Source organism: Nothobranchius furzeri, chromosome 9 (genome assembly GCF_043380555.1).
Source record: "Nothobranchius furzeri strain GRZ-AD chromosome 9, NfurGRZ-RIMD1, whole genome shotgun sequence".
In the NCBI taxonomy this organism is placed as follows: domain Eukaryota; kingdom Metazoa; phylum Chordata; class Actinopteri; order Cyprinodontiformes; family Nothobranchiidae; genus Nothobranchius; species Nothobranchius furzeri.
In genome coordinates, this window is record NC_091749.1 from 22,035,006 (window position 1) to 22,107,094 (window position 72,089).

A 72,089-nucleotide genomic window follows, 5' to 3' on the forward strand; every position below is an offset into this window, starting at 1 on the left:
ATTGTTTCTGTCCTTCAGCAGCTGTTGGACCTCCTTTGTCATCCAGGGCTTCTGGTTGGGATAGACTCTGATAGGTTTCTTCACTGTAACATTGTCCATGCAGGTCTTTATGTAGCACAGTACACTGTCTGTAAAGAGTTCCAGGTCAGGTTGTTCAAAAATGTCCCAGCTTGTCCTGGCAAAGCAGTCCTGCAGCTGCAGAGTGGCATCATCAGGCCAGATTCTGATGGGCTGCATGACACCTGGAGCAGATTTCCTGAGAGGGGGGGGGGGGGGGGTATGCTGGAATCAGCAGCAGTGACGTGGTCAGACTGAGCCAGGTGTGAAAGCTGTTTTGCTCTGTAGCCCAGCTTAATGTTGGAGAAGACCTTATCTAACACATTAGCACTTCTAGTTGCGCATTTTATGTGCTGGTGAAATTTGGGAAGCACTGTTTTTAGGTCCACGTGATTAAAATCCCCCAAGATAACGAACACAGCATCAGGATACCAACTCTGTTGGCTGCTAATGCTGCTATGCAGCTGTTTAAGAGCCGAGTTAGTGTTAGCATCTGGTGGTATGTAGACAGCAGTGGTCATCCCCACACTGAACTCACGTGGCAGATAAATTGGTCTGCACCTCACAGTCATATACTCCAGATCTGGAGAGCAACAGCTGTCCAACACTTCTACGTTCGTACACCAATTGTTGTTTAAGTAAACTTCCTCAGGCTGACGCTGAAAGTTTGCAGCCGCAAATGAAACGTAGCGGGAAAACAGGTAAACAAAACTGCTCTGTTTTTAAAAAAAGAACTACAGCATGGAATTAGAGATACGACACAGCAAGAACACACCCAAGATTTTTTTATTGTAGTTTCTCAAGAAAAACAGTATTTTGGACATTTTACTTTTCTTTTTCTGGTGCTGTGAATCTTAGAGGTTTTTTACTGCTATTTTTTCACTTTTTTTCACTTTTTGAGCATGTGTTATGATGCCTAACCATGGCAACAAGCTGGTTTACAATCGGGAGCAGCTGATTAACATTGGAAAGGCTGAAATAATACCTCAACTGAAGCCACACATCCCAAATGAGCTAAAACGCAAGAAGCGTGGGTGCAGAGCGGGAGTAAAACAGAGACAGAGAAAGAGGAAATTCAAACCATCTCTCCTATCGATCATAATGGGCAATGTGAGATCACTGGCCAACAACATGGATGAACTCCAAGCCCTTTCAAGGACTCAGCCAGAGTATCGGCAGTGCAGTGTTATGTGTTTCACTGAGACATGGCTGCAGGACCATATCCCTGATTCCAGTGTCTCTCTGCCAGGATTCCTGACTGTACAAGCAGACAGAGATCTGAAGAGGAGCGGGAAAAGAAAAGGAGGTGGAGTGGAAGTGCTTGTCAACAACAGATGGTGCCATCCAGGTCATGTTTCAGTGAAATGTCGTCTCTGCAGCCAAGATTTTGAAATCTTGGCAGTAAGTTGCCGCCCATATTATTTGCCAAGAGAGTTCACCAGTGTTGTCTTGGCAGCCATTTATATTCCACCTTCAGCCATTGCTGAAAGTGCATGTGATGCCATCAGTTTCGCTGTCACTAAGCTACATTTATGGCTATATCTGTTGATTTTAATCATGTCTCGCTCTCTGCTACACTTCCAACATTTCATCAGTTTGTCAGCTGCTCCACCAGAGAAAACAAGACATTGGATTTGTGTTATGCAAATGTAAAGAATGCATACATGTCCAAAACTAGGCCTCCTCTGGGACAATCAGATTACAATCTGGTTTTTCTCTGCTCAGAATACAAACCACTTGTTCAGAGGCAACCTGTGACAAGAAGAACTGTGAGAAAATGGTCACAGGACGCTGAAGTAGCCCTGCAGGGATGTTTTGAGACCACAGATTGCATCACTCTCTGCCAAGGATATGAAGAGGACATCAATGCCATGTTTGGATGTGTCACCGACTATATAAACTTCTGTGTGGACAACATCGTACCCACCAGAGCAGTGAGATGCTTCACTAATAAGAAGCCCTGGATCACCAGTAAACTGAAGAATCTGCTAAATGAGAAAAAAGAGCCTTCAAGGAGGGAGACAGGGAAGTATTTCGTTTCGTTTTATTGAGATCCTCATTAGCTTCTGCCTAAGTGCAGATGCTAGTCTTCCTGGGGTCTCATACATTTTCATACAATTGTTTACGTAAGATTATACCCAATACACACACACACACACACACACACACACACACACACACACACACACACACACACACACACACACACACATTCACGCACACACATCCCTAATTCACATAATACCAGTAGCTCAAGATGAAATCACATATCTAGAACAAAATTACATATATAAACTAATATCGGGAAAGGAGTTAATCACACCAATAAAGATTGAAAATAAAATATAACAGAATGGTGACATCATGTCCATTGATTCGTATCATAGATCATCGATATTCAGTATTCGACCTCAAACCCAGATTCTCAATCCTTTGTTGCAGAGTTCATAGTCACTATACAATTAAATGTGTAAACAAAAAAATTTTCAGTTTCTTCTGAAAAGAAATGTTATTACTTTCAAAAATTAAAAATCTAGGTAATGCATTCCATGCAAGCATAGCTTTATAGCAAAAAGATCGTTGAATTTGATTTGTTCTACTGCGTGGTAAAACACATTTCATCTCATTTATCTGTCATGTATTATAAGTATGATTATCTGAAAAAAACAATAATTTGCCATGTATAATTTTTGGTGTTTTTGTAATTATTATTTTCCTCACAGTTGTTACCAAGAAATACTACTCTTTCTGTATTTCTGTTACCAAGAAATCTACTCTTCACATCAAGCCAAGCAAGTTTTTCATGCATGGTTCCCACATTCGTTCTGTAAGGGCAGCCTAAAACAATACGAGCAGCTTTATTTTGTGCTACTTGTAGCTCATGCAAATTATTTTCACTTGTACTGGACCCAATAATAGATGCTTGATCTACACAAGAAAGCACTAATGATTGAACAAGGCATTTAAGTAAATATTGTGGTATAAATTTGCAACAAAATTTAATTATGCCCATACCTCTCCCCATTTTGCGTAAAACATAATTAATCTGGCTTGTCCATGATAATTTACAATCAACTATTACTCCCAGTAATTTTACTTCTTCTAGTTGTTCCATTACATTGTTACTCAGGGTTAAATGTAACTTTGGCATTGTCTGTAAAGTGTGTTTGGAGCCAACTACCATGCATTTAGTTTTTCCTGCATTAATCACTAATTTGTTAGCAGTTATCCACTGCTCGACTGTTCTTAACTCTCTATTTAATATTTCATTCAATGCACTCTCCATATGTGCTGAAGCTAAAACAGTAATGTCATCTGCATATACTGCTGTAGTTGCATGTTGCAGCACCCACGGAAAATCATTAAAAAAATAGAAAACAAAAGTGGTCCCAAACAACTTCCCTGTGGAACACCACATTCCATCAGACCCTTTTCAGAAAAACTGCCATTGAAATAAAATTGATATTCTCTGTCAGTAAGATAACTTTTAGTCCAGTTAAGAGCAGATGTATGAAATCCATAGTGTTTAAGTTTTTGTAATAAAATATCATGATCTAAAACATCAAAAGCTGCACTTAAATCAAGAAATATAGAACCAATTAGCTTATTATTATCGATATTCTCTAAGCAATAATCAGTTATTTGAATAAGTGCAGTAGTGGTTGAGTGATTTGTTTTGTAAGCATGTCGATATTTTGTGTTCAATTCATTTACCTCAAAATAATCTTGAATTTGGTCGTATGCAATTTTTTCCATGATTTTACTTAAAGCTGGTAGCAAACTTATTGGTCGACTGTTTTGACCAGACAGTGGTTCTCTATTGTTCTTAATTAAAGGTATTTTTTTGTTTAATTAGTTGATAGGAACTATTTTTGGTTTGACCATTTTCCATAGAATCCCGCAACAACTTAATTTTATCAGTTAAAAACTGGTTTAAATAATTTGAAATTTCTGTTGGTTTAGTGAGATAACTTCCCCCAACATCCAAAAAAGTTGGAGCTGACCTATTACGTCTACCCATCATTTCATTCAATGTACCCCATAATCTTGCACTATCCGATTTTGCATCAGTTAGTCTTTTTTGATAATCTACGATACTCTTTCCATTTATCTGGACTATTAGTTTTTACTGCTTCATTTTTAAGTGTATCCCTCTGCCTCATAAATTCTTTTAATTCTTCATCCAACCAAGGAGCAGATACAATTCTCACAGCACGTTTCCTTATAGGAACATGTCTGTCTAACACCTTTGTGAACAATTCATTGAAAACTGCTACTGCTAGGCATGGATCATCTTCACTTAAAACCTGTGTCCAACTTATTTTCCTCACATCTTCTATGAAGTCATCTTCATTGAAATATTTAAACATCCGTCTGCACACAAATATTTGGCCTTTTTTAGGCATCTTTGTTTTCCTTGTTACCGCAATTAAATTATGGTCGCTACAGCCCACTGGAATCGAAACTGCATTAGAACATAAATTTGCCATATTGGTAAAAATTAAGTCAATCAAAGTTGCGGTAAATTTGCCATTACTTTTTATCTGAGTTCTAGTATCAGCCTGCACGAGTTGTGATAAATTACAAATGTTGGTAAATGAAAACAGTTTATTCCTCAATGGACAATTTCCTGATTTCCAGTCTATATTGAAGTCACCTAGGAAAAAAATGTCTTCTCTCAGATCAACTGCCTTATCCAACATACCTCCTATCTGATCCAAGTGGTATATAGGAGCATTCGGTGGTCTGTAACAACATCCAATAATGACAGCTTTTAAATGAGGAATCTGCAATTCTAACCATAGTGTCTCAACTTCAATTACCATGAAATCTGTTCTTACTCTAACTGGTATGTGATTTTGGACATAACAGGCCACACCTCCACCATACAAATTCATATCTAGTCTATAAATATTATAGCCCCTAACCTCTACTATTTCATTATTAATTGTGTCATCTAAATGTGTTTCTGATATCGCTAACACATGTAAATTATAACTTTGCAAAATTTCTTGAATATCCGCCACCTTACTTCTCAAACTGCACACATTCAAATGAGCTATTTTAAACCCCTTTTCCCGCAACCAAACATGATCTGTCATCCAAAATCTAGAATAAATTCCTGCCTGCAAAAATCATACTGAGCTTCCTGTAACATTTTTATAATTTTACCAAACACATTCATACTGTCATTCATCTCAAACTCAAACACTGTAATGAAATAAAACATTTTACACACCAACTCTAGACACATAAATAACCAAATTATGTAACTCTTATTATGCGGGCTATCATTTCCATCTTGCAATGTTATTTAATACTTATATAAAAATTAAACATAATCCTCACATAACCTAAACAGTAATCTCACAGTCCATCTTCACACTCATTAAAAAGTTTTTAATTGGTCCATATTATTCTCCATCCTTCTTCCCTGGTTCAATCTCCATCCTTCTTCCCTGGTTCAATCACAGTCCTGTAGTAAGCTTCAGCCTCACTCGGTTCATTGAACCTTTTTGTCTCATCTTTAAAAGTCAGAATCAGGGTAGTATTGAGGCGTATACCGAAGCAACTGAAGATCAAGATCAGAGACAGCAAGGAGGCATACAGGAAGAAGCTGGAGAACAAACTACAGACGAACATCTCTGAGATGTCTGGTCAGGGATGAAGAAGATCACAGGCTTCAAGCAGAGGAAGGATTGCACAGATGGCAGCCTGAACACAGCCAATGAACTGAACAAGTTCTTCAATAGGTTCAGTTCAGGAACAAACCCAGCATCCTCCTCACCTGTCCCCAGCCAGTCAGACATCCCATCCTCCTCTGATCCAACATTTTCCTGTCACACGCCAGCTCTTTTGTCCTCTAACACAGTCATGGACACTTCTGGTTCTATAAATCTGTCTTCAACCAAGTCAGGAGATGCTGCTGCCCCATTTACCTCCCCCTCCCACCTATCTGTCTCTAGAAGTCAGGTGAAGAGGCAGCTGGAGAGACTGAACAGGAACAAGGCTGAGGGTCCAGATGGTGTCAGCCTCAGAGTACTGAAGGCATGTGCAGAGCAGCTCTGTGGGATTCTGCAGCACCTCTTCAACCTCAGCCTGGCCCAGGAGAAGGTTGCAGTCCTGTGGAAGACATCCTGCCTTGTTCCAGTTCCAAAGAAAACTCGCCCATCAGTCAATGACAACTACAGACCGGTTGCCCTGACCGCCCACATCATGAAGGTCCTGGAGAGACTCCTGTTGGTCCACCTGAACAAGCAAACTAGAGCATATCAGGACCCGCTGCAGTTTGCTTATCGCCATGGAGTTGAAGATGCCATCATCCAGCTGCTTCAACCAACCCACTGTCATCTGGACAAAGCAGGCAGCACTGTCAGGGTCATGTTCTTTGATTTCTCCAGTGCATTTAACACAATCCAGCCTGATGTACTTTGCCAGAAACTCCAGAAGACACAGGTGGGGGCCTCAACTATTGCCTGGATTAAAGACTGCCTGACAAACAGACCACAGTTTGTGAGACTGAAGAACTGCACATCAAACCAGGCGATCAGTAACATTGGAGCACCACAGGGGACTGTACTCTCACCATTCCTTTTCACCCTGTACACCTCAGACTTCCAGTACAAATCAGAGACCTGTCATCTACAGAAATACTCAGATGACTCTGCAGTTGTCGAGTGTATCAGAGATGGACAGGAAGCTGAGTACAGAGAGCTGGTGGAGTGCTTTGTGGCATGGTGTGGAAACAATCATCTGACCTTGAACGTGAACAAAACAAAGGAGATGATTTTAGACTTCAGAAGAAACAGGGTGGAGTCAAACACTGTTTCCATCATGGGAGAAGAAGTGGAGGTGGTTGAGGAATACAAATACCTTGGAGTTAACCTGATCAACAGACTGGACTGGAGAAAGAACAGCCAAGCTGTTTACAAGAAGGGACACAGCAGACTGAACTTCTTGAGGACGATTAGGTCTTTCAATGTCTGTAGCAAGATGCCGCAGATCTTCTACAAGTCTGTTGTTGAGAGTGTAATCTATTCAGCCATCGTCTGTTGGGGTAGCTGCATCAGAAGCAGGGACCTGAAAAGGCTCAACAGCCTAATAAAAAAGCCTGGTTCTGTTCTGGGGACGACTGTGGAACCACTGGAGGAGATGATGCAAAGAAGGATTCTCCAGAGAATCAAGAAAATGATGGACAACCCTGAGCATTCTCTTCACAAGACTGTCCGACAACGGAAGAGTGTCTTCAGTCAGAGGCTTCTTCAGTTTCACTAAAACACTGACCGCTACTGGAGATCCTTCCTACCAACAGCCATTGTAATATACAATAACTCTTTGATGACTTAATTATTATTAGGCCCGAGCAGCGAAAGCGCTGCGAAGGCCTCTTGTTTTTGCTCTGATTAGGCCCGAGCAGCGAAAGCGCTGCGAAGGCCTCTTGTTTTTGCTCTGATTATTAGGCCCGAGCAGCGAAAGCGCTGCGAAGGCCTCTTGTTTTTGCTCTGTTTATTATTATTAGGCCCGAGCAGCGAAAGCGCTGCGAAGGCCTCTTGTTTTTGCTCCGTTTATTAGGCCCGAGCAGCGAAAGCGCTGCGAAGGCCTCTTGTTTTTGCTCCGTTTATTATTATTTTTTTTATTTATTATTCCGGTGCCGCTTTGAATGGCTTTTTGGGGATCTTAACATACCCCAAAACTCACAATATTTTGCACACTTGTCAGGCCTGGTGAAAAATTTGATATTTTAAAGGTCCCAAAAAAATCGCAAAGAAAATGGCTGAACAGCGCCCCCTAGAAAATGAAAAAAAAACCCTCTCCATAAAGCTTAGTTTATCGTACCGTTATGAAATTTGGTACACTTATAGTACTCAATAGTCCGCACAGAAAAGTCTCTTGCAAGCATGGTCAATATCAAACAGGAAGTCGGCCATTTTGGGTTGAAATGGCGATTTTTTGCAGTTTTGGCCGTTTTTAGGGTCCGTTTCTGATTGGATTGCTCGATCATTTTTTGCACGATCATCTCAAAAATTGTGTAAAATTGCTCAGAAGAGATGGGCGAACAAAATGAGACAATAAAATTGACTTTTCATAAATACTGAAGGGGCGGGGCCAGGCCTCGAAGTTTGACTACTCGCCAAAATTTTTTAAATTGCTATAACTTCATAACTGAATGGAATAGAGTTACCAAACATTCTGTGGTCATTCGTCATCACCTCACAAAGTAAATTGAATGGTCGCATGATGACATCACACAAGCCCCGCCCCCTCAGGACCAAAAAGGTTAAGTTTTACTGTGAAAGGTCCCAAATTGCCCCATTTCACTAAATCACCACAAATTTGTAGCTGGTAACTCAAGACAAGTGGGGGTTGCTTGGCGTCACATTATGTGAGTTTTCGGCAGAGGGCGGGGCTGTGGCGGCGCGGCGAAGTCAGGCGTACCGCCGTGGCCTTACGTTTGCCTCCCATTTCGTCATTTCTAAAGATATCATCACGAAACTTCTTGTGTGTGATCCTAGTCTGGCCCCCCAAAAGATCTGATGTGAACATCCGGTGGGCGTGGCCTATTTTCTGAAATAGCGCCCCCTAGGACCATTAAAACTGTCAGCCCCAAGCCATGCTTTGACTGAGGATTACGAAATTTGGTACACTAATGTGGTGTCTCAGGACCTACACAAAAGTCTCTTGGACCCAAGTGCAAAGTCGCACAGGAAGTCGGCCATTTTGGTCCAAGTACGCGATTTACTGGTTTTCGCACACCTTGTTTGGAGAGTGATGCTCCGTCGCCCTTTTCACCAATCTCCTTGAAACGTCTGCTATATACTCTTAAGACAAAGAGGAAAAAATTTAACCGTCGGATTTTTCAAAAGTTTAACGGTGTGGGCGTGGCTAAGCCTCAAACTTTGACCTGTCGCCACGCCACTCATTTTTTCACAGCTCCCTACTGGACTCCTTTTACCCAATCAGCAGGAATCTCTGGCAAACAGCAGTAGACAACTTGAGGTCACTTGGTATCCAGTACTGGCAGGTTTCAAAAAAAGGCGGGGCTTCAGGAGCATGGCGAAAATCGCCATCACGCCATGGAAGTATGTTTGCCTCTCATTTCTTCAGTTATCGTGATATCGCTACGAAACTTCTGGTGCGTGATCCTAGTCTGACCCCCAAGCGACATAGACATCTGAAATTTGTGGGCGTGGCCTATTTTCTTAAATAGCGCCCCCTAGGACCATTTAAACTAATAGCCCCAAGCTATGCTTTGACTGAGGATTACGAACTTTGGTACACTAATGTGGTGTCTCAGGACCTACAAAAAAGTCTCTTGGAGCCAAGCGCAAAGTCGCACAGGAAGTCGGCCATTTTGGTCCAAGTACGCAATTTAGTGGTTTTCGCACACGTTGTTTGGAGAGTGATGCTCCGTTGCTCTTTTCACCAATCACTTTCACACTTCTGCTATATACTCTTAAGACGAAGGGGAAAAAATTCAACCGTCGGATTTTTCAAAAGTTGAAAGGTGTGGGCGTGGCTAAGCCTCAAACTTTGACCTTTCGCCACGCCACTCTTTTTTTCACATCTCCCTATTGGACTCCTTTTACCCAATCAATAGGAATCTCTGGCAAATAGCAGTAGACAAGTTGAGGTCACTTGGTATCCAGTACAGTTAGGTTTCGAAAAAAGGCGGGGCTTTGGGAGCATGGCGAAAATCGCCATCACGCCAAGGAAATACGTTTGCCTCTCATTTCTTCAGTTTTCGTGATATCGCTACGAAACTTCTGGTGAGTGATCCTAGTCTGAGCCCCAAGAGAAATAGACAGCTGAAGTTTGTGGGCGTGGCCTATTTTCTTAAATAGCGCCCCCTAGAGCCATTAAAACTGTCAGCCCCAAGCCATGCTTTGACTGAGGATTACGAAATTTGGTACACTAATGTGGTGTCTCAGGACCTACAAAAAAGTCTCTTGGAGCCAAGAACAAAGTCGCACAGGAAGTCGGCCATTTTGGTCCAAGTACTCGAATTAGTGGTTTTCGCACACGTTGTTTGGAGAGTGATGCTCCGTCGCCCTTTTCACCAATCGCCTTCAAACTTCTGCCATGTACTCTTAAGACGTAGGGGAAAAAATTCAACAGTCGGATTTTTCAAAAGTTGAAAGGTGTGGGCGTGGCTAAGCCTCAAACTTTGACCTTTCGCCACGCCACTCTTTTTTTCCACAGCTTCCTATTGGACTCCTTTTACCCAATCACCCATAATCTCTGGCAAATAGCAGTAGACAACTTGAGGTCACTTGGTATCCAGTACTGGCAGGTTTCGAGTAAAGGCGGGGCTTTGGCAGCATGGCGAAAATCGCCATCACGCCATGGAAATACGTTTGCCTCTCATTTCTTCAGTTATTGTGATAGCGCTACAAAACTTCTTGTAAGTGATCCTAGCCTGAGCCCCAAGAGATATCCATAGCTGAAGTTTGTGGGCGTGGCCTATTGTCTTAAATAGCGCCTCTAGGACCATTTAAACTATCAGCCCCAAGCCATGCTTTGACTGAGGATTACGAAATTTGGTACACTAATGTGGTGTCTCAGGACCTACAAAAAAGTCTCTTGGAGCCAAGCACAACATTGCACAGGAAGTCGGCCATTTTGGTCCAAGTACGCGATTTAGTGGTTTTCGCACACGTTGTTTGGAGAGTGATGCTCCGTCGCCCTTTTCACCAATCGCCTTCAAACTTCTGCTATATACTCTTAAGACATAGGGGAAAAAATTCAACCGTCGGATTTTTCAAAAGTTGAAAGATGTGGGCGTGGCTAAGCCTCAAACTTTGACCTTTCGCCATTACTTTACTTGACTTAATAAATCCCATGTGCATGATCAGATCTTTTTCGAACTTTGTCTGTGTGATCATTGACCATATCTGTAAACAATGACAATGTGGACAGCTGACATCACCTAAGCCCCGCCCCCTGACTACAGGAAGCCTATTGTTTTATGGTGAACTGCCCATATTTGTCCCCTCTAATTTAGTCAACATGAAACAAAGGTCATGCACTGTCTTCATGATGCTGTATTGACCATTCAGATCTGATAGCTTTCCAGAAAGGGAGGGGCTTTGATGCCATGGCGAATTCTGGCGTAACGCCGTAATCTTAATATTCAATTTAATGGTGAGCTCAGAGGGGATGCTGAGTCAGGGTGAGGTGCGGACTAGGAGGCCATTCGCGGTTTCTGGTGTCGGGGTGGTTGACGTTTCTGTTCTGTCAGACGTGCACTGGTGCCCCGGGCTGCCGTCCAGACCGGAGCGGCGCGGAGCTGCGAGGGCCGAACAACGCTGCTTGCAGCTTTAATTAGGCCCGAGCAGCGAAAGCGCTGCGAAGGCCTCTTGTTTTTGCTCTGATTATTAGGCCCGAGCAGCGAAAGCGCTGCGAAGGCCTCTTGTTTTTGCTCTGTTTATTATTTTATTTATTTATTTATTATTCCGGTGCCGCTTTGAATGGCTTTTTGGGGACCTTAACATACCCCAAAACTCACAATATTTTGCATACTTGTCAGGCCTGGTGAAAAATTTGATATTTTAAAGGTCCCAAAAAAATCGCAAAGAAAATGGCTGAACAGCGCCCCCTAGAAAATGAAAAAAAACCCTCTCCATAAAGCTTAGTTTATCGTACCGTTATGAAATTTGGTACACTTATAGTACTCAATAGTCCGCACAGAAAAGTCTCCTGCAAGCATGGTCAATATCAAACAGGAAGTCGGCCATTTTGGGTTGAAATGGCGATTTTTTGCCGTTTTGGCCGTTTTTAGGGTCCGTTTCTGATTGGATTGCTCGATCATTTTTTGCACGATCATCTCATAAATTCTGTAAAATTGCTCAGAAGAGATGGGCGAACAAAATGAGACAATAAAATTGACTTTTCGTAAATACTGAAGGGGCGGGGCCAGGCCTCGAAGTTTGACTACTCGTCAAAAATTTTTAAATTGCTATAACTTCATAACTGAATGGAATAGAGTTACCAAATTTTCTGTGGTCATTCGTCATCACCTCACAAAGTAAACTGAATGGTCGCATGATGACATCACACAAGCCCCGCCCCCTCAGGACCAAAAAGGTTAAGTTTTACTGTGAAAGGTCCCAAATTGCCCCATTTCACTAAATCACCACAAATTTGTAGCTGGTAACTCAAGACAAGTGGGGGTTGCTTGGTGTCACATTATGTGAGTTTTCGGCAGAGGGCGGGGCTGTGGCGGCGCGGCGAAGTCAGGCGTACCGCCGTGGCCTTACGTTTGCCTCCCATTTCGTCATTTCTAAAGATATCATCACGAAACTTCTTGTGAGTGATCCTAGTCTGGCCCCCCAAAAGATCTGATGTGAACATCCGGTGGGCGTGGCCTATTTTCTGAAATAGCGCCCCCTAGGACCATTTAAACTGTCAGCCCCAAGCCATGCTTTGACTGAGGATTACGAAATTTGGTACACTAATGTGGTGTCTCAGGACCTACAAAAAAGTCTCTTGGACCCAAGTGCAAAGTCGCACAGGAAGTCGGCCATTTTGGTCCAAGTACGCGATTTACTGGTTTTCGCACACCTTGTTTGGAGAGTGATGCTCCGTCGCCCTTTTCACCAATCTCCTTGAAACGTCTGCTATATACTCTTAAGACAAAGAGGAAAAAATTCAACTGTCGGATTTTTCAAAAGTTTAACGGTGTGGGCGTGGCTAAGCCTCAAACTTTGACCTGTCGCCACGCCACTCATTTTTTCACAGCTCCCAACTGGACTCCTTTTACCCAATCAGCAGGAATCTCTGGCAAACAGCAGTAGACAACTTGAGGTCACTTGGTATCCAGTACTGGCAGGTTTCAAAAAAAGGCGGGGCTTCAGGAGCATGGCGAAAATCGCCATCACGCCATGGAAGTATGTTTGCCTCTCATTTCTTCAGTTATCGTGATATTGCTACGAAACTTCTGGTGCGTGATCCTAGTCTGACCCCCAAGCGACATAGATATCTGAAATTTGTGGGCGTGGCCTATTTTCTTAAATAGCGCCCCCTAGGACCATTTAAACTAATAGCCCCAAGCTATGCTTTGACTGAGGATTACGAAATTTGGTACACTAATGTGGTGTCTCAGGACCTACAAAAAAGTCTCTTGGAGCCAAGCGCAAAGTCGCACAGGAAGTCGGCCATTTTGGTCCAAGTGCGCGATTTAGTGGTTTTCGCACACGTTGTTTGGAGAGTGATGCTCCGTCGCCCTTTTCACCAATCTCCTTCAAACTTCTGCTATATACTCTTAAGACATAGGGGAAAAAATTCAACCGTCGGATTTTTCAAAAGTTGAAAGATGTGGGCGTGGCTAAGCCTCAAACTTTGACCTGTCGCCACGCCACTCTTTTTTTCACAGCTCCCTACTGGACTCCTTTTACCCAAACACCAGGATTCTGTGGCAAACAGCAGTAGACAAGTTGAGGTTACTTTGTCTCCAGTACTGGCAGGTTTTGAAAAAAGGCGGGGCTTTGGGAGCATGGCGAAAATCGCCATCACGCCATGGAAATACGTTTGCCTCTCATTTCTTAAGTTATCGAGATATCACCTCGAAATTTGTTGTGAGTGATCCTAGTCTGACCCCCAATAGAAATGGACAGCTAAAATTTGTATGCGTGGCCATTTTTCTGAAATAGCGCCCCCTAGGACCATTAAAACTGTCAGCCCCAAGCCATGCTTTGACTGAGGATTACGAAATTTGATACACTAATGTGGTGTCTCAGGACCTACAAAAAAGTCTCTTGGAGCCAAGGGCAAAAACGCACAGGAAGTCGGCCATTTTGGTCCAAGTACGCAATTTAGTGGTTTTCGCACACGTTGTTTGGAGAGTGATGCTCCGTCGCCCTTTTCACCAATCCATTTCAAACTTCTACTATATACTCTTAAGACGTAGGGGGAAAAATTCAACCGTCGGATTTTTCAAAAGTTGAAAGGTGTGGGCGTGGCTAAGCCTCAAACTTTGACCTTTCGCCATTACTTTACTTGACTTAATAACTCCCATGTGCATGATCAGATCTTTTTCAAACTTTGTCTGTGTGATCATTGAGCATATCTGTAAAAAATGACAATGTGGACAGCTGAAATAACCTAAGCCCCGCCCCCTGACTACAGGAAGTCTATTTTCTATGCTGAAATGCCCATATTTGTCCCCTCTAATTTAGTCAACATGACACCAAGGTCATGCACTGTCTTCATGATGCTGTATTGACCATTCAGATCTGATAGCTTTCCAGAAAGGGAGGGGCTTTGATGCCATGGCGAATTCTGGCGTAACGCTGTAACCTTACAATTCAATTTAATGGTGAGCTCAGAGGGGATGCTGAGTCAGGGTGAGGTGCGGACTAGGAGGCCATTTGCGGTTTCTGGTGTCGGGGTGGTTGACGTTTCTGTTCTGCAAGACATGCCCTGGTGCCCCGGGCTGCCAGCCAGGCCGGAGCGGCGCGGAGCTGCGAGGGCCGAACGACGCTGCTTGCAGCTTTAATGCTCTGTTTATTCTTTCTTTCTTTTTAGGCCCGAGCAGCGAAAGCGCTGCGAAGGCCTCTTGTTTTTGCTCTGTTTATTAGGCCCGAGCAGCGAAAGCGCTGCGAAGGCCTCTTGTTTTTGCTCTGTTTATTCTTTCTTTTTATTTATTATTCTTAGCCCGCTTTGAATGGCTTTTTGGGGACCTTACCATACCCCAAAACTCACAATATTTTGCAGACATGTCAGGCCTGGTGAAAAATTTGATATTTTAAAGGTCCCAAAAAAATCGCAAAGAAAATGGCTGAACAGCGCCCCCTAGAAAGTGAAAAAAACCCCTCTCCATAAAGCTTAGTTTATCGTACAGTTATGAAATTTGGTACACTTGTAGTACTCAACAGTCCGCACAGAAAAGTCTCTTGCAAGCATGGTCAATATCAAACAGGAAGTCGGCCATTTTGGGTTGAAATGGCGATTTTTAGCCGTTTTTGCCGTTTTTAGGGTCCGTTTCTGATTGGATTGCTCGATCATTTTTCGCACGATCAACTCAAAAATTGTGTAAAATTGCTCAGAAGGGATGGGCGAACAAAATGAGACAAGGATTCTGACTTTTCGTATATGTTGAAGGGGCGGGGCAAGGCCTCGAAGTTTGACTACTCGCCAAAAAAATTTAAATTGCTATAACTTCATAACTGAATGGAGTAGAGTTACCAAACTTTCTGCGGTCATTTGTCATCCACCCACAAAGTAAGTTGAATAGTCGGATGATGACATCACACAAGCCCCGCCCCCTCAGGACCAAAAAGGTCAAGTTTTACTGTGAAAGGTCCCAAATGGCCCCATTTCACTCAATCACCAGAAATTTGTAGCTGGTAACTCAAGACAAGTGGGGGTTGCTTTGTGTCACTTCATGGGAGTTTTCGGCAGAGGGCGGGGCTGTGGCGGCGCGGCGAAGTCAGGCGTACTGCCGTGGCCTTACGTTTGCCTCCCATTTCGTCACTTCTAAAGATATCGCCACGAAACTTCTTGTGAGTGATCCTAGTCCTCCCCCACAAAATATCTGATGTGAACATCCGGTGGGCGTGGCCTATTTTCTGAAATAGCGCCCCCTAGGACCATTAAAACTGTCAGCCCCAAGCCATGCTTTGACTGAGGATTACGAAATTTGGTACACTAATGCGGTGTCTCAGGACCTACAAAAAAGTCTCTTGGAGCCAAGTGCAAAGTCGCACAGGAAGTCGGCCATTTTGGTCCAAGTGCGCGATTTAGTGGTTTTCGCACACGTTGTTTGGAGAGTGATGCTCCGTCGCCCTTTTCACCAATCTCCTTCAAACTTCTGCTATATACTCTTAAGACATAGGGGAAAAAATTCAACCGTCGGATTTTTCAAAAGTTGAAAGATGTGGGCGTGGCTAAGCCTCAAACTTTGACCTGTCGCCACGCCACTCTTTTTTTCACAGCTCCCTACTGGACTCCTTTTACCCAAACACCAGGATTCTGTGGCAAACAGCAGTAGACAAGTTGAGGTTACATTGTCTCCAGTACTGGCAGGTTTCGAAAAAAGGTGGGGCTTTGGGAGCATGGCGAAAATCGCCATCACACCATGGAAATACGTTTGCCTCTCATTTCTTAAGTTATCGAGATATCACCTCGAAATTTGTTGTGAGTGATCCTAGTCTGACCCCCAATAGAAATTGACAGCTAAAATTTGTGGGCGTGGCCAATTTTCTGAAATAGCGCCCCCTAGGACCATTAAAACTGTCAGCCCCAAGCCATGCTTTGACTGAGGATTACGAAATTTGGTACACTAATGTGGTGTCTCAGGACCTACAAAAAAGTCTCTTGGAGCCAAGGGCAAAAACGCACAGGAAGTCGGCCATTTTGGTCCAAGTGCGCGATTTAGTGGTTTTCGCACACGTTGTTTGGAGAGTGATGCTCCGTCGCCCTTTTCACCAATCTCCTTCAAACTTCTGCTATATACTCTTAAGACATAGGGGAAAAAATTCAACCGTCGGATTTTTCAAAAGTTGAAAGATGTGGGCGTGGCTAAGCCTCAAACTTTGACCTGTCGCCACGCCACTCTTTTTTCACAGCTCCCTACTGGACTCCTTTTACCCAAACACCAGGATTCTGTGGCAAACAGCAGTAGACAAGTTGAGGTTACTTTGTCTCCAGTACTGGCAGGTTTCGAAAAAAGGCGGGGCTTTGGGAGCATGGCGAAAATCGCCATCACGCCATGGAAATACGTTTGCCTCTCATTTCTTAAGTTATCGAGATATCACCTCGAAATTTGTTGTGAGTGATCCTAGTCTGACCCCCAATAGAAATGGACAGCTAAAATGTGTGGGCGTGGCCAATTGTCTGAAATAGCGCCCCCTAGGACCATTAAAACTGTCAGCCCCAAGCCATGCTTTGACTGAGGATTACGAAATTTGGTACACTAATGTGGTGTCTCAGGACCTACAAAAAAGTCTCTTGGAGCCAAGGGCAAAAACGCACAGGAAGTCGGCCATTTTGGTCCAAGTGCGCGATTTAGTGGTTTTCGCACACGTTGTTTGGAGAGTGATGCTCCGTCGCCCTTTTCACCAATCTCCTTCAAACTTCTGCTATATACTCTTAAGACGTAGGGGAAAAAATTCAACCGTCGGATTTTTCAAAAGTTGAAAGGTGTGCGTGGCTAAGCCTCAAACTTTGACCTTTCGCCATGCCACTCTTATTTTCACAGCTCCCTATTGGACTCCTTTTACCCAATCACCAGGAATCTCAGGCAAATAGCAGTAGACCACTTGAGATCACTTGGTATGCAGTACTGGCAGGTTTCGAAAAAAGGCGGGGCTTTGGGAGCATGGCGAAAATCGCCATCACGCCATGGCAATACGTTTGCCTCTCATTTCTTCAGTTATCGTGATATTGCTACTAAACTTCTGGTGAGTGATCCTATTCTGACCCCCAAGAGAAATTCACAGCTGTGTTTGTGGGCGTGGCCTATTTTCTCAAATAGCGCCCACTAGAGCCATTAAAACTGTCAGCCCCAAGCCAAGCTTTGACTGAGGTTTACGAAATTTGGTACACTAATGTGGTGTCTCAGGACCTACAAAAAAGTCTCCTGGAGCCAAGCGCAAAGTCGCACAGGAAGTCGGCCATTTTGGTCCAAATACTCGATTTAGTGGTTTTCTCACACATTGTATGGACAGTGATGCTCCATCGTCCTTTTCACCAATCTCCTTCAAATTTCTGCTATATACTCTTAAGACATAGAGGAAAAAATTCAACCGTCGGATTTTTCAAAAGTTGAAAGGTGTGGGCGTGGCTAAGCCTCAAACTTTAACCTTTCGCCATTACATTACATGACTTAATAACTCCCAAGTGCATGAACAGATCTATTTCAAACTTTGTCTGTGTGATCACTGACCACATCTCAAGACAACGACAATGTGGACAGCTGACATCACCTAAGCCACGCCCCCTGACAACAGGAAGTATATTGTTTTATGGTGAAATACCCATATTTGTCCCATCTAATTTAGTGAACATGACACTAAGGTCATACACTGTCTTCATGATGTTGTAATGACCATTCAGATCTGATAGCTTTCCAGAAAGGGAGGGGATTTGATGCCATGGTGAATGCTGGCATGACGCCATGACCGTATATTTGACTGTAACTTCCACAAACGGCCTCCGATTTGCCCGAGACTGAACATGGCAATGAACAATCATGCCCTTTAGCCAATGAGGCACAAACGGTTGGTGAATGTTATATAATGTCACCAAAGCTGACCTCAATGGGACTTTTCTGTAGTTGGTCACAGCGCCCCCTAGATAACGTTATCCTTCAAAAACTTTAAAAAACATGGTCAGAATAGCATTAAAGTTGGTCACTGTCATCACATCACCAGTGTGGTTAAGATAGAGGATTCCCTAGTGGTGAGACATAAAATATAATGGTGGGCTCAAAGGGGATGCTGAGTCAGGGTGAGGTGCGGACGAGGTGGCCGTTAGCAGTTTCGGGTGTCGGGGTGGTCGATGTTTCTGTTTCGCAGACGTAGCCTGGTGCCCCGGGCTGCCGGCCAGGCCGGAGCGGCGCGGAGCTGCGAGGGCCGAACGACACTGCTTGCAGCTTTAATTATTATTTATTATTCCGGTGCCCCTTTGAACGGCTTTTTGGGGACCTTATCATACCCCAAAACTCACAATATTTTGCATACTTGTCAGACCTGGTGAAAAATTTCATATTTTAAAGGTCCCAAAAAAATCGCAAAGAAAATGGCTGAACAGCGCCCCCTAGAAAGTGAAAAAAAAAACCTCTCCATAAAGCTTAGTTTATCGTACAGTTATGAAATTTGGTACACTTGTAGTACTCAACAGTCCGCACAGAAAAGTCTCTTGCAAGCATGGTCAATATCAAACAGGAAGTCGGCCATTTTGGGTTGAAATGGCGATTTTTAGCCGTTTTTGCCGTTTTTAGGGTCCGTTTCTGAGTGGATTGCTCGATCATTTTTCACACTATCGTCTCAAAAATTGTGTAAAATTGCTCAGAAGGGATGGACGAAAAAAATGAGACGAGGATTCTGAGTTTTCGTATATGTTGAAGGGGAGGGGCCAGGCCTCAAAGTTTGACTACTCGCCAAAAATATTTAAATTGCTATAACTTCATAACTGAATGGAATAGAGTTACCAAACTTTCTGTGCTGATTTGACAACCACCCACAAAGTAAAATGAATGGTCGGATGATGACATCACACAAGCCCCGCCCCCTCAGAACCAAAAAGATCAAGTTTTACTGTGAAAGGTCCCAAATTGCCCCATTTCAGTTAATCACCACAAATTTGTAGCTGGTAACTCAAGACAAGTGGGGGTTGCTTGGCGTCACTTTATGGGAGTTTTCGGCAGAGGGCGGGGCTGTGGCGGCGCGGCGAAGTCAGGCGTACCGCCGTGGCCTTACGTTTGCCTCCCATTTCGTCATTTCTAAATATATCGTCACGAAACTTCTTGTGAGTGATCCTAGTCCGGCCCCCCAAAAGATCTGATGTGAACATGCGGTGGGCGTGGCCTATTTTCTGAAATAGCGCCCCCTAGGACCATTAAAACTGCCAGCCCCAAGCCATGCTTTGACTGAGGATTACGAAATTTGGTACACTAATGTGGTGTCTAAGGACCTACAAAAAAGTCTCTTGGAGCCAAGTGCAAAGTCGCACAGGAAGTCGGCCATTTTGGTCTAAGTACGCTATTTAGTGGTTTTCACACACGTTGTTTGGAGAGTGATGCTCCGTCGCCCTTTTCACCAATCGCCTTCAAACTTCTGCTATATACTCTTAAGACATAGAGGAAAAACTTCAACCGTCGGATTTCAAATAAGTATAAAGGTGTGGGCGTGGCTAAGCCTCAAACTTTAACCTTTCGCCACGCCACTCTTATTTTCACAGCTCCCTAATGGACCTATTTTACCCAATCACCAGGAATCTCTGGTAAATAGCAGCAGACAAGTTGAGGTCACTTGGTGTCCAGTACTGGAAGGTTTTGAGAAAAGGCGGGGCTTTGGGAGCATGGCGAAATTCGCCATCACGTCATGGAAATACGTTTGCCTCTCATTTCTTCATTTATCGTGATATCACCTCGAAATTTGTTGTAAGTGATCCTAGTCTGACCCCCAATAGAAATGGATGGCTGAAGTTTGTGGGCGTGGCCTATTTTCTGAAATAGCGCCCCCTAGGTCCATTAAAACTGTCAGCCCCAAGCCATGCTTTGACTGAGGATTACGAAATTTGGTACACTAATGTGGTGTCTCAGGACCTACAAAAAAGTCACTTGGAGCCAAGTGCAAAGGTGCACAGGAAGTCGGCCATTTTGGTCCAAGTGCGCGATTTAGTGGTTTTCACACACGTTGTTTGGAGAGTGATGCTCCGTCGCCCTTTTCACCAATCGCCTTCAATCTTCTGCTATATACTCTTAAGACAAAGAGGAAAAGATTCAACCGTCGGATTTTAAATAAGTTTAAAGGTGTGGGCGTGGCTAAGCCTCAAACTTTGACCTTTCGCCACGCCACTCTTTTTTTCACAGCTCCCTATTGGACTCCTTTTATCCAATCACCAGGAATCTCTGGTAAATAGCAGCAGACAAGTTGAGGTCACTTGGTCTCCAGTACTGGAAGGTTTTGAAAAAAGGCGGGGCTTTGGGAGCATGGCGAAATTCGACATCACGCCATGGAAATACGTTTGCCTCTCATTTCTTCATTTATCGTGATATCACCTCAAAATTTGTTGTGAGTGATCCTAGTCTGACCCCCAATAGAAATGGTCAGTTTAAGTTTGTGGGCGTGGCCTATTTTCTGAATTAGCACCCCCTAGGACCATTAAAACTGTCAGCCCCAAGCCATGCTTTGACTGAGGATTACGAAATTTGGTCCACTAATGTGGTGTCTCAGGACCTACAAAAAAGTCTCTCGGAGCCAAGTGCAAAGTCGCACAGGAAGTCGGCCATTTTGGTCCAAGTACTCGATTTAGTGGTTTTCGCACACGTTGTTTGGAGAGTGATGCTCCATCGCCCTTTTCACCAATCACCTTCAAACTTCTGCTATATCCTCTTAAGACATAGAGGAAAAAATTCAACCGTCGGATTTTAAATAAGTATAAAGGTGTGGGCGTGGCTAAGCCTCAAACTTTGACCTTTTGCCACGCCACTCTTTTTTTCACAGCTCCCTATTGGACTCCTTTTACCCAATCACCTGGAATCTCTGGTAAATATTAGCTGACAAGTTGAGGTCACTTGGTCTACAGTACTGGCAGGTTTTGAAAAAAGGCGGGGCTTTGGGAGCATGGCGAAATTCGCCATCACGCCATGGCAATACGTTTGCCTCTCATTTCTTCAATTATCGTGACATCGCCACAAAATGTCTGGTGAGTGATCCTAGTCTGACCCCCAATAGAAATGGGCATCTGAGATTTGTGGGCGTGGCCTATATTCTGAAATAGCGCCCCCTAGGACCATTAAAACTGTCAGCCCCAAGACAAGGTTTGACTGAGGATTACGAAAATTGGTACACTCATGTAGGGTCTCTGGACCTACAAAAAAGTCTCTTGGAGCCAAGCGCAATTTCGCACAGGAGGTCGGCCATTTTGGTCCAAGTACTCGATTTAGTGGTTTTCGCACACGTTGTCTGGACATTGATGGCCCGTTGCCCTTTACACCGATCACCTTCAAACTTATGCTATGTACTTTTAAGTCAAAGGGGAAAAAATTCAACCGTCGGATTTTAAATAAGTATAAAGGTGTGGGCTTGGCTAAGCCTCAAACTTTGACCTTTCGCCATGACATTACTTGACTTAATAACTCCCATGTGCATGATCAGATCTAATTCAAACTTTGTCTGTGTGATCACTGACCACATCTCAAGACAACGACAATGTGGACAGCTGACATCACCTAAGCCCCGCCCCCTGACAACAGGAAGTCTATTGTTTTATGGTGAAATGCCCATATTTGTCCCCTCTAATTTAGTGAAAATGACACTCAGGTCATACAGTGTCTTCATGATGTTTTAAAGACCATTCAGATCTGATAGCTTTCCAGAAAGGGAGGGGCTTTGATGCCATGGTGAATGCTGGCGTGACGCCATGACCTTACATTTGACTGTAACTTCCACAAACGGCCTCCGATTTGCCCGAAACTGAATATGGCAATGAACAATCATGCCCTTTAGCCAATGAGGCACAAACGGTTGGTGAATGTTATATAATGTCACCAAAGCTGACCTCAATGGGACTTTTCTGTAGTTGGTCACAGCGCCACCTAGATAACGTTATCCTTCGATAACTTTAAAAAACATGGTCAGAATAGCATTAAAGTTGGTCACTGTCATCACACCACCAGTGTGGTAAAGATAGAGGATTCCCTAGTGGTGAGACATAAAATATAATGGTGGGCTCAAAGGGGATGCTGAGTCAGGGTGAGTTGCGGACAAGGTGGCCGTTAGCAGTTTCTGGTGTTGGGGTGGTCGACGTTTGTGTTCTGCGGACGTGCCCTGGTGCCCCGGGCTGCCGGCCAGGCCGGAGCGGCGCGGAGCTGCGAGGGCCGAACGACGCTGCTTGCAGCTTTAATTTATTAATCTCGTGCCCCTTTGAACGGCTTTTTGGGGACCTTAACATACCCCAAAACTCACAATATTTTGCAAACTTGTCAAGCCTGGTGAAAAATTTGATATTTTAAAGGTCCCAAAAAAATCGCAAAGAAAATGGCTGAACAGCGCCCCCTACAAGGTGAAAAATACCCCTCTCCATAAAGCTTAGTTTATCGTACAGTTATGAAATTTGGTACACTTGTAGTACTCAACAGACCGCACAGAAAAGTCTCTTACAACCATGGTCAATATCAAACAGGAAGTCGGCCATTTTGGGTTGAAATGGCGATTTTTAGCCATTTTTGCCGTTTTTAGGGTCTGTTTCTGATTGGATTGCTCGATCATTTTTCGCACGATCATCTCAAAAATTGTGTAAAATTGCTCAGAAGGGATGGGCGAACAAAATGAGACGAGGATTCTGAGTTTTCGTATATGTTGAAGGGGAAGGGCCAGGCATCGAAGTTTGACTACTCGCCAAAAAAATTTAAATTGCTATAACTTCATAACTGATTGGAATATAGTTACCAAACGTTCTGTGGTCATTCATCATCCACCCACAAAGTACTTTGAATGGTCGGATTATGACATCACACAAGCCCCGCCCCCTCAGGGCCAAAAAGGTCAAGTTTTACTGTGAAAGGTCCCAAAGTGTCCCATTTCACTTAATCACCACAAAACTGTAGCTGGTAACTCAAGACAAGTGGAGGTTGCTTGGCGTCACTTTATGGGAGTTTTCGGCAGAGGGCGGGGCTGCGGCGGCGCGGCGAAGTCAGGTGTACCGCCGTGGCCTTACGTTTGCTTCTCATTTGGTCAATTCTAAAGATATCGCCACGAAACTTCTTGTGAGTGATCCTAGCCCGGCCCCCCAAAAAATCTGATGAGAACATCCGGTGGGCGTGGCCTATTGTCTGAAATAGCGCCCCCTAGGTCCATTAAAACTGTCAGCCCCAAGCCATGCTTTGACTGAGGATTACGAAATTTGGTACACTAATGTGGTGTCACAGGACCTACAAAAAAGTCTCTTGGAGCCAAGTGCAAAGTCGCACAGGAAGTCGGCCATTTTGGTCCAAGTGCGCGATTTAGTGGTTTTCACACACGGTGTTTGGAGAGTGATGCTCCATCGCCCTTTTCACCAATCGCCTTCAAACTTCGGCGATATACTCTTACGACATAGAGGAAAAAATTCAACCGTCGGATTTTAAATAAGTGTAAAGGTGTGGGCGTGGCTAAGCCTCAAACTTTGAACTGTCGCCACGCCACTCTTTTTTTCACAGCTCCCTATTGGACTCCTTTTACTCAATCACCAGGAATCTCTGGCAAATAGCAGCAGACTAGTTGAGGTCACTTGGTCTCCAGTACTGGCAGGTTTTGAAAGAATGCGGGGCTTTGGTAGCATGGTGAAATTCGCCATCACGCCATGGAAATACGTTTGCCTCTCATTTCTCCATTTATCGTTATATCACCTCGAAATTTGTTGTGAGTGATCGTAGTCGGACCCCCGATAGAAATAGACAGCTGACTTTTGTGGGCGTGGCCTATTTTTTTAAATAGCGCCCCCTAGGACCACTAAAACTTTCAGCCCCAAGCCATGCTTTGAATGAGGATTACGAAATTTGGTACACTAATGTGGTGTCTCAGGATCTACAAAAAAGTCTCTTGGAGCCAAGTGCAAAGTCGCACAGGAAGTCGGCCATTTTGGTCCGAGTACTCGATTTAGTGGTTTTCGCACACGTTGTTTGGAGAGTGATGCTCCGTCGCCCTTTTCACCAATCGCCTTCAAACTTCTGCTATATACTCTTAAGACATAGAGGAAAAAATTCAACCGTCGGATTTTAAATAAGTACAAAGGTGTGGGCGTGGCTAAGCCTCAAAGTTTGACCTTTCGCCATTACATTACTTGACTTAATAACTCCCATGTGCATGATCAGATCTATATCAAACTTTGTCTGTGTGATCACTGACCACATCTCAAGACAATGACAATGTGGAAAGCTGACATCACCTAAGCCCCGCCCCCTGAATACAGGAAGTCTATTGTTTTATGCTGAATTGCCCATATTTGTCACCTCCAATTTAGTCAACATGACACTAAGGTCATGCACTGTCTTCATGATGCTGTAATGACCATTCAGATCTGATAGCTTTTCAGAAAGGGAGGGGCTTTGATGCCATGGCGAATTCTAGCGTGACGCCGTGACCGTACGTTTGACTGCAACTTCCACAAACAGCCTCCGATCTGTTCGAGACTGAACATGGCAATGAACAATCATGCCCTTTAGCCAACGAAGCAAAAACGGTTGGTGAATGTTGTATGATATCACCACAGCGCCCCCTACATACCTTTAAAACAGTAATAACTCCTACAGACGAGGTCCTAACTGCACCAAACTTCCTATGTGTCATCACACAAAGGCACCCAACACAATCTTGTGGTAATTGGTTCATATCGCTTTAGCTAAGCCCCCTTGCAGATATTAAGCCCTGAATAACACATGCATGATGCAATTCACACCAAACTGCACACAAATGACTTTCATCAACCTACAAACTTCTTCATGGAATATTTCCTAAATTTGGGACAGCGCCCCCTAGTTTCAAAAAACCTTTGTAACTTCTGCAAAAAGCTCCAAACTATATCAAACTTGGTGAGAGTCATCACACAACTGCAATCAACACATGTAGATGCTCACTTGTTCAAATCACTTTAACTCCGCCCACTTACAGCTTTTTGTCTCTAGATTACCCATGCAACGTTTGATTGATGCCAAATTAACTGAAAACCATCTTTGATGTCCAAAGATGACCTCTATGGGATTTAGTTGTAAATGGTCACAGCGCCCCCTAGATGGGTTCAAACTTTATTAACTTCTAAATAAAAAGTCAGAATGGCATTATACTTGGCTTGTGATATCACGTGACTGCACAAAACACATTGATGGTGTTGTTGGTTAAAATCCCTGTAGCTCCGCCCCTTTCAGCTCACTGGCTCTAGATAACACACACAACGTCCATTTGATGCCAAAATAACAGAAAACCGTCGTTGTCAGCCAAAGCTGACCTCAATGGGATTTTTCTGTAGTTGGTCACAGAGCCCCCTAGATAACTTTATCTTTTGATAACTTTAAAAAACATGGTCAAAAAAGCTTTACAGTTGGTCTGTGTCATCACAACACCAGTGTGGTAAAGAAAATAGTATGCCCTAGTGGTGAGGCGTGTAATATAATGGTGGGCTCAGAGGGGATGCTGAGTCAGGGTGAGGTGTGGACGAGGTGACCGTTAGGGGTTTCTGATGTCGGGGTGGTGGACATTTCTGTTCCGCGGACGTGCCCTGGTGCCCCGGGCTGCCGGCCAGGCCGGAGCGACGCGGAGCTGCGAGGGCCGAACGACGCTGCTTGCAGCTTTAATTAGGCCCGAGCAGCGAAAGCGCTGCGAAGGCCTCTTGTTTTTGCTCTGTTTATTATTCTTTTTTTATTATTCTTAGCTCGCTTTGAACGGCTTTTTGGGGACCTTAACATACCCCAAAACTCACAATATTTTGCAAACTTGTCAGGCCTAGTGAAAATTTTGATATTTTAAAGGTCCCAAAAAAATCTCAAAGAAAATGGCTGAACAGCGCCCCCTACAAAGTGAAAAAAAACCCTCTCCATAAAGCTTTGTTTATCGTACAGTTATGAAATTTGGTACACTTGTAGTACTCAACAGTCCTCACAGAAAAGTTTCTTGCAAGCATGGTCAATATCAAACAGGAAGTCGGCCATTTTGGGTTGAAATGGCGATTTTTTGCCATTTTTGCAGTTTTTAGGGTCCGTTTCTGATTGGATTGCTCGATCATTTTTCGCACGATCATCTCAAAAACTGTGTAAAATTGTTCAGAAGGGATGGGTGAACAAAATGAGACAAGGATTCTGACTTTTCGTATATGTTGAAGGGGCGGGGCCAGGCCTCGAAGTTTGACTACTCGCCAAAAAAATTTAAATTGCTATAGCTTCATAACTGAATGGAATAGAGTTACCAAACTTTCTGTGGTCATTCTTCATCGACCCACAAAGTAAAATGAATGGTCGGATGATGACATCACACAAGCCCCGCCTCCTCAGGACCAAAAAGGTCAAGTTTTACTGTGAAAGGTCCCAAATTGCCCCATTTCACTTAATCACCACAAATTTGTAGCTGGTAACTCAAGACAAGTTGGGGTTGCTTGGCTTCACTTTATGGGAGTTTTCGGCAAAGGGCGGGGCTGTGGCGGCGCGGCGAAGTCAGGTGTACCGCCGTGGCCTTACGTTTGCCTCCCATTTCGTCATTTCTAAAGATATCGTCACGAAACCTCTTGTGAGTGATCCTAGTCTGTCCCCTCAAACAATCTGATGTGAACATCAGGTGGGCGTGGCCTATTTTCTGAAATAGCGCCCTCTAGGACCATTAAAACTGTCAGCCCCAAGCCATGCTTTGACTGAGGATTACGAAATTTGGTACACTAATGTGGTATCTCAGGACCTACAAAAAAGTCTCTTGGAGCCAAGTGCAAAGTCGCACAGGAAGTCGGCCATTTTGGTCCAAGTGCGCGATTTAGTGGTTTTCGCACACGTTGTTTGGAGAGTGATGCTCCGTCGCCCTTTTCACCAATCTCCTTCAAACTTCTGCTATATACTCTTAAGACATAGGGGAAAAAAAATCAACCATCGGATTTTACAAAAGTTGAAAGATGTGGGCGTGGCTAAGCCTCAAACTTTGACCTGTCGCCACGCCACTCTTTTTTTCACAGCTCCCTACTGGACTCCTTTTACCCAAACACCAGGATTCTGTGGCAAACAGCAGTAGACAAGTTGAGGTTACTTTGTCTCCAGTACTGGCAGGTTTCGAAAAAAGGCGGGGCTTTGGGAGCATGGCGAAAATCGCCATCACGCCATGGAAATACGTTTGCCTCTCATATCTTAAGTTATCGAGATATCACCTCGAAATTTGTTGTGAGTGTTCCTAGTCTGACCCCCAATAGAAATGGACAGCTAAAATTTGTGGGCGTGGCCAATTTTCTGAAATAGCGCCCTCTAGGACAATTAAAACTGTCAGCCCCAAGCCATGCTTTTACTGAGGATTACGAAATTTGGTACACTAATGTGGTATCTCAGGACCTACAAAAAAGTCTCTTGGAGCCAAGTGCAAAGTCGCACAGGAAGTCGGCCATTTTGGCCCAAGTGCGCGATTTAGTGGTTTTCGCACACGTTGTTTGGAGAGTGATGCTCCATCGCCCTTTTCCCCAATCTCCTTCAAACTTCTGCTATATACTCTTAAGACATAGGGGAAAAATTTCAACCGTCGGATTTTTCAAAAGTTGAAAGATGTGGGCGTGGCTAAGCCTCAAACTTTGACCTGTCGCCACGCCACTCTTTTTTTCACAGCTCCCTACTGGACTCCTTTTACCCAAACACCAGGATTCTGTGGCAAACAGCAGTAGACAAGTTGAGGTTACTTTGTCTCCAGTACTGGAAGGTTTCGAAAAAAGGCGGGGCTTTGGGAGCATGACGAAAATCGCCATCACGCCATGGAAATACGTTTGCCTCTCATTTCTTAAGTTATCGAGATATCACCTCGAAATTTGTTGTGAGTGATCCTAGTCTGACCCCCAATAGAATTGGACAGCTAAAATTTGTGGGCGTGGCCAATTTTCTGAAATAGCGCCCCCTAGGACCATTTAAACTGTCAGCCCCAAGCCATGCTTTGACTGAGGATTACGAAATTTGGTACACTAATGTGGTGTCTCAGAACCTACAAAAAAGTTTCTTGGAGCCAAGGGCAAAAACGCACAGGAAGTCGGCCATTTTGGTCCAAGTGCGCGATTTAGTGGTTTTCGCACACGTTGTTTGGAGAGTGATGCTCCGTCGCCCTTTTCACCAATCTCCTTCAAACTTCTGCTATATACTCTTAAGTCATAGGGGGAAAAATTCAACTGTCGGATTTTTCAAAAGTTGAAAGGTGTGGGCGTGGCTAAGCCTCAAACTTTGAACTGTCGCCACACCACTCTTTTTTTCACAGCTCCCTACTGGACTCCTTTTACCCAATCACCAGGATTCTGTGGGAAACAGCAGTAGACAACTTGAGGTTACTTGGTCTCCAGTACTGGCAGGTTTTGAAAAAAGGCGGGGCTTTGGGAGCATGGCGAAAATCGCCATCACGCCATGGAAATACGTTTGCCTCTCATTTCTTCAGTTATCGTGATATCGCTCCGAAACTTCTGGTGAGTGATCCTAGTCTGACCCCCAAGAGAAATAGACAGCTGAAGTTTGTGGGCGTGGCCTATTCTCTTAAATAGCGCCCCCTAGGACCATTTAAACCAATAGCTCCAAGCCATGCTTTGACTGAGGATTACGAAATTTGGTACACTAATGTGGTGTCTCAGGACCTACAAAAAAGTCTCTTGGAGCCAAGTGCAAAGTCGCACAGGAAGTCGGCCATTTTGGTCCAAGTACGTGATTTAGTGGTTTTTGCACATGTTGTTTGGAGAGTGATGCTCCGTCGCCCTTTTCACCAATCGCCTTCGAACTTCTGCTATATACTCTTAAGACGTAGGGGAAAAAATTCAACCGTCGGATTTTTCAAAAGTTGAAAGGTGTGGGCGTGGCTAAGCCTCAAACTTTGACCTTTCGCCATGCCACTCTTATTTTCACAGCTCCCTATTGGACTCCTTTTACCCAATCACCAGGAATCTCAGGCAAATAGCAGTAGACCACTTGAGATCACTTGGTATGCAGTACTGGCAGGTTTCGAAAAAAGGCGGGGCTTTGGGAGCATGGCGAAAATCGCCATCACGCCATGGCAATACGTTTGCCTCTCATTTCTTCAGTTATTGTGATATTGCTACTAAACTTCTGGTGAGTGATCCTATTCTGACCCCCAAGAGAAATTCACAGCTGAAATTTGTGGGCGTGGCCTATTTTCTCAAATAGCACCCACTAGAGCCATTAAAACTGTCAGCCCCAAGCCAAGCTTTGACTGAGGATTACGAAATTTGGGACACTAATGTGGTGTCTCAGGACCTACAAAAAAGTCTCTTGGAGCCAAGCGCAAAGTCGCACAGGAAGTCGGCCATTTTGGTCCAAATACTCGATTTAGTGGTTTTCTCACACATTGTTTGGACAGTGATGCTCCATCGTCCTTTTCACCAATCTCCTTCAAATTTTTGCTATATACTCTTAAGACATAGAGGAAAAAATTCAACCGTCGGATTTTTCAAAAGTTGAAAGGTGTGGGCGTGGCTAAGCCTCAAACTTTAACCTTTCGCCATTACATTACATGACTTAATAACTCCCAAGTGCATGATCAGATCTATTTCAAACTTTGTCTGTGTGATCACTGACCACATCTCAAGACAACGACAATGTGGACAGCTGACATCACCTAAGCCACGCCTCCTGACAACAGGAAGTATATTGTTTTATTGTGAAATACCCATATTTGTCCCCTCTAATTTAGTGAACATGACACTAAGGTCATACACTGTCTTCATGATGTTGTAATGACCATTCAGATCTGATAGCTTTCCAGAAAGGGAGGGGATTTGATGCCATGGTGAATGCTGGCATGACGCCATGACCTTACATTTTACTGTAACTTCCACAAACGGCCTCCGATTTGCCCGAGACTGAACATGGCAATGAACAATCATGCCCTTTAGCCAATGAGGCACAAACGGTTGGTGAATGTTATATAATGTCACCAAAGCTGACCTCAATGGGACTTTTCTGTAGTTGGTCACAGTGCCCCCTAGATAACGTTATCCTTCAATAACTTTAAAAAACATGGTCAGAATAGCATTAAAGTTGGTCACTGTCATCACATCACTAGTGTGGTTAAGATAGAGGATTCCCTAGTGGTGAGACATAAAATATAATGGTGGGCTCAAAGGGGATGCTGAGTCAGGTTGAGGTGCGGACGAGGTGGCCGTTAGCAGTTTCGGGTGTCGGGGTGGTCGATGTTTCTGTTTCGCAGACGTAGCCTGGTGCCCCGGGCTGCCGGCCAGGCCGGAGCGGCGCGGAGCTGCGAGGGCCGAACGACGCTGCTTGCAGCTTTAATTCTTTTTTAATTATTCTTAGCCCGCTTTGAACGGCTTTTTGGGGACCTTAACATACCCCAAAACTCACAATATTTTGCAAACTTGTCAGGCCTAGTGAAAATTTTGATATTTTAAAGGTCCCAAAAAAATCTCAAAGAAAATGGCTGAACAGCGCCCCCTACAAAGTGAAAAAAAAACCTCTCCATAAAGCTTAGTTTATCGTACAGTTATGAAATTTGGTACACTTGTAGTACTCAACAGTCCGCACAGAAAAGTCTCTTGCAAGCATGGTCAATATCAAACAGGAAGTCGGCCATTTTGGGTTGAAATGGCGATTTTTTGCCGTTTTTCCCGTTTTTAGGGTCCGTTTCTGATTGGATTGCTCGATCATTTTTCGCACGATCATCTCAAAAACTGTGTAAAATTGTTCAGAAGGGATGGGTGAACAAAATGAGACAAGGATTCTGACTTTTCGTATATGTTGAAGGGGCGGGGCCAGGCCTCGAAGTTTGACTACTCGCCAAAAAAATTTAAATTGCTATAACTTCATAACTGAATGGAATAGAGTTACCAAACTTTCTGTGGTCATTCTTCATCCACCCACAAAGTAAAATGAATCGTCGGATGATGACATCACACAAGCCCCGCCTCCTCAGGACCAAAAAGGTCAAGTTTTACTGTGAAAGGTCCCAAATTGCCCCATTTCACTTAATCACCACGAATTTGTAGCTGGTAACTCAAGACAAGTGGGGGTTGCTTGGCGTCCTTTTATGGGAGTTTTCGGCAGAGGGCGGGGCTGTGGCGACGCGGCGAAGTCAGGCGTACCGCCGTGGCCTTACGTTTGCCTCCCATTTCGTCATTTCTAAAGATATCGTCACGAAGCTTCTTGTGAGTGATCCTAGTCTGGCCCCTCAAAAAATTTTATGTCAACATCTGGTGGGCGTGGCCTATTTTCCGAAATAGCGCCCTCTAGGACCATTAAAACTGTCAGCCCCAAGCCATGCTTTGACTGAGGATTACGAAAATTGGTACACTAATGTGTTGTCTCAGGACCTACAAAAAAGTCTCTTGGAGCCAAGTGCAAAGTCGCACATGAAGTCGGCCATTTTGGTTCAAGTACGCGATTTAGTGGTTTTCGCACACGTTGTTTGGAGAGTGATGCTCCGTCGCCCTTTTCACCAATCTCCTTCAAACTTCTGCTATATACTCTTAAGACATAGGGGGAAAAATTCAACCGTCGGATTTTTCAAAAGTTGAAAGGTGTGGGCGTGGCTAAGCCTCAAACTTTGACCTGTTGCCACGCCACTCTTTTTTTCACAGCTCCCTACTGGACTCCTTTTACCCAATCACCAGGATTCTGTGGCAAACAGCAGTAGACAACTTGAGGTTACTTGGTCTCCAGTACTGTCAGGTTTTGAAAAAAGGCGGGGCTTTGGGAGCATGGCGAAAATCGCCATCACGCCATGGAAATACGTTTGCCTCTCATTTCTTCAGTTATCGTGATATCACTATGAAACTTCTGGTGAGTGATCCTAGTCTGACCCCCAAGAAAAATAGACAGCTGAAGTTTGTGGGCGTGGCCTATTCTCTTAAATAGCGCCCCCTAGGACCATTTAAACTGATAGCCCCAAGCCATGCTTTGACTGAGGATTACGAAATTTGGTACACTAATGTGGTGTCGCAGGACCTACAAAAAAGTCTCTTGGAGCCAAGTGCAAAGTCGTACAGGAAGTCGGCCGTTTTGGTCCAAGTACTCGATTTAGTGGTTTTCGCAGGCATTGTTTGGAGTATTATGCCCCATCGTCCTTTTCACCAATTGCCTTCAAACTTCTGCTATATCCTCTTAAGACATAGGGAAAAAAATTCAACCGTCGGATTTTTCAAAAGTTGAAAGGTGTGGGCGTGGCTAAGCCTCAAACTTTGACCTTTCGCCATTACATTTCTTGACAATAACTCCCATGTGCATGATCAGATCTATATCAAACTTTGTCTGTGTGATCACTGACCACATCTAAAGACAATGACAATGTGGACAGCTGACATCCCCTAAGTCCCGCCCCCTACTACAGGAAGTCTATTGTTTTATGGTGAAATGCCCATATTTGTCAAGATCTGAAAGCTTTCCAGTGCACCAAGATAAGTTTAACCTACAATAACTTCAAACAGCGTGGTCAGAAAAGCATTACAGTTGGTCTGTGTCATCACACCACCAGAGTCGTAAAGGTAGAGTATGCCCTAGTTGTGAGACGTGTAATATAATGGTGTGCTCAGAGGGGATGCTGAGTCAGGGTGAGATGCGGACGAGGTGATCGCTTGCGGTTTCTGGTGTCGGGGTGGTTGACGTTTCTGTTCCGCGGACGTGCCCTGGTGCCCCGGGCTGCCAGCCAGGCCGGGGCGGCGCGGAGCTGCGAGGGCCGAACGACGCTGCTTGCAGCTTTAATTAGGCCCGAGCAGCGAAAGCGCTGTGAAGGCCTCTTGTTTTTGCTCTGTTTATTATTCTTTCTTTTTTTTTATTATTCTCGTGCCCCTTTGAACGGCTTTTTGGGGACCTTAACATACCCCAAAACTCACAATATTTTGCAAACTTGTCAGGCCTGGTGAAAAATTTGATATTTTAAAGGTCCCAAAAAAATCACTAAGAAAATGGCTGAACAGCGCCCCCTAGAAAGTGAAAAAAACCCCTCTCCATAAAGCTTAGTTTATCGTACAGTTATGAAATTTGGTACACTTGTAGTACTCAACAGTCCGCACAGAAAAGTCTCTTGCAACCATGGTCAATATCAAACAGGAAGTCGGCCATTTTGGGTTGAAATGGCGATTTTTTGCAGTTTTTGCCGTTTTTAGGGTCCGTTCCTGATTGGATTGCTCGATCATTTTTCGCACGATCGTCTCAAAAATTGTGTAAAATTGCTAAGAAGGGATGGGCGAACAAAATGAGATGAGAATTCTGAGTTTTCGTATATGTTGAAGGGGCGGGGCCAGGCCTCGAAGTTTGACTACTCGCCAAAAATATTTAAATTGCTATAACTTCATAACTGAATGGAATAGAGTTACCAAACTTTCTGTGGTCATTCGTCATCCACCCACAAAGTAAATTGAATGGTCGGATGATCACACAAGCCCCGCCCCCTCAGGACCAAAAAGATCAAGTTTTACTGTGAAAGGTCCCAAATTGCCCCATTTCACTTAATCACCACAAATTTGTAGCTGGTAACTCAAGACAAGTGGGGGTTGCTTGGCGTCACTTTATGGGAGTTTTCGGCAGAGGGCGGGGCTGTGGCGGCGCGGCGAATTCAGGCGTACCGCCGTGGCCTTACGTTTGCCTCCCATTTCGTCATTTCCAAAGATATCGTCACGAAACTTCTTGTGAGTGATCCTAGTCCGGCCCCCCAAAAGATCTGATGTGAACATCTGGTGGGCGTGGCCTATTTTCTGAAATAGCGCCCCCTAGGACCATTAAAACTGTCAGCCCCAAGCCATGCTTTGACTGAGGATTACGAAATTTGGTACACTAATGTGGTGTCTCAGGACCTACAAAAAAGTCTCTTGGAGCCAAGTGCAAAGTCGCACAGGAAGTCGGCCATTTTGGTCCAAGTGCGCGATTTAGTGGTTTTCACACACGTTGTTTGGAGAGTGATACTCCGTCGCCCTTTTCACCAATCACTTTCAAACTTCTGCTATATAGTCTTAAGACATAGAGGAAAAAATTCAACCGTCGGATTTTAAATAAGTATAAAGGTGTGGGCGTGGCTAAGCCTCAAACTTTGACCTTTCGCCACGCCACTCTTTTTTTCACAGCTCCTTATTGGACTCCTTTTACCCAATCACCAGGAATCTCTGGTAAATAGCAGCAGGCAAGTTGAGGTCACTTGGTCTCCAGTACTGGAAGGTTTTGAAAAAAGGCGGGGCTTTGGGAGCATGGCGAAATTCGCCATCACGCCATGGAAATACGTTTGCCTCTCATTTCTTCATTTATCGTGATATCACCTCGACCATTGTTGTGAGTGATCCTAGTCTGACCCCCAATAGAAAAGGTCAGCTTAAGTTTGTGGGCGTGGCCTATTTTCTGTATTAGCGCCCCCTAGGACCATTAAAACTGTCAGCCCCAAGCCATGCTTTGACTGAGGATTACGAAATTTGGTACACTAATGTGGTGTCTCAGGACCTACAAAAAAGTCTCTTGGAGCCAAGTGCAAAGTCGCACAGGAAGTCGGCCATTTTGGTCCAAGTACTCGATTTAGTGGTTTTCGCACACGTTGTTTGGAGAGTGATGCTCCGTCGCCCTTTTCACCAATCGCCTTCGAGCTTCTGCTATATACTCTTAAGACATAGAGGAAAAAATTCAACCGTCGGATTTTAAATAAGTATAAAGGTGTGGGCGTGGCTAAGCCTCAAACTTTGACCTTTCGCCACGCCACTCTTTTTTTCACAGCTCCCTATTGGACTCCTTTTACCCAATCACCTGGAATCTCTGGTAAATAGCAGCTGACAAGTTGAGGTCACTTGGTCTACAGTACTGGCAGGTTTTGAAAAAAGGCGGGGCTTTGGGAGCATGGCGAAATTCGCCATCACGCCATGGCAATACGTTTGCCTCTCATTTCTTCAATTATCGTGACATCGCCACAAAATGTCTGGTGAGTGATCCTAGTCTGACCCCCAATAGAAATGGGCATCTGAGATTTGTGGGCGTGGCCTATATTCTGAAATAGCGCCCCCTAGGACCATTAAAACTGTCAGCCCCAAGACAAGGTTTGACTGAGGATTACGAAAATTGGTACACTCATGTAGGGTCTCTGGCCCTACAAAAAAGTCTCTTGGAGCCAAGCGCAATTTCGCACAGGAGGTCGGCCATTTTGGTCCAAGTACTCGATTTAGTGGTTTTCGCACACGTTGTTTGGACATTGATGGCCCGTTGCCCTTTACACCGATCACCTTCAAACTTATGCTATGTACTTTTAAGTCAAAGGGGAAAAAATTCAACCGTCGGATTTTAAATAAGTATAAAGGTGTGGGCGTGGCTAAGCCTCAAACTTTGACCTTTCGCCATGACATTACTTGACTTAATAACTCCCATGTGCATGATCAGATCTAATTCAAACTTTGTCTGTGTGATCACTGACCACATCTCAAGACAAAGACAATGTGGACAGCTGACATCACCTAAGCCCCGCCCCCTGACAACAGGAAGTCTATTGTTTTATGGTGAAATGCCCATATTTGTCCCCTCTAATTTAATGAAAATGACACTCAGGTCATACAGTGTCTTCATGATGTTTTAAAGACCATTCAGATCTGATAGCTTTCCAGAAAGGGAGGGGCTTTGATGTCATGGTGAATGCTGGCGTGACGCCATGACCTTACATTTGACTGTAACTTCCACAAACGGCCTCCGATTTGCCCGAAACTGAATATGGCAATGAACAATCATGCCCTTTAGCCAATGAGGCACAAACGGTTGGTGAATGTTATATAATGTCACCAAAGCTGACCTCAATGGGACTTTTCTGTAGTTGGTCACAGCGCCACCTAGATAACGTTGTCCTTCGATAACTTTAAAAAACATGGTCAGAATAGCATTAAAGTTGGTCACTGTCATCACACCACCAGTGTGGTAAAGATAGAGGATTCCCTAGTGGTGAGACATAAAATATAATGGTGGGCTCAAAGGGGATGCTGAGTCAGGGTGAGTTGCGGACAAGGTGGCCGTTAGCAGTTTCTGGTGTTGGGGTGGTCGACGTTTGTGTTCTGCGGACGTGCCCTGGTGCCCCGGGCTGCCGGCCAGGCCGGAGCGGCGCGGAGCTGCGAGGGCCGAACGACGCTGCTTGCAGCTTTAATTATTTTTTGTTATTCCGTGCCCCATTTGAACGGCTTTTTCGGGACCTTAACATACACCAAAACTCACAATATTTTGCAAACTTATCAGGCCTGGTGAAAAATTTGATATTTTAAAGGTTCCAAAAAAATCGCAAAGAAAATGGCTGAACAGCGCCCCCTAGAAAGTGAAAAAAACCCCTCTCCATAAAGCTTAGTTTATCGTACAGTTATGAAATTTGGTACACTTGTAGTACTCAACAGTCCGCACAGAAAAGTCTCTTGCAACCATGGTCAATATAAAACAGGAAGTCAACCATTTTGGGTTGAAATGGCGATTTTTAGCCGTTTTGGCCGTTTTTAGGGTCCGTTTCTGATTGGATTGCTCAATCATTTTTTGCACGATCGTCTCAAAAATGGTGTAAAATTGCTCAGAAGAGATGGGCGAACAAAATGAGACAATAAAATTGACTTTTCGTAATACTGAAGGGGCGGGGCCAGGCCTCGAAGTTTGACTACTCGCAAAAAAATTTTAAATTGCTATAACTTCATAAATGAATGGAATAGAGTTACCAAACTTTCTGTGGTCATTCGTCATCCACCCACAAAGTAAATTGAATGGTCGGATGATGACATCACACAAGCCCCGCCCCCTCAGGACCAAAAAGATCAAGTTTTACTGTGAAAGGTCCCAAATTGCCCCATTTCACTTAATCACCACAAATTTGTAGCTGGTAACTCAAGACAAGTGGGGGTTGCTTGGCGTCACTTTATGGGAGTTTTCGGCAGAGGGCGGGGCTGTGGCGGCGCGGCAAATTCAGGCGTACCGCCGTGGCCTTACGTTTGCCTCCCATTTTGTCATTTCGAAAGATATCGTCACGAAACTTCTTGTGAGTGATCCTAGTCCGGCCCCCCAAAAGATCTGATGTGAACATCTGGTGGGCGTGGCCTATTTTCTGAAATAGCGCCCCCTAGGACCATTAAAACTGTCAGCCCCAAGCCATGCTTTGACTGAGGATTACGAAATTTGGTACACTAATGTGGTGTCTCAGGACCTACAAAAAAGTCTCCTGGAGCCAAGTGCAAAGTCGCACAGGAAGTCAGCCATTTTGGTCCAAGTGCGCGATCTAGTGGTTTTCACACACGTTGTTTGGAGAGTGATACTCCGTCGCCCTTTTCACCAATCACTTTCAAACTTCTGCTATATAGTCTTAAGACATAGAGGAAAAAATTCAACCATCGGATTTTAAATAAGTTTAAAGGTGTGGGCGTGGCTAAGCCTCAAACTTTGACCTTTCGCCACGCCACTCTTTTTTTCACAGCTGCCTATTGGACTCCTTTTACCCAATCACCAGGAATCTCTGGTAAATGGCAGCAGGCAAGTTGAGGTCACTTGGTCTCCAGTACTGGAAGGTTTTGAAAAAAGGCGGGGCTTTGGGAGCATGGCGAAATTCGCCATCACGCCATGGAAATACGTTTGCCTCTCATTTCTTCATTTATCGTGATATCACCTCGACCATTGTTGTGAGTGATCCTAGTCTGATCCCCAATAGAAAAGGTCAGCTTAAGTTTGTGGGCGTGGCCTATTTTCTGTATTAGCGCCCCCTAGGACCATTAAAACTGTCAGCCCCAAGCCATGCTTTGACTGAGGATTACGAAATTTGGTACACTAATGTGGTGTCTCAGGACCTACAAAAAAGTCTCTTGGAGCCAAGTGCAAAGTCGCACAGGAAGTCGGCCATTTTGGTCCAAGTGCGCGATTTAGTGGTTTTCAAACACGTTGTTTGGAGAGTGATGCTCCGTCGCCCTTTTCACCAATCGCCTTCGAGCTTCTGCTATATACTCTTAAGACATAGAGGAAAAAATTCAACCGGCGGATTTTAAATAAGTATAAAGGTGTGGGCGTGGCTAAGCCTCAAACTTTGACCTTTTGCCACGCCACTCTTTTTTTCACAGCTCCCTATTGGACTCCTTTTACCCAATTACCTGGAATCTCTGGTAAATAGCAGCTGACAAGTTGAGGTCACTTGGTCTACAGTACTGGCAGGTTTTGAAAAAAGGCGGGGCTTTGGGAGCATGGCGAAATTCGCCATCACGCCATGGCAATACGTTTGCCTCTCATTTCTTCAATTATCGTGACATCGCCACAAAATGTCTGGTGAGTGATCCTAGTCTGACCCCCAATAGAAATGGGCATCTGAGATTTGTGGGCGTGGCCTATATTCTGAAATAGCGCCCCCTAGGACTATTAAAACTGTCAGCCCCAAGACAAGGTTTGACTGAGGATTACGAAAATTGGTACACTCATGTAGGGTCTCTGGACCTACAAAAAAGTCTCTTGGAGCCAAGCGCAATTTCGCACAGGAGGTCGGCCATTTTGGTCCAAGTACTCGATTTAGTGGTTTTCGCACACGTTGTTTGGACATTGATGGCCCGTTGCCCTTTACACCGATCACCTTTCAAACTTATGCTATGTACTTTTAAGTCAAAGGGGAAAAAATTCAACCGTCGGATTTTAAATAAGTATAAAGGTGTGGGCGTGGCTAAGCCTCAAACTTTGACCTTTCGCCATGACATTACTTGACTTAATAACTCCCATGTGCATGATCAGATCTAATTCAAACTTTGTCTGTGTGATCACTGACCACATCTCAAGACAACGACAATGTGGACAGCTGACATCACCTAAGCCCCGCCCCCTGACAACAGGAAGTCTATTGTTTTATGGTGAAATGCCCATATTTGTCCCCTCTAATTTAGTGAAAATGACACTCAGGTCATACAGTGTCTTCATGATGTTTTAAAGACCATTCAGATCTGATAGCTTTCCAGAAAGGGAGGGGCTTTGATGCCATGGTGAATGCTGGCGTGACGCCATGACCTTACATTTGACTGTAACTTCCACAAACGGCCTCCGATTTGCCCGAAACTGAATATGGCAATGAACAATCATGCCCTTTAGCCAATGAGGCACAAACGGTTGGTGAATGTTATATAATGTCACCAAAGCTGACCTCAATGGGACTTTTCTGTAGTTGGTCACAGCGCCACCTAGATAACGTTATCCTTCGATAACTTTAAAAAACATGGTCAGAATAGCATTAAAGTTGGTCACTGTCATCACACCACCAGTGTGGTAAAGATAGAGGATTCCCTAGTGGTGAGACATAAAATATAATGGTGGGCTCAAAGGGGATGCTGAGTCAGGGTGAGTTGCGGACAAGGTGGCCGTTAGCAGTTTCTGGTGTTGGGGTGGTCGACGTTTGAGTTCTGCGGACGTGCCCTGGTGCCCCGGGCTGCCGGCCAGGCCGGAGCGGCGCGGAGCTGCGAGGGCCGAACGACGCTGCTTGCAGCTTTAATTAGGCCCGAGCAGCGAAAGCGCTGCGAAGGCCTCTTGTTTTTGCTCTGTTTATTCTTTCTTTCTTTTTTATTATTCTCGTGCCCCTTTGAACGGCTTTTTGGGGACCTTAACATACCCCAAAACTCACAATATTTTGCAAACTTGTCAAGCCTGGTGAAAAATTTGATATTTTAAAGTTCCCAAAAAAATCGCAAAGAAAATGGCTGAACAGCGCCCCCTACAAGGTGAAAAATACCCCTCTCCATAAAGCTTAGTTTATCGTACAGTTATGAAATTTGGTACACTTGTAGTACTCAACAGACCGCACAGAAAAGTCTCTTGCAACCATGGTCAATATCAAACAGGAAGTCGGCCATTTTGGGTTGAAATGGCGATTTTTAGCCATTTTTGCCGTTTTTAGGGTCTGTTTCTGATTGGATTGCTCGATCATTTTTCGCACGATCATCTCAAAAATTGTGTAAAATTGCTCAGAAGGGATGGGCGAACAAAATGAGACGAGGATTCTGAGTTTTCGTATATGTTGAAGGGGCGGGGCCAGGCCTCGAAGTTTGACTACTCGCCAAAAAAATTTAAATTGCTATAACTTCATAACTGATTGGAATATAGTTACCAAACGTTCTGTGGTCATTCATCATCCACCCACAAAGTAATTTGAATGGTCGGATTATGACATCACACAAGCCCCGCCCCCTCAGGGCCAAAAAGGTCAAGTTTTACTGTGAAAGGTCCCAAAGTGTCCCATTTCACTTAATCACCACAAAACTGTAGGCCGTAACTCACGACAAGTGGAGGTTGCTTGGCGTCACTTTATGGGAGTTTTCGGCAGAGGGCGGGGCTGCGGTGGCGCGGCGAAGTCAGGCGTACCGCCGTGGCCTTACGTTTGCTTCTCATTTGGTCAATTCTAAAGATATCGCCACGAAACTTCTTGTGAGTGATCCTAGCCCAGCCCCCCAAAAAATCTGACGAGAACATCCGGTGGGCGTGGCCTATTGTCTGATATAGCGCCCCCTAGGACCATTAAAACTGTCAGCCCCAAGCCATGCTTTGACTGAGGATTACGAAATTTGGTACACTAATGTGGTGTCACAGGACCTACAAAAAAGTCTCTTGGAGCCAAGTGCAAAGTCGCACAGGAAGTCGGCCATTTAGGTCCAAGTGCGCGATTTAGTGGTTTTCACACACGTTGTTTGGAGAGTGATGCTCCATCGCCCTTTTCATCAATCGCCTTCAAACTTCGGCGATATACTCTTACGACATAGAGGAAAAAATTCAACCGTCGGATTTTAAATAACTGTAAAGGTGTGGGCGTGGCTAAGCCTCAAACTTTGAACTGTCGCCACGCCACTCTTTTTTTCACAGCTCCCTATGGGACTCCTTTTACTCAATCACCAGGAATCTCTGGCAAATAGCAGCAGACTAGTTGAGGTCACTTGGTCTCCAGTACTGGCAGGTTTTGAAAGAAGGCGGGGCTTTGGTAGCATGGTGAAAATCGCCATCACGCCATGGAAATACGTTTGTCTCTCATTTCTCCATTTATCGTTATATCACCTCGAAATTTGTTGTGAATGATCGTAGTCGGACCCCCGATAGAAATAGACAGCTGACTTTTGTGGGCGTGGCCTATTTTTTTAAATAGTGCCCCCTAGGACCACTAAAACTTTCAGCCCCAAGCCATGCTTTGAATGAGGATTACGAAATTTGGTACACTAATGTGGTGTCTCAGGATCTACAAAAAAGTCTCTTGGAGCCAAGTGCAAAGTCGCACAGGAAGTCGGCCATTTTGGTCCGAGTACTCGATTTAGTGGTTTTCGCACACGTTGTTTGGAGAGTGATGCTCCGTCGCCCTTTTCACCAATCGCCTTCAAACTTCTGCTATATACTCTTAAGACATAGAGGAAAAAATTCAACCGTCGGATTTTAAATAAGTATAAAGGTGTGGGCGTGGCTAAGCCTCAAAGTTTGACCTTTCGCCATTACATTACTTGACTTAATAACTCCCATGTGCATGATCAGATCTATATCAAACTTTGTCTGTGTGATCACTGACCACATCTCAAGACAATGACAATGTGGAAAGCTGACATCACCTAAGCCCCGCCCCCTGAATACAGGAAGTCTATTGTTTTATGCTGAAATGCCCATATTTGTCACCTCCAATTTAGTCAACATGACACTAAGGTCATGCACTGTCTTCATGATGCTGTAATGACCATTCAGATCTGATAGCTTTTCAGATAGGGAGGGGCTTTGATGCCATGGCGAATTCTAGCGTGACGCCGTGACCGTACGTTTGACTGCAACTTCCACAAACAGCCTCCGATCTGTCCGAGACTGAACATGGCAATGAACAATCATGCCCTTTAGCCAACGAAGCAAAAACGGTTGGTGAATGTTGTATGATATCACCACAGCGCCCCCTACATACCTTTAAAACAGTAATAACTCCTACAGACGAGGTCCTAACTGCACCAAACTTCCTATGTGTCATCACACAAAGGCACCCAACACAATCCTGTAGTAATTGGTTCATATCACTTTAGCTCCGCCCCTGACAGATATTAGGCCCTGAATAACACATGCATGATGCAATTCACATGATGCAATTCACACCAAACTGCACACAAATGACTGTTATCAACCTACAAACTTCTTCATGGAATATTTCCTAAATTTTGGACAGTGCCCCCTAGATTCAAAAAACCTTTGTAACTTCTGCAAAAAAGCTCCAACCTATATCAAACTTGGTGAGAGTCATCACACAACTGCAATCAACACATTGTATGTGCTCACTTGTTCAATTCACTTTAACACCGCCCACTTACAGCTTTTTGTCTCTAGATGACCCATGCAACGTTTGATTGATGCCAAATTAACAGAAAACCATCATTGATGACCAAAGATGACCTCTATGGCATTTAGTTGTAAATGGTCACAGCCTCCCCTAGATGGGTTCAAACTTTATTAACTTCTAAAGACAAAGTCAGAATGGCATTATACTTGGCTTGTGATATCACGTGACTGCACCAAACACATTGATGTGGTTGTTGGTTCAAACCCCTGTAGCTCCGCCCCTTTCAGCTCACTGGCTTTAGATAACACACACAACGTCTGATTTATGGCAAGAAAACAGAAAACCATCTATGTCAACCAAAGCTGACCTCAATGGGACTTTTCTGTAGTTGCTCACAGCGCCCCCTAGTGAACTTTAACCTTCGATAACTTTAACAAACGTGGTCAGAATAGCATTAAATTGGGTCACTGTCATCACACCACCAGTGAGGTAAAGATAGATGGTATGCCTTAGTGGTGAGACAATGGTGGGCTCAGAGGGGATGCTGAGTCAGGGTGAGGTGCGGACGTGGTGACCGTTAGCGGTTTCTGGTGTCGGGGTGGTCGACGTTTCTGTTCCGCGGACGTGCCCTGGTGTGCCGGGCTGCCGGGCAGGCCGGAGCGGCGCGGAGCTGCGAAGGCCGAACGACGCTGCTTGCAGCTTTAATTAGGCCCGAGCAGCGAAGCGCTGCGAAGGCCTATTGTATCTGCTCCGTTTCTTTTTCTTTCTTTTTTTTTTTTTTTTTCTTTTTTTTTCTTCCGCGTCTTTGGATGGCCTTTAGGGGGTCTTAGCATATCCAAAAACTCACAAAATTCTGGCCCAATATAGAAAGTGAGTTAAATTTACGTATTTCACTGGCAACGTGAAAGTTGGTAAAAAAAATGTTTCAACAGCGCCCCCTGGAAAATTTGAAATACCCCTCCGCTTTGACCTTTTTTCATAGTAGAGTGATGAAATTTGGTACACTTGTAGAACTCAACAATACGCACAGAAAAGCCTCTTGCACCCATGGTCATTATCAAACAGGAAGTCGGCCATTTTGGACTGAAGTGGCCATTTTGACCCCGTTTTGGCCATTTCTAGGGTCTATATTTGGTTGAACAGTTTGGTCATTTTTCGCACGATTGTCTCAAAAATAGTGTGCGATCGAAGAGAAGCGATGGACGAATCAAATGAGCAAATAAAATTGACTTTTCGTAAATACTGAAGGGGCAGGGCCAGGCCTCAAAGTTCGAGCACTCGCCAAAAAAATTCAAATTGCTTTAATTTCATAAATGAAAGTATTACAGCTAAAGTAATTTTCTATGGACAATCGTCATCGCCCCCCGAAGACAAATGAATGGTCGATTGATGATGTCACATAAGCCCCGCCCCCTCAGGCCTTAAAAGGTCAAGTTTTACTGGGAAATTTTCCAAAATTCGCCCTTTCAAATAATCAGCCCAAATTTGTAGCAGGTAACTGAAGACAAGTTGGGGTTGCTTGGCTTCACTTTATGGGAGTTTTCTGCAGAAGGCGGGGCTGTGGTGGCGCGGCGAAGTCAGGCGTACCGACGTGGCCTTACGTTTGCCTCCCATTTCGTCAATTCTAGAGATATCGCCACAAAACCTCTTGGGAGTGATCCTAGTTCAGCCCCCCACAAAATGTGATGTGAACATCCGGTGGGCGTGGCCTATTTTCTGAAATAGCGCCCCCTAGGACCATTAAAACTGTCAGCCCCAAGTCATGCTTTGACTGAGGATTATGAAATTTGGCACACTAATGTGGTGTCTCAGGACCTACAAAAAAGTCTCTTGGAGCCAAGTGCAAAGTCGCACAGGAAGTCGGCCATTTTGGTCCAAGTACTCTATTTAGTGGTTTTCGCACACGTTGTTTGGAGAGTGATGCTCCATCGCCCTTTTCACCAATCGCCTTCAAACTTCTGCTATAGACTCTTAAGACATAAAGGAAAAAAGTCAACCGTCGGATTTTAAATAAGTATAAAGGTGTGGGCGTGGCTAAGCCTCAAACTTTGACCTGTCACCACGCCACTCTTTTTTTCACAGCTACCTATTGGACTCCTTTTACCCAATCGCCAGCAATCTCTGGCGAATAGCAGCTGACAAGTTGAGGTCACTTAGTCTCCAGTACTGGCAGGTTTTGAAAAAAGGCGGGGCTTTGGGAGCATGGCAAAATTCACCATCACGCCATGGCAATACGTTTGCCTCTCATTTCTTCAATTATCGTGCCATCGCCACAAAATGTCTGGTGAGTGATCCTAGTCTGACCCCAAATAGATTTGGACAGCTGTAGTTTGTGGGCGTGGCCTATTTTCTGAAATGGCGCCCCCTAGGACCATTAAAACTGTCAGCCCCTAGCCATGCTTTGACTGAGGAGTACGAAATCTGGTACACTAATGTGGTGTCTCCGGACCTACAAAAAAGTCTCTTGGAGCCAAGTGCAAAGTCGCACAGGAAGTCGGCCATTTTGGTCCAAGTACTCGATTTAGTGGTTTTCGCACACGTTGTTTGGAGAGTGATACACCATTGCCCTTTTCACCAATCACCTTCAAACTTCTGCTATAGACTCTTAAGACAAAGGGGAAAAATTCAACCTACGGATTTTAAATAAGTATAAAGGTGTGGGCGTGGCTAAGCCTCAAACTTTGACCTGTCGCCACGCCACTCTTTTTTTCACAGCTCCCTATTGGACTCCTTTTAACCAATCACCAGCAATCACTGGCAAATAGCAGCAGACAAGTTGAGGTCACTTGGTCTATAGTGCTGGCAGGTTTTGAATAAAGGCGGGGCTTTGGGAGCATGGCGAAATTCGCCATCACGCCATGGAAATACGTTTGTCTCTCATTTCTTCAATCATTGTGACATCGCCACACAAGTTCTGATGAGTGATCCTACTCTGACCCCTAATAGAATTGGACAGCTGAAGTTTGTGGGCGTGGCCTATTTTCTGAAATAGCGCCCCCTAGGACCATTAAAACTGTCAGCCCCAAGCCATGCTTTGACTGAGGATCACGAAATTTGGCACACTAATGTAGTGTCTCAGGACCTACAAAAAAGTCTCTTGGAGCCAGCGCAATGTCGCACAGGAGGTCAGCCATTTTGGTCCAAGTACTCGATTTAGTGGTTTTCGCACATGTTATTAGGAGAATGATGTCTCGTCGCCCTTTCCACCGATCACCTTCAAACTCCTGCTATATACTCTTAAGACATAGAGGAAAAAATTCAACCGTGGGATTTTAAATAAGTATAAAGGTGTGGGCGTGGCTAAGCCTCAAACTTTGACCAGTCGCCATTATGTTACTTGACTTAATAACTCCCATGTGCATGATCAGATCAATTTCAAATTTTGTATGTGTGATCACTGACCCCATCTGAAGACAGTGACAATGTGGACAGCTTACATCACCTAAGCCCGCCCCCCGACTACAGGAAGTCTACTGTTTTATGGTGAAATGCCCATATTTGTCCCCTCTAATTTAGTCAACATGACACTAAGGTCATGCACTGTCTTCATGATGTTGTAATGACTATTCAGATCTGATAGCTTTTCAGAAAGGGAGGAGCTTTGATGCCATGGCGATTTCTGGCGTGACGCTGTGACCTTACGTTTGACTGTAACTTCCACAAACAGCCTCCGATTTGCCAGAGACTGAACATCACATCACCAGTGTGGTAAAGATAGAGTATCTCCTAGTGGTGAGACGTGTAATGCTGGGCTCAGAGGGGATGCTGAATCAGGGTGAGGTGTGGACGAGGAAGCCGTTCACGGTTTCTGGTGTCGGGGTGGTTGACTTTCTGTTCTGCCCGACGTGCCCTGGTGCCCCCGGCTGCCGGCCAGGATGGAGATGCGCGGAGCCGGGTTTGGAGAGCGTCGGGGATGGAGCGGAGGGGGTGCGGAAGGAGGGCGAGCAGCTTCGCTGCGAGGGCCGAACGACGCTGCTTGCAGCTTTAATTAGGCCCGAGCAGTGAAGCTGCGAAGGCCTATTGTATCTGCTCCGTTTCTTTTTAGGCCCGAGCAGCGAAAGCGCTGCGAAGGCCTCTTGTTTTTGCTCTGTTTATTATTCTTTCTTTTTTATTATTCTCGTGCCCCTTTGAACGGCTTTTTGGGGACCTTAACATACCCCAAAACTCACAATATTTTGCAAACCTGTCAGGCCTGGTGAAAAATTTGATATTTTAAAGGTCCGAAAAAAATCGCACAGAAAATGACTGAACAGCGCCCCCTAGAATGTGAAAAAAACCCTCTCAATAAAGCTTAGTTTATCGTACAGTTATGAAATTTGGTACACTTGTAGTACTCAACAGTCTGCACAGAAAAGTCTCTTGCAAGCATGGTCAATATCAAACAGGAAGTCGGCCATTTTGGGTTGAAATGGCGATTTTTTGCCGTTTTTGCCGTTTTTAGGGTCCGTTTCTGATTGGATTGCTCGATCATTTTACGCACGATCGTCTCAAAAATTGTGTAAAATTGCTCAGAAGGGATGGGCGAACAAAATGAGATGAGGGTTCTGAGTTTTCGTATATGTTGAAGGGGCGGGGCCAGGCCTCAAAGTTTGACTACTCGCCAAAAATATTTAAATTGCTATAACTTCAAAACTGAAAGGAATAGAGTTACCAAACTTTCTGTGGTCATTCGTCATCCACCCACAAAGTAAATTGAATGGTCGGATTATGATATCACACAAGCCCCGCCCCCTCAGGACCAAAAAGATCAAGTTTTACTGTGAAAGGTCCCAAATTGCCCCATTTCACTTAATCATCACGAATTTGTAGCTGGTAACTCAAGACAAGTGGGAGTTGCTTGGCGTCACTTTATGGGAGTTTTCGGCAGAGGGCGGGGCTTTGGCGGCGCAGCGAATTCAGGCGTACCGCCGTGGCCTTACGTTTGCCTCCCATTTCGTCATTTCTAGAGATATCGTCACGAAACTTCTTGTGAGTGATCCTAGTCCGGCCCCCCAAAAGATCTGATATCAACATCCGGTGGGCGTGGCCTATTTTCTGAAATAGCGCCCCCTAGGACCATTAAAACTGTCAGCCCCAAGCCATGCTTTGACTGAGGTTGGTACACTAATGTGGTGTCTCAGGACCTACAAAAAAGTCTCTTGGAGCCAAGTGCAAAGTCGCACAGGAAGTCGGCCATTTTGGTCCAAGTGCGCAATTTAGTGGTTTTCGCACACGTTGTTAGGAGAGTGATGCTCCGTCGCCCTTTTCACCAATCGCCTTCAAACTTCTGCTATATACTCTTAAGACATAGAGGAAAAAATTCAACCGTCGGATTTTAAATAAGTATAAAGGTGTGGGCGTGGCTAAGCCTCAAACTTTGACCTTTCTCCAGGCCACTCTTTTTTTCACAGCTCCCTATTGGACTCCTTTTACCCAATCACCAGGAATCTCTGGTAAATAGCAGCAGACACGTTGAGGTCACTTGGTCTCCAGTACTGGAAGGTTTTGAAAAAATGCGGGGCTTTGGGAGCATGGCGAAATTCGCCATCACGCCATGGAAATACGTTTGCCTCTCATTTCTTCATTTATCGTGATATCACCTCGACATTTGTTGCGAGTGATCCTAGTCTAACCCCCAATAGACATGGTCAGCTTAAGTTTGTGGGCGTGGCCTATTTTCTGAATTAGCGCCCCCTAGGACCATTAAAACTGTCAGCCCCAAGCCATGCTTTGACTGAGGATTACGAAATTTGGTACACCAATGTGGTGTCTCAGGACCTACAAAAAAGTCTCTTGGAGCCAAGTGCAAAGTCGCACAGGAAGTCGGCCATTTTGGTCCAAGTACTCGATTTAGTGGTTTTCGCACACGTTGTTTGGAGAGTGATGCTCCGTCGACCTTTTCACCAATCGCCTTGTAACTTCTGCTAGATACTCTTAAGATATAGTGGAAAAAATTCAACCGTCGGATTTTAAATAAGTATAAAGGTGTGGGCGTGGCTAAGCCTCAAACTTTGACCTTTCGCCATTACATTACTTGACTTAATAACTCCCATGTGCACGATCAGATCTATATCAAACTTTGTCTGTGTGATCACTGACCACATCTTAAGGCAACGTCATTATGGACAGCTGACATCACCTAAGCCCCGCCCCCTGACAACAGGAAGTCTATTGTTTTATGGTGAAATGCCGATATTTGTCCCCTCTAATTTAGTCAACATGACACTGAGGTCATGCACTGTCTTCATGATGTTGTAATGACCATTCAGATCTGATAGCTTTCCAGATAGGGAGGGGCTTTGATGCCATGGTGAATTCTGGCATGACGTCGTGACCTTACAATTCAATTTAATGGTGAGCTCAGAGGGGATGCTGAGTCAGGGTGAGGTGCGGACTAGGAGGCCATTTGCGGTTTCTGGTGTCGGGGTGGGTGACGTTTCTGTTCTGCCAGACGTGCCCTGGTGCCCCAGGCTGCCGGCCAGGCCGAAGCGGCGCGGAACTGCGAGGGCCGAACGACGCTGCTTGCAGCTTTAATTAGGCCCGAGCAGTGAAGCTGCGAAGGCCTATTGTATCTGCTCCGTTTATTAGGCCCGAGCAGCGAAGCGCTGCGAAGGCCTATTGTATCTGCTCCGTTTCTTTTTTTTCTTTCTTTCTTCTTTTTTTTTCTTTTTTTTTCTTCCGCGTCTTTGGACGGCCTTTAGGGGGTCTTAGCATATCCAAAAACTCACCAAATTCTGGCCCAATATAGAAAGTGCGTGAAATTTACGTATTTCACTGGCAATGTGAAAGTTGGTATAAAAGTGTTTCAACAGCGCCCCCTGGAAAATTAAAAATACCCCTCCGCATTGACCTTTTTTCATAGTAGAGTGATAAAATTTGGTACACCTGTAGAATTCAACAATACGCACAGAAAAGCCTCTTGCACCCATGGTCAATATCAAACAGGAAGTCGGCCATTTTGGACTAAAGTGGCCATTTTTACCCCATTTTGGCCATTTCTAGGCTCTATATTTGGTTAAACAGTTTGGTCATTTTTCGCACGATTGTCTCAAAAATAATGTGCGATCGAACAGAAGCGATGGACGAATCAAATGAGAAAATAAAACTGACTTTTCGTAAATACTGAAGAGGCGGGGCCAGGCCTCAAAGTTCGAGCACTCGCCAAAAAAATTCAAATTGCTATAATTTCATAAATGAAAGAATTACAGTTAAAGTAATTTTCTATGGACAATCGTCATCGCCCCCCGAAGACAAATGAATGGTTGATTGATGATGTCACATAAGCCCCGCCCCCTCACGCCTTAAAAGGTCAAGTTTTACTGGGAAATTGTCCAAAATTCGCCCTTTCAACTAATCACCCCATATTTCTAGCAGGAAACTGAAGACAAGTTGGGGTTGCTTGGCGTCACTTTATGGGAGTTTTCTCCAGAAGGCGGGGCTGTGGCGGCGCGGCGAAGTCAGGCGTACCGACGTGGCCTTACGTTTGCCTACCATTTCGTCATTTCTAGAGATATCGCCACAAAACCTCTTGTGAGTGATCCTAGTCCAGCCTCCAAAAAAATTTGATGTGAACATCCGGTGGGCGTGGCCTATTTTCTGAAATAGCGCCCCCTAGGACCATTAAAACTGTCAGCCCCAAGCCATGCTTTGACTGAGGATTTCGAAATTTGGTACACTAATGTGGTGTCTCAGGACCTACAAAAAAGTCTCTTGGAGCCAAGTGCAAAGTTGCACAGGAAGTCAGCCATTTTGGTCCAAGTACTCGATTTACTGGTTTTCGCACACGTTGTTTGGAGAGTGATGCTCCATCGCCCTTTTCACCAATCGCCTTCAAGCTTCTGCTATATACTCTTAAGACATAAAGGAAATTTTTCAACCGTCGGATTTTAAATAAGTATAAAGGTGTGGGCGTGGCTAAGCCTCAAACTTTGACCTGTCGCCACGCCACTCTTTTTTTCACAGCTCCCTATTGGATTCCTTTTACCCAATCAACAGCAATCTCTGGCAAATAGCAGCTGACAAGTTGAGGTCACTTGGTCTGCAGTACTGGCAGGTTTTGAAAAAAGGCAGGGCTTTGGGAGCATGGCGAAATTTGCCATCACGCCATGGCAATACGTTTGCCTCTCATTTCTTCAATTATCGTAACATCGCCACAAAATGTCTGGTGAGTGATCTGAGTCTGACCCCCAATAGAACTGGACAGCTGAAGTTTGTGGGCGTGGCCTATTTTCTGAAATAGCGCCCCCTAGGACCATTAAAACTGTCAGCCCCAAGCCAAGCTTTGACTGAGGATCACGAAATTTGGTACACTAATGTAGTGTCTCAGGACCTACAAAAAAGTCTCTTGGAGCCAAGTGCAAAGTCGCACAGGAGGTCGGCCATTTTGGTCCAAGTACTTGATTTAGTGGTTTTCGCACATGTTGTTTGGACCTTGATGCCCCGTCGCCCTTTTCACCGATCACCTTCAAACATCTGCTATGTGCTCTTAAGACAAAGGGGAAAAAATTCAACCGTCGGATTTTAAATAAGTATCAAGGTGTGGGCGTGGCTAAGCCTCAAACTTTGACCTTTCGCCATTACATTACTTGACTTAACTCCCATGTGCATGATCAGATCGTATATCAAACGTTGTCTGTGTGATCACTGACCACATCTGAAGACAATGATAATGTGGACAGCTGACATCACCTATGCCCCGCCCCCTGACTATTGGAAGTCTAGTTTTATGGTGAAATGCCCATATTTGTCCCCTCTAATTTAGTCAACATGACACTAAGGTCATGCACTGTCTTCATGATGTTGTAATGACCATTCAGATCTGCTAGCTTTTCAGAAAGGGAGGGGCTTTGATGCCATGGCGAATTCTGGCATGACGCCGTGACCTTACAATTCAATTTAATGGTGAGCTCAGAGGGGATGCTGAGTCAGGGTGAGGTGCGGACTAGGAGGCCATTTGCGGTTTCTGGTGTCGGGGTGGTTGACGTTTCTGTTCTGCCAGACGTGCCCTGGTGCCCCGGGCTGCCGGCCAGGCCGGAGCGGCGCGGAGCTGCGAGGGCCGAACGACGCTGCTTGCAGCTTTAATTTTTCTTTTTTTTTCTTTTTTTTTTCTTCCGCGTCTTTGGGTGGCCTTTAGGGGGTCTTAGCATATCCAAAAAGTCACCAAATTCTGGCCCAATATAGAAAGTGCGTGAAATTTACGTATTTCACTGTCAACATGAAAGTTGGTATAAAAATGTTTCAACAGCGCCCCCTGGAAAATTAAAAATACCCCTCCGCATTGACCTTTTTTCATAGTAGAGTGATGAAATTTGGTACACCTGTAGAACTCAACAATACGCACAGAAAAGCCTCTTGCACCCATGGTCAATATCAAACAGGAAGTCGGCCATTTTGGACTAAAGTGGCCATTTTTACCCCGTTTTGGCCATTTCTAGGCTCTATATTTGGTTGAACAGTTTGGTCATTTTTCGCACGATTGTCTCAAAAATAGTGTGCGATCGAACAGAAGCGATGGACGATTAAAATGAGAAAATAAAACTGACTTTTCGTAAATACTGAAGGGGCGGGACCAGGCCTCAAAGTTCGAGCACTCGCCAAAAAAATTCAAATATCTTTAATTTCATAAATAAAAGAATTACATTTAAAGTAATTTTCTATGGACAATCGTCATCGCCCCCCGAAGACAAATGAATGGTTGATTGATGATGTCACATAAGCCCCGCCCCCTCAGGCCTTAAAAGGTCAAGTTTTACTGGGAAATTGTCCAAAATTCGCCCTTTCAACTAATCACCCCATATTTGTAGCAGGTAACTGTAGACAAGTTGGGATTGCTTGGCGTCACTTTATGGGAGTTTTCTCCAGAAGGCGGGGCTGTGGCGGCGCGGCGAAGTCAGGCGTACCGACGTGGCCTTACGTTTGCCTCCCATTTCGTCATTTCTAAAGATATCGCCACAAAACCTCTTGTGAGTGATCCTAGTCCAGCCCCCCAAAAAATTTGATGTGAACATCCGGTGGGCGTGGCCTATTTTATGAAATAGCGCCCCCTAGGACCATTAAAACTGTCAGCCCCAAGCCATGCTTTGACTGAGGATTTCGAAATTTGGTACACTAATGTGGTGTCTCAGGACCTACAAAAAAGTCTCTTGGAGCCAAGTGCAAAGTTGCACAGGAAGTCAGCCATTTTGGTCCAAGTACGTGATTTACTGGTTTTCGCACACGTTGTTTGGAGAGTGATGCTCCATCGCCCTTTTCACCAATCGCCTTCAAACATCTGCTATATACTCTTAAGACATAAAGTAAAAAATTCAACCGTCGGATTTTAAATAAGTATAAAGGTGTGGGCGTGGCTAAGCCTCAAACTTTGACCTGTCGCCACGCCACTCTTTTTTTCACAGCTCCCTATTGGACTCCTTTTACGCAATCACCAGCAATCTCTGGCAAATAAAAGCTGACAAGTTGAGGTCACTTGGTCTACAGTACTGGCAGGTTTTGAAAAAAGGCGGGGCTTTGGGAGCATGGCGAAATTCGCCATCACGCCATGGCAATACGTTTGCCTCTCATTTCTTCAATTATCGTGCCATTGCCACAAAATGTCTGGTGAGTGATCCTAGTCTGACCCCCAATAGAATTGGGCAGCTGAGATTTGTGGGCGTGGCCTATATTCTGAAATATCGCCCCCTAGGACCTTTAAAACTGTCAGCCCCAAGACAAGGTTTGACTGAGGATTACGAAAATTGGTACACTCATGTAGGGTCTCTGGACCTACAAAAAAGTCTCTTGGAGCCAAGCGAAATTTCGCACAGGAGGTCGGCCATTTTGGTCCAAGTACTCGATTTAGTGGTTTTCGCACACGTTGTTTGGACATTGATGGCCCGTCGCCCTTTACACAGATCACCTTCAAACTTATGCTATGTACTTTTAAGTCAAAGGGGAAAAAATTCAACCGTCGGATTTTAAATAAGTATAAAGGTGTGGGCGTGGCTAAGCCTCAAACTTTGACCTTTCGCCATGACATTACTTGACTTAATAACTCCCATGTGCATGATCAGATCTAATTCAAACTTTGTCTGTGTGATCACTGACCACATCTCAAGACAACGACAATGTGGACAGCTGACATCACCTAAGCCCCGCCCCCTGACAACAGGAAGTCTATTGTTTTATGGTGAAATGGCCATATTTGTCCCCTCTAATTTAGTGAAAATGACACTCAGGTCATACATTGTCTTCATGATGTTTTAATGACCATTCAGATCTGATAGCTTTCCAGAAAGGGAGGGGCTTTGATGCCATGGTGAATGCTGGCGTGACGCCATGACCTTACATTTGACTGTAACTTCCACAAACGGCCTCCGATTTGCCCGAAACTGAATATGGCAATGAACAATCATGCCCTTTAGCCAATGAGGCACAAACGGTTGGTGAATGTTATATAATGTCACCAAAGCTGACCTCAATGGGACTTTTCTGTAGTTGGTCACAGCGCCACCTAGATAACGTTATCCTTCGATAACTTTAAAAAACATGGTCAGAATAGCATTAAAGTTGGTCACTGTCATCACACCACCAGTGTGGTAAAGATAGAGGATTCCCTAGTGGTGAGACATAAAATGTAATGGTGAGCTCAAAGGGGATGCTGAGTCAGGGTGAGGTGCGGACAAGGTGGCCGTTAGCCGTTTCTGGTGTTGGGGTGGTCGACGTTTGTGTTCTGCGGACGTGCCCTGGTGCCCAGGGCTGCCGGCCAGGCCGGAGCGGCGCGGAGCTGCGAGGGCCGAACGACGCTGCTTGCAGCTTTAATTAGGCCCGAGCAGTGAAGCTGCGAAGGCCTATTGTATCTGCTCCGTTTATTATTACGCTTTCTTTCTTTCTTTTTTCTTCCGCGTCTTTGACTGGCCTTTAGGGGGTCTTAGCATATCCAAAAAGTCACCAAATTCTGGCCCAATATAGAAAGTGCGTGAAATTTACGTATTTCACTGGCGATGTGAAAGTTCATAAAAAAATGGCTGAACAGCGCCCCCTAGAAAGTGAAAAATACCCCTCTCCATAAAGCTTAGTTTATCGTACAGTTATGAAATTTGGTACACTTGTAGAACTCAACAATACGCACAGAAAAGCCTCTTGCACCCGTGGTCAATATCAAACAGGAAGTCGGCCATTTTGGACTAAAGTGGCCATTTTGACCCTGTTTCGGCCATTTCTTGGGTCTATATTTGGTTGAACAGTTTGGTCATTTTTCGCACGATCGTCTCAAAAATAGTGTGCGATCGAACAGAAGTGATGGACGATTAAAATGAGACAATAAAATTGACTTTTCGTAAATACTGAAGGGGCGGGACCAGGCCTCAAAGTTCGAGCACTCGCCAAAAAAATTCAAATTGCTATAGATTCATAAATGAAAGAATTACAGTTAAAGAAATGTTCTATGGACAATCATCATCGCCCCCCGAAGACAAATGAATGGTCGATTGATGATGTCACATAAGCCCCGCCCCTTCAGGACTTAAAAGGTCAAGTTTTACTGAGAAATTTTCCAAAATTCGCCCTTTCCAATAATCACCCCAAATTTGTAGCGGGTAACTGAAGACAAGTTGGGGTTGCTTGGCGTCACTTTATGGGAGTTTTCTCCAGAAGGCGGGGCTGTGGCGGCGCGGCGAAGTCAGGCGTACCGCTTAGGCCTTACGTTTGCCTCCCATTTCGTCATTTCTAGAGATATCGCCACGAAACTTCTTGTGAGTGATCCTAGTCTGGCCCCCCAAAAAATCTGATGTGAAATTCTGGTGGGCGTGGTCTATTTTCTGAAATAGCGCCCTCTAGGACCATTAAAACTGACAGCCCCAAGCCATGCTTTGACTGAGGATTACGAAATTTGGTACACTAATGTGGTGTCCCAGGACCTACAAAAAAGTCTCTTGGAGCCAATAACAAAATTGCACAGGAAGTCGGCCATTTTGGTCCAAGTACGCGATTTAGTGGTTTTCGCACACGTTGTTTGGAGAGTGATGCTCCGTCGCCCTTTTCACCAATCGCCTTCAAACTTCTGCTATATACTCTTAAGGCATAGGGGAAAAAATTCAACCGTCGGATTTTTCAAAAGTTGAAAGGTGTGGGCGTGGCTAAGCCTCAAACTTTGACCTGTCGCCGCGCCACTCTTTTTTTCACAGCTCCCTACTGGACTCCTTTTACCCAATCAGCAGGAGTCTCTGGCAAATAGCAGTAGACAACTTGAGGTCACTTGGTATCCAGTACTGGAAGGTTTCAAAAAAAGGCAGGGCTTTGGGAGCATGGCGAAAATCGCCATCACGCCATGGAAATACTTTTGCCTCTCATTTCTTCATTTATCGTGATATTGTTACGAAACTTCTGGTGAGTGATCCTAGTCTGACCCCAAAGAGACATAGACAGCTGAAATATGTGGGCGTGGCCTAATTTCTGAAATAGCGCCCCCTAGGACCATTTAAACTATTATCCCCAAGCCATGCTTTTACTGAGGATTACGAAATTTCGTACACTAATGTGGTGTCCCAGGACCTACAAAAAAGTCTCTTGGAGCCAAGCACAAAATTGCACAGGAAGTCGGCCATTTTGGTCCAAGTACGCAATTTAGTGGTTTTCGCACACGTTGTTTGGAGAGTGATGCTCCTTCGCCCTTTTCACCAATCGCCTTCAAACTTCTGCTATATACTCTTAAGGCATAGGGAAAAAAAGTCAACCATCGGATTTTTCAAAAGTTGAAAGGTGTGGGCGTGGCTAAGCCTCAAACTTTGACCTTTCGCCATTACTTGACTTAATAACTCCCATGTGCATGATCAGATCTTTTTCGAACTTTGTCTGTGTGATCATTGACCATATCTGTAAACAATGACAATGAGGACAGCCGACATCATCTAAGCCCCGCCCCCTGACTAAAGGAAGTTATTATTTTACGTTGTTTGGAGAGTGATGCTCCGTTGCCCTTTTCACCAATCGCCTTCAAACTTCTGCTATTTACTCTTAAGACATAGGAGAAAAAATTCAACCGTCGGATTTTTCAAAAGTTGAAAGGTGTGGGCGTGGCTAAGTCTCAAACTTTGACCTTTCGCCATTACTTTACTTGACTTAATAACTCCCATGTGCATGATCAGATCTTTTTCGAACTTTGTCTGTGTGATCATTGACCATATCTTTAAACAATGACAATGTGGACAGCTGACATCACCTAAGCCCCGCCCCCTGAATACAGGAAGTCTATTGTTTTATGCTGAAATGCCCATATTTGTCCCCTCTAATTTAGTCAACATGACACTAAGGTCATGCACGGTCTTCATGATGCTGTAATGACCATTCAGATCTGATAGCTTTCCAGATAGGGAGGGGCTTTGATGCCATGGCGAATTCTGGCGTAACGCCGTAACCTTACAATTCAATTTAATGGTGAGCTCAGAGGGGATGCTGAGTCAGGGTGAGGTGCGGACGAGGAGGCCATTTGCGGTTTCTGGTGTCGGGGTGGTTGACGTTTCTGTTCTGCCAGACGTGCCCTGGTGCCCCGGGCTGCCGGCCAGGCCGGAGCGGCGCGGAGCTGCGAGGGCCGAACGACGCTGCTTGCAGCTTTAATTAGGCCCGAGCAGCGAAAGCGCTGCGAAGGCCTCTTGTTTTTGCTCTGTTTATTATTATTTTTATTTATTATTCCGGTGCCGCTTTGAATGGCTTTTTGGGGACCTTAACATACCCCAAAACTCACAATATTTTGCATACTTGTCAGGCCTGGTGAAAAATTTGATATTTTAAAGGTCCCAAAAAAATCGCAAAGAAATTGGCTGAACAGCGCCCCCTAGAAAATGAAAAAAAACCCTCTCCATAAAGCTTAGTTTATCGTACCGTTATGAAATTTGGTACACTTATAGTACTCAATAGTCTGCACAGAAAAGTCTCTTGCAAGCATGGTCAATATCAAACAGGAAGTCGGCCATTTTGGGTTGAAATGGCGATTTTTTGCCGTTTTGGCCGTTTTTAGGGTCCGTTTCTGATTGGATTGCTCGATCATTTTTTGCACGATCATCTCAAAAATTCTGTAAAATTGCTCAGAAGAGATGGGCGAACAAAATGAGACAATAAAATTGACTTTTCGTAAATACTGAAGGGGCGGGGCCAGGCCTCGAAGTTTGACTACTCGCCAAAAATTTTTAAATTGCTATAACTTCATAACTGAATGGAATAGAGTTACCAAACTTTCTGTGGTCATTCGTCATCACCTCACAAAGTAAATTGAATGGTCGCATGATGACATCACACAAGCCCCGCCCCCTCAGGACCAAAAAGGTTAAGTTTTACTGTGAAAGGTCCCAAATTGCCCCATTTCACTAAATCACCACAAATTTGTAGCTGGTAACTCAAGACAAGTGGGGGTTGCTTGGTGTCACATTATGTGAGTTTTCGGCAGAGGGCGGGGCTGTGGCGGCGCGGCGAAGTCAGGCGTACCGCCGTGGCCTTACGTTTGCCTCCCATTTCGTCATTTCTAAAGATATCATCACGAAACTTCTTGTGAGTGATCCTAGTCTGGCCCCCCAAAAGATCTGATGTGAACATCCGGTGGGCGTGGCCTATTTTCTGAAATAGCGCCCCCTAGGACCATTAAAACTGTCAGCCCCAAGCCATGCTTTGACTGAAGATTACGAAATTTGGTGCACTAATGTGGTGTCTCAGGACCTACAAAAAAGTCTTTTGGACCCAAGTGCAAAGTCGCACAGGAAGTCGGCCATTTTGGTCCAAGTACGCGATTTACTGGTTTTCGCACACCTTGTTTGGAGAGTGATGCTCCGTCGCCCTTTTCACCAATCTCCTTGAAACGTCTGCTATATACTCTTAAGACAAAGAGGAAAAAATTCAACCGTCGGATTTTTCAAAAGTTTAACGGTGTGGGCGTGGCTAAGCCTCAAACTTTGACCTGTCGCCACGCCACTCATTTTTTCACAGCTCCCTACTGGACTCCTTTTACCCAATCAGCAGGAATCTCTGGCAAACAGCAGTAGACAACTTGAGGTCACTTGGTATCCAGTACTGGCAGGTTTCAAAAAAAGGCGGGGCTTCAGGAGCATGGCGAAAATCGCCATCACGCCGTGGAAGTATGTTTGCCTCTCATTTCTTCAGTTATCGTGATATTGCTACGAAACTTCTGGTGCGTGATCCTAGTCTGACCCCCAAGCGACATAGATATCTGAATTTAGTGGGCGTGGCCTATTTTCTTAAATAGCGCCCCCTAGGACCATTTAAACTAATAGCCCCAAGCTATGCTTTGACTGAGGATTACGAAATTTGGTACACTAATGTGGTGTCTCAGGACCTACAAAAAAGTCTCTTGGAGCCAAGCGCAAAGTCGCACAGGAAGTCGGCCATTTTGGTCCAAGTGCGCGATTTAGTGGTTTTCGCACACGTTGTTTGGAGAGTGATGCTCCGTCGCCCTTTTCACCAATCTCCTTCAAACTTCTGCTATATACTCTTAAGACATAGGGGAAAAAAATCAACCGTCGGATTTTTCAAAAGTTGAAAGATGTGGGCGTGGCTAAGCCTCAAACTTTGACCTGTCGCCACGCCACTCTTTTTTTCACAGCTCCCTACTGGACTCCTTTTACCCAAACACCAGGATTCTGTGGCAAACAGCAGTAGACAAGTTGAGGTTACTTTGTCTTCAGTACTGGAAGGTTTTGAAAAAAGGCGGGGCTTTGGGAGCATGGCGAAAATCGCTATCACGCCATGGAAATACGTTTGCCTCTCATTTCTTAAGTTATCGAGATATCACCTCGAAATTTGTTGTGAGTGATCCTAGTCTGACCCCCAATAGAAATGGACAGCTAAAATTTGTGGGCGTGGCCATTTTTCTGAAATAGCGCCCCCTAGGACCATTAAAACTGTCAGCCCCTAGCCATTCTTTGACTGAGGATTACGAAATTTGGTACACTAATGAGGTGTCTCCGGACCTACAAAAAAGTCTCTTGGAGCCAAGTGCAAAGTCGCACAGGAAGTCGGGCATTTTGGTCCAAGTACGCAATTTAGTTGTTTTGGCACACGTTGTTTGGAGAGTGATGCTCCGTTGCCCTTTTCACCAATCGCCTTCAAACTTCTGCTATTTACTCTTAAGACATAGGAGAAAAAATTCAACCGTCGGATTTTTCAAAAGTTGAAAGGTGTGGGCGTGGCTAAGTCTCAAACTTTGACCTTTCGCCATTACTTTACTTGACTTAATAACTCCCATGTGCATGATCAGATCTTTTTCGAACTTTGTCTGTGTGATCATTGACCATATCTTTAAACAATGACAATGTGGACAGCTGACATCACCTAAGCCCCGCCCCCTGAATACAGGAAGTCTATTGTTTTATGCTGAAATGCCCATATTTGTCCCCTCTAATTTAGTCAACATGACACTAAGGTCATGCACGGTCTTCATGATGCTGTAATGACCATTCAGATCTGATAGCTTTCCAGATAGGGAGGGGCTTTGATGCCATGGCGAATTCTGGCGTAACGCCGTAACCTTACAATTCAATTTAATGGTGAGCTCAGAGGGGATGCTGAGTCAGGGTGAGGTGCGGACGAGGAGGCCATTTGCGGTTTCTGGTGTCGGGGTGGTTGACGTTTCTGTTCTGCCAGACGTGCCCTGGTGCCCCGGGCTGCCGGCCAGGCCGGAGCGGCGCGGAGCTGCGAGGGCCGAACGACGCTGCTTGCAGCTTTAATTAGGCCCGAGCAGTGAAGCTGCGAAGGCCTATTGTATCTGCTCCGTTTCTTCTTATTATTATTCTTTTTTCTTCCGCGTCTTTGGGTGGCCTTTAGGGGGTCTTAGCATATCCAAAAAGTCACCAAATTCTGGCTCAATATAGAAAGTGCGTGAAATTTACGTTTTTCACTGGCGATGTGAAAGTTCATAAAAAAGTGGCTCGACAGTGCCCCCTAGAAAGTGAAAAATACCCCTCTCCATAAAGCTTAGTTTATCGTACAGTTATGAAATTTGGTATACTGATAATACTCAACAGTCCGCACAGAAAAGCCTCTTGCAACCATGGTCAATATAAAACAGGAAGTCGGCCATTTTGGGTTGAAATGAGGATTTTTAGCCGTTTTGGCCAATTCTAGGGTCTATATTTGGTTGAACAGTTTGGTCATTTTTCGCACCATCGTCTCAAAAATAGTGCGAGATCGAACAGAAGCGATGGACGATTCAAATGAGACAATAAAATTGACTTTTCGTAAATACTGAAGGGGCGGGGCCAGGCCTCAAAGTTCGAGCACTCGCCAAAAAAATTCAAATTGCTATAATTTCACAAATGAAAGAATTACAGTTAAAACAATTTCTAAGGACAATTGCCATCGCCCCCCGAAGACAAATGAATGGTCGATAGATGATGTCACACAAGCCCCGCCCCCTCAGGACTTAAAAGGTCAAGTTTTACTGGGAAATTTTCCAAAATTCGCCCTTTCAAATAATCACCCCAAATTTGTAGCAGGTAACTGAAGACAAGTTGGGGTTGCTTGGCGTCACTTTATGGGAGTTTTCTGCAGAAGGCGGGGCTGTGGCGGCGCGGCGAAGTCAGGCGTACCGCTTAGGCCTTACGTTTGCCTCCCATTTCGTCATTTCTAAAGATATCGCCACAAAACTTCTTGGGAGTGATCCTAGTCCTGCCCCCCAAAAAATGTGATGTGAAAATCCTGTGGGCGTGGCCTATTTTCTGAAATAGCGCCCTCTAGGACCATTAAAACTGTCAGCCCCAAGCCAGGCTTTGACTGAGGATTACGAAATTTGGTACACTAATGTGGTGTCTCAGGACCTACAAAAAAGTCTCTTGGAGCCAAGCACCAAGTCGCACAGGAAGTCGGCCATTTTGGTCCAAGTACTCGATTTAGTGGTTTTCGCACACGTTGTTTGGAGAGTGTTGCACCATCGCCCTTTTCACCAATCACCTTCAAACATCTGCTATACACTCTTAAGACATAGATGAAAAAATTCAACCGTCGGATTTTAAATAAGTATAAATGTGTGGGCGTGGCTAAGCCTCAAACTTTGACCTGTCGCCACGCCACTCTTTTTTTCACAGCTCCCTATTGGACTCCTTTTAACCAATCACCAGCAATCACTGGCAAATAGCAGCAGACAAGTTGAGGTCACTTGGTTTATAGTACTGGCAGGTTTCGAATAAAGGCGGGGCTTTGGGAGCATGGCGACATTCACCATCACGCCATGGAAATACGTTTGTCTCTCATTTCTTCAATCATTGTTACATCACCACACAATTTCTGATGAGTGATCTTACTCTGACCCCTAATAGAATTGGACAGCTGAAGTTTGTGGGCGTGGCCTATTTTCTGAAATAGCGCCCCCTAGGACCATTAAAACTATCAGCCCCAAGCCATGCTTTGACTGAGGATCACGAAATTTGGCACACTAATGTAGTGTCTCAGGACCTACAAAAAAGTCTCTTGGAGCCAAGTCCAATGTCGCACAGGAGGTCGGCCATTTTGGTCCAAGTACTCGATTTAGTGGTTTTCCCACACGTTATTAGGAGAATGATGTCTCGTCGTCCTTTCCACCGATCACCTTCAAACTCCTGCTATATACTCTTAAGACATAGAGGAAAAAATTCAACCGTCGGATTTTAAATAAGTATAAAGGTGTGGGCGTGGCTAAGCCTCAAACTTTGACCAGTCGCCATTACGTTACTTGACTTAATAACTCCCATGTGCATGATCAGATCAATTTCAAACTTTGTCTGTGTGATCACTGACCACATCTGAAGACAGTGACAATGTGGACAGCTGACATCACCTAAGCCCCGCCCCCTGACTACAGGAAGTCTACTGTTTTATGGTGAAATGCCCATATTTGTCCCCTCTAATTTAGTCAACATGACACTAAGGTCATGCACTGTCTTCATGATGTTGTAATGACCATTCAGATCTGATAGCTTTTCAGAAAGGGAGGGGCTTTGATGCCATGGCGATTTCTGGCGTGAAGCTGTGACCTTACGTTTGACTGTAACTTCCACAAACAGCCTCCGATTTGCCCGAGACTGAACATCACATCACCAGTGTGGTAAAGATAGAGTATCTCCTAGTGGTGAGACGTGTAATGGTGGGCTCAGAGGGGATGCTGAGTCAGGGTGAGGTGTGGACGAGGAGGCCATTCACGGTTTCTGGTGTCGGGGTGGTTGACTGTCTGTTCTGCCAGACGTGCCCTGGTGCTCCCGGCTGCCGGCCAGGATGGAGAAGTGCAGAGCTGGGTTTGGAGAGCGTCGGGGATGGAGCGGAGGGGGTGCGGAAGGAGGGCGAGCTGCTTCGCTGCGAGGGCCGAACGACGCTGCTTGCAGCTTTAATTATTATTATTATTTATTATTCCGTGCGCGAAATGAATGGCTTTTTGGGGACCTTAACATACCCCAAAACTCACAATATTTTGCACAATTGTCAGGCCTGGTGAAAAATTTGATATTTTAAAGGTCCCAAAAAAATCGCAAAGAAAATGGCTGAACAGCGCCCCCTACAAAGTGAAAAAAACCCCTCTCCATAAAGCTTAGTTTATCGTACAGTTATGAAATTTGGTACACTTGTAGTACTCAACAGTCCGCACAGAAAAGTCTCTTGCAAGCATGGTCAATATCAAACAGGAAGTCGGCCATTTTGGGATGAAATGGCGATTTTTGGCCGTTTTTGCCGTTTTTAGGGTCAGTCTCTGATTGGATTGCTCGATCAATTTTCGCACGATCGTCTCAAAAATGGTATAAAATTGCTCAGAAGAAATGGCCGAACAAAATGAGACAAGGATTCTGAGTTTTCGTATATGCTGAAGGGGCGGGGCCAGGCCTCGAAGTTTGACTACTCGCCAAAAAAATTAAAACTGCTATAACTTCATAATTGAATGGAATAGAGTTACCAAACTTTCTGTGGTCATTTGTCATCCTCCCACAAAGTAAAATGAATGGTCGGATGATGACATCACACAAGCCCCGCCCCCTCAGGACCAAAAAGGTCAAGTTTTACTATGAAAGGTCCCAAATGGCCCCATTTCACTCAATCCCCACAAATTTGTAACAGTTAACTCAAGACAAGTGGGGGTTGCTTGGCGTCACTTTATGGGAGTTTTCGACAGAGGGCGGGGCTGTGGCGGCGCGGCGAAGTCAGGCGTACCGCCGTGGCCTTACGTTTGCCTCCCATTTCGTCATTTCTAAAAATATCGTCACGAAACTTCTTGTGAGTGATCCTAGTCCGGCCCCTCAAAAGAACTGATGTGAACATCCGGTGGGCGTGGCCTATTTTCTGAAATAGCGCCCCCTTGGACCATTAAAACTGTCAGCCCCAAGCCATGCTTTGACTGAGGATTACGAAATTTGGTACACTAATGTGGTGTCTCAGGACCTACACAAAAGTCTCTTGGACCCAAGTGCAAAGTCGCACAGGAAGTCGGCCATTTTGGTCCAAGTAAGCGATTTACTGGTTTTCGCACACCTTGTTTGGAGAGTGATGCTCCGTCGCCCTTTTCACCAATCTCCTTGAAACGTCTGCTATATACTCTTAAGACAAAGAGGAAAAAATTCAACCGTCGGATTTTTCAAAAGTCTAACGGTGTGGGCGTGGCTAAGCCTCAAACTTTGACCTGTCGCCACGCCACTCATTTTTTCACAGCTCCCTACTGGACTCCTTTTACCCAATCAGCAGGAATCTCTGGCAAACAGCAGTAGACAACTTGAGGTCACTTGGTATCCAGTACTGGCAGGTTTCAAAAAAAGGCGGGGCTTCAGGAGCATGGCGAAAATCGCCATCACGCCATGGAAGTATGTTTGCCTCTCATTTCTTCAGTTTTCGTGATATCGCTACGAAACTTCTGGTGAGTGATCCTAGTCTGAGCCCCAAGAGAAATAGACAGCTGAAGTTTGTGGGCGTGGCCTATTTTCTTAAATAGCGCCCCCTAGGACCATTAAAACTGTCAGCCCCAAGCCATGCTTTGACTGAGGATTACGAAATTTGGTACACTAATGTGGTGTCTCAGGACCTACAAAAAAGTCTCTTGGAGCCAAGTACAATGTCGCACAGGAGGTCGGCCATTTTTGTCCAAGTACTCGATTTAGTGGTTTTCGAACACGTTATTAGGAGAATGATGTCTCGTCGTCCTTTCCACCGATCACCTTCAAACTCCTGCTATATACTCTTAAGACATAGAGGAAAAAATTCAACCGTGGGATTATAAATAAGTATAAAGGTGTGGGCGTGGCTAAGCCTCAAACTTTGACCAGTCGCCATTATGTTACTTGACTTAATAACTCCCATGTGCATGATCAGATCAATTTCAAATTTTGTCTGTGTGATCACTGACCCCATCTGAAGACAGTGACAATGTGGACAGCTTACATCACCTAAGCCCGCCCCCTGACTACAGGAAGTCTACTGTTTTATGGTGAAATGTCCATATTTGTCCCCTCTAATTTAGTCAAGATGACACTAAGGTCATGCACTGTCTTCATGATGTTGTAATGACCATTCAGATCTGATAGCTTTTCAGAAAGGGGGGGCTTTTATGCCATGGCTATTTCTGGCGTGATGCTGTGACCTTACGTTTGACTGTAACTTCCACAAACAGCCTTCGATATGCCCGAGACTGAACATCACATCACCAGTGTAGTAAAGATAGAGTATCTCCTAGTGGTGAGACGTGTAATGGTGGTCTCAGAGGGGATGCTGAGTCAGGGTGAGGTGTGGACGCGGAGGCCGTTCACGGTTTCTGGTGTCGGGGTGGTTGACTTTCTGTTCTGCCAGACGTGCCCTGGTGCCCCCGGCTGCCGGCCAGGATGGAGAAGCGCGGAGCTGGGTTTGGAGAGTGTCGTGGATGGAGCGGAGGGGTTGCGGAAGGAGGGCGAGCAGCTTCGCTGCGAGGGCCGAACGACGCTGCTTTCAGCTTTAATTAGGCCCGAGCAGTGAAGCTGCGAAGGCCTATTGTATCTGCTCCGTTTATTCTTTTTTTTTTTTTTTTTCTTTTTCTTCCGCGTCTTTGGATGGCCTTTAGGGGGTCTTAGCATATCCAAAAACTCACCAAATTCTGGCCCAATATAGAAAGTGCGTGAAATTTACGTATTTCGCTGGCAATGTGAAAGTTGGTAAAAAAGTGTTTCGACAGCGCCCCCTGGAAAATTAAAAATACCCCTCTGCTTTGACCTTTTTTCATAGTAGAGTGATGAAATTTGGTACACTTATAGAACTCAACAATACGCACAGAAAAGCCTCTTGCACCCATGGTCAATATCAAACAGGAAGTCTGCCATTTTGGACTAAAATGGCCATTTTGACTCCGTTTTGGCCATTTCTAGGGTCTATATTTGGTTGAACAGTTTGGTCATTTTTCGCACCATTGTCTCAAAAATAGTGCGAGATCGAACAGAAGCGATGGACGATTCAAATGAGACAATAAAATTGACTTTTCGTAAATACTGAAGGGGCGGGGCCAGGCCTCAAAGTTCGAGCACTCGCCAAAAAAATTCAAATTGATATAATTTCATAAATGAAAGAATTACAGTTAAAGAAATGTTCTATGGCCAATTGACATCGCCCTCCGAAGACAAATGAATGGTTGATTGATGATGTCACATAAGCCCCGCCCCCTCAGGACTTGAAATGTCAAGTTTTACTGGGAAATTTTCCAAAATTCGCCCTTTCAAATAATCATCCCAGATTTGTAGCAGGTAACTGAAGACAAGTTGGGGTTGCTTGGCGTCACTTTATGGGAGTTTTCTGCAGAAGGCGGGGCTGTGGCGGTGCGGCGAAGTCAGGTGTACCGCTTAGGCCTTACGTTTGCCTCCCATTTCGTCATTTCTAAAGATATCGCCACAACACTTCTTGGGAGTGATCCTAGTCCGGCCCCAAATAGAATCTGATGTGAACATCCGGTGGGCGTGGCCTATTTTCTGAAATAGCGCCCCCTAGGACCATTAAAACGGTCAGCCCCAAGCCATGCTTTGGCTGAGGATTACGAAATTTGGTACACTAATGTGGTGTCTCAGGACCTACAAAAAAGTCTCTTGGAGCCAAGTGCAAAGTCGCACAGGAAGTCGGCCATTTTGGTCAAAGTACTCGATTTAGTGGTATTCGCACACGTTGTTTTGAGAGTGTTGCACCATCACCCTTTTCACCAATCACCTTCAAACATCTGCGATACACTCTTAAGACATAGATGAAAAAATTCAACCGTCGGATTTTATATAAGTATAAAGGTGTGGGCGTGGCTAAGCCTCAAACTTTGACCTGTCGCCACGCCACTCTTTTTTTCACAGCTCCCTATCGGACTCCTTTTAACCAATCACCAGCAATCACTGGCAAATAGCAGCAGACAAGTTGAGGTCACTTGGTCTATAGTACTGGCAGGTTTCGAATAAAGGCGGGGCTTTGGGAGCATGGCGAAATTCGCCATCACGCCATGGAAATACGTTTGTCTCAAATTTTTTCAGTCATTGTGACATCGCCACACAATTTTTGATGAGTGATCCTACTCTGACCCCTAATAGAATTGGACAGCTAAAGTTTGTGGGCGTGGCCTATTTTCTGAAATAGCGCCCCCTAGGACAATTAAAACTGTCAGCCCCAAGCCATGCTTTGGCTGAGGATTACGAAATTTGGTACACTAATGTGGTGTCTCAGGACCTACAAAAAAGTCTCTTGGAGCCAAGTGCAAAGTCGCACAGGAAGTCGGCCATTTTGGTCCAAGTACTCGATTTAGTGGTATTCCCACACATTGTTTGGAGAGTGTTGCACCATCGCCCTTTTCACCAATCACCTTCAAACTTCTGCTATATACTTTTAAGACAAACGGGGAAAAATTCAACCGTCGGATTTTAAATAAGTATAAAGGTGTGGGCGTGGCTAAGCCTCAAACTTTGACCTGTCGCCACGCCACTCTTTTTTTCACAGCTCCCTATCGGACTCCTTTTAACCAATCACCAGCAATCACTGGCAAATAGCAGCAGACAAGTTGAGGTCACTTGGTCTATAGTACTGGCAGGTTTCGAATAAAGGCGGGGCTTTGGGAGCATGGCGAAATTCGCCATCACGCCATGGAAATACGTTTGTCTCAAATTTTTTCAGTCATTGTGACATCGCCACACAATTTCTGATGAGTGATCCTACTCTGACCCCTAATAGAATTGGACAGCTAAAGTTTGTGGGCATGGCCTATTTTCTGAAATGGCGCCCCCTAGGACCATTAAAACTGTCAGCCCCAAGCCATGGTTTGACTGAGGATCACGAAATTTGGCACACTAATGTGGTGTCTCAGGACCTACAAAAAAGTCTCTTGGAGCCAAGCGCAATGTCGCACAGGAGGTCGGCCATTTTGGTCCAAGTACTCGATTTAGTGGTTTTCGCACACGTTATTAGGAGAATGATGTCTCGTCGTCCTTTCCACTGATCACCTTCAAACTCCTGCTATATACTCTTAAGACATAGAGGAAAAAATTCAACCGTCGGATTTTAAATAAGTATAAAGGTGTGGGCGTGGCTAAGCCTCAAACTTTGACCAGTCACCATTACGTTACTTGACTTAATAACTCTCATGTGCATGATCAGATCAATTTCAAATTTTGTCTGTGTGATCACTGACCACATCTGAAGACAGTGACAATGTGGACAGCTGACATCACCTAAACCCCGCCCCCTGACTACAGGAAGTTTACTGTTTTATGATGAAATGCCCATATTTGTCCCCTCTAATTTAGTCAACATGACACTAAGGTCATGCACTGTCTTCATGATGTTGTAATGACTATTCAGATCTGATAGCTTTTCAGAAAGGGAGGAGATTTGATGCCATGGCGATTTCTGGCGTGACGCTGTGACCTTACGTTTGACTGTAACTTCCACAAACAGCCTCCGATTTGCCCGAGACTGAACATCACATCACCAGTGTGGTAAAGATAGAGTATCTCCTAGTGGTGAGACGTGTAATGGTGGGCTCAGAGGGGATGCTGAGTCAGGGTGAGGTGTGGACGAGGAGGCCGTTCACGGTTTCTGGTGTCGGGGTGGTTGACTTTCTGTTTCGCCAGACGTGCCCTGGTGCCCCCGGCTGCCGGCCAGGACGGAGAAGCGCGGAGCTGGGTTTGGAGAGCGTCGGGGATGGAGCGGAGGGGGTGCGGAAGGAGGGCGAGCAGCTTCGCTGCGAGGGCCGAACGACGCTGCTTGCAGCTTTAATTAGGCCCGAGCAGCGAAAGCGCTGCGAAGGCCTCTTGTTTTTGCTCTGATTATTCTTTCTTTTTTGTTATTCTTAGCCCGCTTTGAACGGCTTTTTGGGGACCTTAACATACCCCAAAACTCACAATATTTTGCAAACTTGTCAGGCCTGGTGAAAAATTTGATATTTTAAAGGTCCCAAAAAAATCACAAAGAAAATGGCTGAACAGCGCCCCCTAGAAAGTGAAAAAAAACCCTCTCCATAAAGCTTAGTTTATCGTACAGTTATGAAATTTGGTACACTTGTAGTACTCAACAGTCCGCACAGAAAAGTCTCTTGCAACCATGGTCAATATCAAACAGGAAGTCGGCCATTTTGGTTTGAAATGGCGATTTTTGGCCGTTTTTGCCGTTTTTAGGGTCCGTTTCTGATTGGATTGCTCGATCACTTTTCGCACGATTGTCTCAAAAATTGTGTAAAATTGCTCAGAAGGGGTAGACGAACAAATTGAGACAAGAAAATTGACTTTTCGTAAATACTGAAGGGGCGGGGCCAGGCCTCGAAGTTTGACTACACGCCAAAAAATTTTAAATTGCTATAACTTCATAACTGAATAGAATAGAGTTACCAAACGTTCTGTGGTCATTTGTCATCCACCAACAAAGTAATTTGAATGGTTGGATGATGACATCACACAAGCCCCGCCCCCTCAGGACCAAAAAGGTCAAGTTTTACTGGGAAATTGTCCAAAATTCGCCCTTTCAACTAATCACCCCATATTTGTAGCAGGTAACTGAAGACAAGTTGGGATTGCTTGGCGGCACTTTATGGGAGTTTTCGGCAGAGGGCGGGGCTGTGGCGGCGCGGCGAAGTCAGGCGTACCGCCATGGCCTTACGTTTGCCTCCCATTTCGTCATTTCTAAAGATATCGTCACGAAACTTCTTGTGAGTGATCCTAGTCCGGCCCCCCAAAATATCTGATGCGAACATCCGGTGGGCGTGGCCTATTTTCTGAAATAGCGCCCCCTAGGACCATTAAAACTGTCAGCCCCAAGCCACGCTTTGATTGAGGATTACGAAACTTGGTAAACTAATGTGGTGTCTCAGGACCTACAAAAAAGCCTCTTGGAGCCAAGTCCGAAGTCGCACAGGAAGTCGGCCATTTTGGTCCAAGTAAGCGATTTAGTGGTTTTCGCACACGTAGTTTGGAGAGTGATGCTCCGTCGCCCTTTTCGCCAATCGCCTTCAAACTTCTGCTATATACTCTTAAGACATAGGGGAAAAAATTCAACCGTCGGATTTTTCAACAGTTGAAAGGTGTGGGCGTGGCTAAGCCTCAAATTTTGACCTGTCTCCACGCCACTCTTTTTTTCACAGCTCCCTACTAGACTCATTTTACCCAATCAGCAGGAATCTCTGGCAAATAGCAGTAGACAACTTGAGGTGTCTTGGTCTCCAGTACTGGCAGGTTTCGAAAAAAGGCGGGGCTTTGGGAGCATGGCGAAAATCGCCATCACGCCATGGAAATACGTTTGCCTCTCATTTCTTTATTTATGGTGATATCGCTACGAAACTTCTGGTGAGTGATCATATTCTGACTCCTAAGAGAAATAGACAGCTGAAGTTTGTGGGCGTGGCCTATTTTCTGAAATAGCGCCCCCTAGGACCATTTAAACAAACTGCCCCAAGCCATGCTTTGACTGAGGATTACGAAATTTGGTACACCAATGTGGTGTCTCAGGACCTACAAAAAAGTCTCTTGGACCCAAGTGCAAAGTCGCACAGGAAGTCGGCCATTTTGGTCCAAGTATGCGATTTAGTGGTTTTCGCACACGTTGTTTGGAGAGTGATGCTCCGTCGCCCTTTTCACCAATCGCCTTCAAACTTCTGCCATGTACTCTTAACACGTAGGGGAAAAAATTCAACCGTCGGATTTTTCAAAAGTTGAAAGGTGTGGGCGTGGCTAAGCCTCAAACGTTGACCTTTCGCCACACCACTCTTTTTTTCACAGCTTCCTATTGGACTCCTTTTACCCAATCACCAATAATCTCTGGCAAATAGCAGTAGACAACTTGAGGTCACTTGGTATCCAGTACTGGCAGGTTTCGAGTAAAGGCGGGGCTTTGGCAGCATGGCGAAAATCGCCATCACGCCATGGAAATACTTTGCCTCTCATTTCTTCAGTTATTGTGATAGCGCTACGAAACATCTTGTAAGTGATCCTAGCCTGAGCCCCAAGAGATATCCATAGCTGAAATTTGTGGGCGTGGCCTATTTTCTTAAATAGCACCCCCTAGGACCATTTAAACTAATAGCCCCAAGCCATGCTTTGACTGAGGATTACAAAATTTGGTACACTAATGTGGGGTCTCAGGACCTACAAAAAAGTCTCTTGGAGCCAAGCGTAAAGTCGCACAGGAAGTCGGCCATTTTGGTGCAAGTACGTGATTTAGTGGTTTTCGCACACATTGTTTGGAGAGTGATGCTCCGTCGCCCTTTTCACCAATCACCTTCAAACTTCTGCAATATACTCTTAAGACGTAGGGGAAAAATTCAACCGTCGGATTTTTCAAAAGTTGAAAGGTGTGGGCGTGGCTAAGCCTCAAACGTTGACCTTTCGCCATTACTTTACTTGACTTAATAACTCCCATGTGCATGATCAGATCTTTTTCGAACTTTGTCTGTGTGATCATTGACCATATCTGTAAACAATGACAATGTGGACAGCTGACATCATCTAAGCCCGGCCCCCTGACTAAAGGAATTTATTTTTTATGCTGAAATGCCCATGTTTGTCCCCTCTAATTTAGTCAACATGACCCTAAGGTCATGCACTGTCTTCAAGATGCGGTAATGACCATTCAGATCTGATAGCTTTCCAGAAAGGGAGGGACTTTGATGCCATGGCAAATTCTGGCGTAACGCCGAAACCTTACAATTCAATTTAATGGTGAGCTCAGAGGGGATGCTGAATCAGGGTGAGGTGCGGACTAGGAGGCCATTTGTGGTTTCTGGTGTCGGGGTGGTTGACGTTTCTGTTCTGCAAGACGTGCCCTGGTGCCCGGGCTGCCGGCCAGGCCGGAGCGGTGCGGAGCTGCGAGGGCCGAACGACGCTGCTTGCAGCTTTAATTATTAGGCCCGAGCAGCGAAAGCGCTGCGAAGGCCTCTTGTTTTTGCTCTGATTAGGCCCGAGCAGCGAAAGCGCTGCGAAGGCCTCTTGTTTTTGCTCTGTTTATTAGGCCCGAGCAGCGAAAGCGCTGCGAAGGCCTCTTGTTTTTGCTCCGATT